Here is a 71,900-nt window from a genome sequence, read left to right as displayed (position 1 = left end):
GACGTCGATTTGCTTGGCCATCACCCCTTGATGGACACGTGGGTTGCTTCCATGTTTTGGCTCTCATGCCCAATGCTGCAGAGATCTCGCCCAGACTTTGCTCGCACTTCTTTGGCACCGCCTTAGAGGCACAGGCTGCAGGGTGACAGCTACGGGTTTTCGTCTTTAACACATCGAACCTTAGGGCCTGGAGCAGGAGGGGAATCGCCATCTGGAGGGACAGTCTCCGTTCTCTGGATCTGACTGTGATGCACTGAAATATTTCCATTGGCATCTGGAGAGCAGGAAAGAGGACGGTGCCCAGAGACAAGGGAAGGAGGTGCAGGGGTGCAGAGGAGCAGCAGCAGGGGTGAGACGGCAGGCGGCTGGGCGGAGAGGCCCTGTCCAGGCCTCCACACCTTCCTCCCATCAAGTGGAGCAGCTGCGGCAGATCCCAGAACCCAGGACACGGGAAAGAGCGTGGGTGTCCAGCATGTGTCTCACTCTCCATGCGAGGCCCTCTGATGTATGGGTGTCCCACACCACCAAGCAATGAACTCAATTCAGACACTATCTACCTGGAGACGGTGTCAGATCCCACAGGTTAGGGACTCAGTCTACAAGACTGAAGTTCAGTTCAGATGCCAATTCCAAGTCCAGGCGGCCACCCGTGTTTCTTACTGACCAGCTATAGATGAGAGGTCCCCAAGACCTCCTTGCGTGGGGTTAACTTGCTAGGGCAGCTCACAGAGCTCAGGGAAATACGTACTAGCTTACTGGTTTATTATAAAGGACTAGAACGCAGGAACAGCCAGCGGGGAGAGACGCACCGGGCAGGTATGTGGGAGGGGCTACTGTGCCCTCTCTGAGCACACCACTCCCCCCAAGTCCCCACGTGTTGACCAATCCAGCAGCTCCCAGAACCCCTGTCCGTGTGTGTGTGTGTGTGTGTGTGTGTGTGTCTGTGTGTGTGTGTGTGTGTGTGTGTGTGTGTAGGCTTCATTACATAAGCATGGTTGATTAAATCATTGGCCATTGGCAATTGAACTGACTTCCCAGCCCCTTAACCCTCCTTGAAGGTCAGGGGGCAGGGATGGGACTGAAAATTCTAACCCTTCAATTACATGGTTGGTTCTCCTGGCAACCGGCCCCCACCCTTAGGTTAACCTAGGAGCTTACCAAAAGTCACCTCATTAATATCACACAAGACACCGCTCAACACTTAGGAAATTCCAAGGGTTTTAGGAGTTCTGTGCCAAAAACAGCGGAGGAAGTCCAAATATATATTATAAATCACAGTATCTCAGGCCCCAAGAGAGGTGACCCTTGTCCAAGGTCACACAGCAAATTGCTGTCTAGGCTGGGCTGAGGCTCCAGGATTCCTGACTCCCTGTCCAGTGCTCTTGTCCTTCAGAGAGGCAGGGAGAGAGGAGAGGAAGCGGAGTGGGGCAGGGCTGACCCCCAGGGCTCCTCAAAGGCCATTGGCCACTGAGTCTGTGGGGAGAGTTTCCTGCTGAGCTGGACTCCTCAGCTCTCATCACAGCTGGGTGGACGGATCACCCCTGGGTGACCGCGAGGAGGCTGGCCTCGGCGCACAGCCTGTAAGCCACAGAGCGGGGACGTAAGTCAAGGGCTCTTGTTTCCCAGCCCAGCCTGTACCACGAGCTGATCTTTTCATTTAAAATCTCATCTGGAACAAAAGCCGGTTTTATTACAGCTTTTGTGTCCTGCACAACCCTTGCCTGTACACCCACCACCCTGTGGTATTCTCATACCCCGCTTTTCTCCAGGGCCTCCAGGCTCCTCCAGCCTCTGCAGGCTCTCCTACCACTGCAAGCTCCCTGCGCTGGCTGCAGCGAGGCACAAAATGCCCACGCTATTTATTTCCTAATAAAAAGACAGCCCGGGTGGCCCAGGGGAGATTAAAACAGAGATTTACTACAAGATGATTAACCATAAAACCACAGGTTAAATCAACACTAGATCAGGAGAAGGAGGGGGAGAAAGGACAGGAGCTTCGGGGAATCGTTAGCCGCGTGGGCTCGCATTTGCACAGGTGACTGATTACTGTTGTCTCTAGGCTTCTGCCCAGAGAAGGCTGGGGGGGGGGGGCGATGGCCCCTCTCTCTGTTTGACTCCAGTCTCTTCCATGCTCTGGACCTCAATTTCCTCATTTATCTAATGCAGAGACTGGGCTAGGGGCTTCTTGCTTGATACAGGTGAAAAGAACACGGATTTGGGCAGGTGGACTGGGCGTGGGGTCCAGTGTGGCTGTGGCCTAGGAAGGTCACTTCACTAAGCCTCCGTTTCCTCCCCATGGGGACAGTAGTGAGAGAGGTGATGACGACGATGATGATGATGGTAAGAATAATAGTGACAGCTAACATTTATTGAGGGTTTACCTGCACATCAATGCACTAGAAAAACACCATCTGTTCTAAGCCTTTCACGTGCACTGAATTGTTGAATCCTCACAACAGCACTGTGGGTACTGTCGTCCCCTCCCTCTTGTGGGGGGCTTCCCAGCAAGCTTCCGTGGCCCTCAGACAGCAGGTTCCTGGCAGGTTTGTTGGCCCCACAGTGTCCTCAGCCTGAGCCCGTGGGACTTCAGCAGTCTTATCCTCCGTGGCTCCAGCCACACCCTCTCCAATGAGGGCTGAATCCCAGCATTTCGGGGATTGGTTTTTGAAATTTTGTTTCCTCCTTGAGTACGCTGCCTCAACTCCATATACTGATTATTTCTGTTTAATTTAGAGCTCTCCTTGCTTCTCTGTAGTTAATCCCATTACTAGATGATAATTCTTTATGTTAAACTTTCCCTGATGAAATTGTTGCTGACTACATCCTGACTGATACAGAATTGGTACTGGAACTGGTCCCAGGATATAGATCAGCAAAGATGACATATATATGACATAAATATATACATATTTCCCTATAAAAATGTAAAAACGATGTTTAGGTCATGGGCCATACAAAGATAGACTACGGACTAGACTTGCACACAGGCATGGCTTGTCAATCCCTGTACTAGAGAGATTTCCCACTGGAGGGAAGGAAAGACCCAGACCTTTTAGGGATTACTAGGTACTGACTATAAGGTGATGCTATATCCTGGGGTCCCCACATGCCTCTGTGATCCACCATCCAAGGTGTCTTATTTCAAGTTAATCTCACAATTGGCCAAGTCAGTTATTTCCCTAAGTTCTGAAAGTGTAATTGAAATAGACATACAGCCCGGCCAGCTGGGCTTGGTGGTTGAGCGTTGACCTATGAACCAGGAGTTCGATTTCCAGTTGGGGCACATGCCCAGGTGGCAGGTTTGGTCTCCAGTTGCGGGGGGCGGGGGGGGGGGCGGGCATGTGGGAGGCAGCTGATCAATGATTCTCTGTCATCATTGATGTCTCTCTCTCTCTCTCTCCCTCTCCTTTCCTCTCTGAAATAAATATATATATTTTTTAAAAAAGAAAGAAATAGACATACAAAGCAACTGGTAGAATTCCACTTTGGCCCTCTGGCCAGGAAAGGCTTTGGTAGAAGTCCCAGAACTTCCCCTCCCTAGGAAGATAGTAAACCCTCGGTGATTATGCTTTCAGGGGTGGGGGAAGCAGATTGCAAAGATTCATGCCACCTTCACAGCTTGAAGGAAGCAGGGGGCTTCTAAATAGGCCTGTTACCTAATCTGATGAACTCGTTCAGAAGTTCAATGGCTCTTGGCGTATGGCTGTGGGCTATTGTAAGCACAGTTAGGTGGTTACTCCAATTGCAGCTGTTTTCCCAGATGTTCTATTTTTGCTGAAGCAAATCAACATGGCCTCTGGAAATTGAAGTGCAGTTACTGACCTGGCTGATGCCTTTTCCTCTAGACCAATTTTGAAAGGACTACAAGAGGCAGTTTTCTTTGACTTGGCAGGGCCAACAGTACACTGTCTGAATCATGCCTAGGGGTGTGGCAAGTCTCCTGCTATTGTCCATAGCGTGGTCTTGGATATCTTGATACTCCACAAAATGCCACACTGGTCCACTTCCACCCAACAACAGAATCATCCAGAAAGCTGCTGGTTTTGAGTGGGAACCTAGGAGGTCTTGGCAGTAAGTCCAGGCTACCAGGCAAACTGCTCTACCCCTTTGGCCTTATGATGCAGCAGGTCAATAATACTTGAAGTATCATTGCAGCCCTGGAACTCCCATTTGTGTGTGTGTGTGTGTGTGTGTGTGTGTGTGTGTTACAGACAACAAACAATAAACACGATAAATAAGTAAATTATACATATGTTCAAAGATGATGAGAGCAGGATGGGAAGGATTAGAAGATCTGGGGGAGGGGCTGCATTTTAAGGGGACCGGACAAGGTGGCTCACTGAGGAGACTGGAGGGAGGACTTGCAGGTGGCGGGGAGCGATCCTGGCTGTGTGGTGGGTGTTTGCTGTGGTGCTAGCTCAGCACGTGCACAGCTCTGTGCTGGAAGTTTCAAGCATCTGAATTTAGGCCTCCCTCTCCTCTCAGCTCCTGTCTGTCCTACCCCTCACCCCCCTTCCACTTTCCTCCCCTTCAATCCATTCTCCCTCCAGGAGCCAGAGTGCAGCTTCCACAGGAATCCAACCACTTTACTGATTAAAACCTACCGCAATTCTCCTTTACATTCCAGAACAAAGTCCAAAGTTTTGATAACTTGCTACTCAGAGCTCCCCCATTACCTGGCCCAGCCGCAGCCCAGCTCACTGCTGTTCAAAATGCGGAGAGCAGCTACCTCCAGGAAGTCCTCCTTGCCTCTCTGCCCACCCCTCCCCCTTCCCTTTCGGGGTGTTCCCACGGTTAGAGCCCCATACCCCCCTGCACCCCAGCATGGCACTTAGTCCTGGGTGGTCGCTGCTTGGTGAAGGTCTGAGTAGCCTTTGGACAGAGGACTGTGAGGAAGGGGTGGTGTCTGACCATTTGTTCCCAGATTCTTGACACCGAGCACTGGGCCGGGCACACAGTAGGGGCACAATAAATTCTTGATGACTGTGGAGATGCATGGATGGCCAGAGGGACCAGAGGGCAAACAAACGCATGGCAAGCCCCTTCATCATTCCCTCCCCAGGGATGAGTGGATGGAGAGAAACGATTTTGCATCCAGAAACTCATTTGATTTAATTTCACGATTGTTTGGGTCTTTTTTCTTCCTTGACAGCTATGGATTGGGAAATAATCTGAAAATCAATCTTTCTTCCTCCAGGTTCACCCAGGCTTGGCTCCATTGACCGTCCACGGGAACTGATGTACCGTTCACACCATCCTGTTGGTGGTGACAGATGTTTTCCAAGACAGTGGAGCAGGGATCCTCTTCCCCTCCTGGCCTGGAGTTCCTGGTGGGAGCTCAGAGATGGCCTGACTTCGTATGGGGGGAGCATCCAAGGAGCCCGAGAGGCACTGGGTGTGAGGACCAGGGAGGTGATATCCTCATGGTCATGTCATGTCACCCCAAGATACTGATGGGTCCTCCAGGGCCTCTGTTCCTTTCAGCCCATTTCCTCTATCCCAGGGCTCTGGGGACCCCCATGCCACCTGCAGATAAATGTGTGGGCTGGTGAGGGTGCCCTGGAGGCAGGCAGGCGCAGACCGAGGGCAGAATCCAGATTGGAACTCACATTGATAACTTTCTGGCCCAGATACTTCTGATCCATATCTGAGTCCTGTTCCTTTCCAGCCCAGAACTTGGAGTGCAGAAGTCACAAGCTCAAATGACTGGGGGCAGGTGGGCAGGTCAGTCATGTGAATGAGGGACGGGGTGAAGACAGTGGGGATAATCGGCAGAGGAGGAGCTGTGGGCAGCAGGAGAGGGCAGGTCCCATCAGAGGAGAACCAGAGTGAACACAGTGATAGCTCTTACTGTGAACCCAGCTGTGTTTACATGTGTGAAGTTCAGTCATTGCTCTTGTGGACCCGCAAGGTAGGAGCTAGAGATAACCCATCATACAGATGATGTAACTGGGGTCCAGGGGGTATGTCATTTGGCCAAGGTCGCCCAGGCATCTGACCCCAAAACCTGTGCTGCTCTTGAAGATGAGCTGGCTCCGGGTAACTGTTGCCATGTGGGACTTTTAGAATGCAGTGTCCTGATTTCCCACTTTTTCAAGAGGAATCAGAGATCCTGTGTAGTTTTTTTCCCTATGAAATTTCTAGATTTTTATTACATTACTAGAGTCCTGGTGCACGAAATTCATGCATGGGGCGGGAGGGGCGGGGGTGTCCCTCAGCCCAGCCTGCACCCTCTCGCAATCCGGGACCTTTCAGACATCCTTCTCGCAATCCAGGACCACTGGCTCCTAACTGCTTGCTGGCCTGCTGGCCTGATTTCACCCCTAAAACTCAAGCTTCTTCTTTTTTTATTTTTAATATTTATGTTTCTTCTTCATTTTTTATTTTAAAATTCAAACTTCTTGAGAACATGAGGCGTTTAACATTATTCCACATTCCTTACTCAGAGCTAAGAATGGTAAACACAGCCAATATTTAGTACTTATGGGCTTCTGTACAAACACTTTCCAACCAGGATTGTTTTAATAGGCAGCCTCCAAAAACTTGAACTGGGAAACCTAAAAGTAGAGTGCTCAGATTTCAGGCATCAGGTGCTATTTGCAGGATTTCTATCCCAATTAAACTCTAATTCTGAGCTCTCAACAGTCTGGACAAACTGCCCTTCACTATCTCCAAAGGTCCTTATTCGTCACTATCCCATTTTCTTCCGCTTCAAACCAAGGTAACCAACGGAACCTTTCATTCTGATCTTCCTCGGGGCAAGGGAACAGCAAACCTCAATTGAAACAATTCCCCGCCAGAAGTCGCCTCCAAATACTGGAGACTGAGGACTGTAGGGCTGGCCGTGCACATGCGCAGTAACAGGCTCACGTTCTAGCGGTAGGCGCCTGGGCGACCTCCACAATCCCACAATCCTCTGGTCGCACACTTCCGGTTCTTCTAGCTCCTCCTTAACTGGTGTTTCCTTTAGTCCTGTTGCAAGTCCAGGGCCTCGAGTTGGAGAGGATTTTGTGTTCTCTGACGTTGATAGCTGTGTACTGTTTGGAATCAGTGAAGTTTCGGGACTCCTGCCACTGCCACGAACACGTCGGTCCCAAGCGCACTCATGAAACAACCGCCCATTCAGTCCCCGCTGGCGCCGTCCTGTTGCCATGAGAAAGGTACTGTGCTGAGCCGTTTTCCAATCGGATCTTCCTCCTCCTTCCCCAGCACACTCCAACCAGGGGTCCTCAAACTTTTAAAACAGGGGGCCAGTTCACTGTCCCTCAGACCGTTGGAGGGCCGGACTATAGTTTAAAAAAACTATGAACAAATGCCTATGCACACTGCACATATCTTATTTTGAAGTAAAAAAACAAAACGGGAACAAATACAATATTTGTATTTGCATGTGGCCCGCGGGCCGTAGTTTGAGGTCCCCTGCCCCCAAACCTACTCCGGCCGACCACCCCAACCCCGCAGACCCTTAAGACCCCCCCCCCCATTTCTTTGACTTTCCCCCATTAAACTTGCACCCTATGCGTTGCCTAGGGGCACCCCTAACTGTTCCCTGGGGGCGGGGCCAGCCTGGGCGAGGGGCCCTGGTGTTCTGGTCTCTGGTGTTCCGGTCGCTGGCTTTTTGTATAGATAGATGGGTGTCAAACTAATTCCATCTGGGAGCAGGATTCTGCTCGAGGCTGCTGATTGGCAATCTCTGGGCGAGTGGAAAGAGTCCTGGTTGGGTTTCTAATCCAAAGGCAAGACTTGGAGGCAAACAGAATCAAGCTCAAAAGTTCCCTTTCTATTCCTAGTTTGTTGAGAGTTTTCCTTTGTTTACCATAAGCAGGTATTATTTTTTGCCAAATGTCTTTTCTGCTTCAACTGATAGGATGCATTTTTCTTGTCTGTTGATACGATGGATTATAATGATTGTTTCTCTAATGTCAATCAGTCTTACATCCCTGGAATAAACAAGATTGGCCTTGATGTATTATTCTTATTTTCTTGGATTTGATTTGCTAATATTTTGTTGAAGGATTTTTGCATCTATGTTCACAAGAGACTTAATATTTAGTTTTCTTTTCTTAGATGGTCTTTGACTGGTTTTGCTATCGTGGCAATGCTGACCTCATAAAGTGTGTTTCGGAGTGTTCCCTGCTTGTCTACATTCCCAAAGAGATTGCGTAGAATTATGTTCCTTAAATGTTGGTAGAATTTGCCAGTGAAACCATGTGTGCCTGGAATTTTCTTTTTTGGAAGATTTTCTAACTACAAATTTAATTTCTTAATAGATACAGGGCTACTCAGGTTGTCAATTTCTTCTTGAGTGAGCCTTGGTAGTTTGTATCTTTTAAGGAATTGGTCCATTTCATCGAAGTCCTCAGAGATATGGGCATAGAATTGTTGCATAGTATCTGTTTATTCTCATATTGATGTTTGTGGGGCTAATAGTGAAGTCTCTACTTTCATTTATGTTGTTCAGACCAGACTTCTGATCTATCCCGAGGTTAACTGACTCATTCCACTGTTATACTCTTACTCTATTGAGCCCATACAGTGGCATTTTAAATGCATCCACATTGCATTGGCCAAAGCAAATCATATGGCAAAGTCCAAGATCAGTGAGTTAGGCAACCATACCCTGCTTGTTCCAGTGCTCTGCAAAGTTACCTGGCAAAGGCAGGAAGGGAGTGAAAGGGTTGGGAACAAAAATCGAACTAATGTCATGGAGCATCAAGTAATACTTGAAAGGCCAATGTGTGAGAAAGCCATAGAGAATCAAGGGTGGTCATCCTGATTAAATGAAGGAAGGTGCGCCCCAGGTATTTGTTGGTGACCAGTCCATGGTGGTTCGCTCCTCCAGTGCCACCCCCTCAGTGACCTTGAAAAAATATTAAAATGAGGAAACTTTTGAGAGTGAGAGGAAGCAATATTAATGATTATGCCAAGGCTGTAGGCAATTTAAACTGGACTGTCTTGGGCAAAGTGAGGCATATGATTCTTTGTCCATTTGTTGTATAGCTGGTAGTGTCCTCAAATAATCTAGGAATGCTCTTTAGGCCTAAGTTTCTTTTGCATTTCTTTCCCTTACAATAAAAAGCTGAACTCCTGCCCTAGCCAGTTTGGCTCAGTGGATAGAGCGTTGGCCTGCGGACTGAAGGGTCCCAGGTTCGATTCTGGTCAAGGGCATGTACCTTGGTTGCGGGCACATCCCCAGTGGGGAGTGTGCAGGAGGCAGCTGATCAATGCTTCTCTCTCATCGATGTTTCTAACTCTCTATCCCTCTCCCTTCCTCTCTGTAAAAAATCAATAAAATATATTAAAAAAAAACTGAACTCCCTGGAAGTTTGGTCTCTCCCCATCCCCCCCCACCCCCCGACACACACACACTTATTCAATCATCCACCAAATGTATAACAAAACACTCCTAGATCCTAGCACTGTCTAGGCCAGCCGTGGGCAAACTACGGCCCGCGGGCCGGATCCGGCAGTTTGAAATGAATAAAACTATTGAAAAAAAAGACCGTACCCTTTTATGTAATGATGTTTACTTTGAATTTATATTAGTTCACACAAACACTCCATCCATGCTTTTGTTCCGGCCTCCCGGTCCAGTTTAAGAACCCATTGTGGAATGAGATACTTCCCATCTTTAAGAGGATCACCCATTAGAAGGAGAGACACATAATGGGACTGTTTAGGGATCTTGGTCTCTGTTTCACCTTGACCTTTAACCCTCAATCCATGAGTAGAGACCAATCTGGAAGGGACTTTTTGTGGTGGATCTGGGCTGTAACAGGAAAAATCCCATAGCACCTGGAGGTGTCCCCTCACCTGCACTTGTTCAAACAACTTCCAGGCTGGATTCCTATGGGGATGGTGGACACAAGGCCACTTCCTTCTCTAGCCGGGGAGGAACGTTGATCACCACGCTCACCTATTACTCTGAAAAGTGATTATCTGTCAAGGTTCATCTGAGTCCTTAGCCTCCTGCAGACTCCATCCTCCCCACCTCCCTCCACCAGACAGTCTTGATGGTGGCTGAGGAGCTCTTCCCAGGAAGTGAGAGGGAGGAAAATTACCTTGTACTATACTTCACCACCTGTTTGGTTTGGCAGTTGCAGCAACAGCTTATGTCCCACCAAGCCTGATAACAGAACTGTCAAGGTCCGTGGACAATCTGGCCCTGGGAGTTGAGCAGAGGATTCTAGGAAATTGTGGAGATTGCCTGCAATTTGGGCCACCTTAAATTGGACTCCCCTGCTGAGGGATTGCAGACGCTGCAAATTGCAAGTAGGGTAGGCTACTTTGCTTGCCTCTGCCCCAGCTCTTAAGGCATTCCTCAAAGACCATCATCGCTATAGACAGCTGGATTTGGGCTTGAATCCCTGTGCGTGACCAGGTGTGTGACTGTAGATAAATTACTTCATGGGGACAGTATTTCATGGGAATGATAACTGTGTCAGTCAGGATGCTTTTTATTGTGAGGGAAAGGAATGCAAAAGGGAAACTATAGGCTTATTAAATGAGAGGTCCAGGAGAATGTCAGGTATGGCTGGATCCAGATTATCAGATGAGGTCTTCAGGAATCCATCTCTCACTGTAACGTGGCTGTTGTTGTTCTCCTTTTCACTTCTATACCTTTTCACAACCCCCCTCTTCCCGGAGGCTCCAAGAAGTTCCAGCAGAAGGGAGATCTTCACTAGCCCAATAATTCCAGAAAAAGTCTCAGGATAGAATTTCATTGGTCAATCCTGAGGTATATCTCCATCCCTAAGCCAATTGCTATGGCCAGAGGTTATGTGCAATATTTCCAATTACTAATTGGCCAGGCTGAGGTTATGTGCCCACACCCAGGAACTCAAACACCAAGGAAATATGTAGGAGGTGGTGATGGTGGATCCCCAAAGGAAAATAGAGGAGATGGTATAAAGAGGGAATAGGTTTCAATTAGGTGAAAATAGCTTCCTGGGCAGGGGTAAGACTGAAAATATTTAACAACTAGTAGACCAATAGCATCCACCAATAGGGCGTGGAGGCTGCCAGAGCTGGGCAGGACCCTGAAGCCCAGGGCTGGATAGTAGCTCAAGTTGTTGGATGATTTGGAGGTCGGAGGGCACCTGAAGTGCGGTTGGGGCAGTATGAGAGCACCCAGGGCTCAGGGTGGCAACTAATACCAACCAATAAGAACATGTTTCTGCATTTTGCCAACTGCTCTGACTGTGCCAGTGAGTCCTGGTGAACATTCCTCCCAGACTGCTACCCTGCCCAGACCACCACCTTATTTTCTTGAGTTGATATCTGCATTCAGATTTAGCAGTATCCTCAGGCTTACCCATGCATGTTTTCTCTTTAGATATTTGATAACAAGTATGCACCACTGTTCAGAGCAGCCTGACCCCACAGGCCACCACCCTGGGAGATGGGCATTAGTGTGGGACAAGTGGGTGGTGGGCCCAGGACCCCACTCTCTCTGGAGCAGTGTTGGTGCTGCCTTTGCTGTGTCAACCTCAAAATAACTAACAGTTGTTTGGCACTTACTGGTGTCTGCATTTGACCCAGTGATGCCACTTAAAGGAATATATCCTAAGAATTCTGAAACACCAGTCAGAAAGAATATATACAACCTTATGTTCATAGTAGCACTATGTTTAAAATGGCTAAGGTTCGGAAATAGCCCAAGTGCCCATCAGTAGATGGCTGGATAAAAAATACGTGGTATAGCCCAGCTGGTGTGGCTCAGTGGTTGAGCATTTACCTATGCACCAAGAGGTCACTGGTTCGATTCGGGCATGTGCCCTGACCGGGTTGCAGGCTTGGTCCTCAGTAGGGGGTGTACAGAAGGCGGCTGGCCGATGTTTCCCTCTCATCAATGTTTCTGTCTTTCTCTCCCTTCACCCTCTTCTCTCCTCTCTGTAAAAACAAATAAAAACATATCTTAAAAAAAGATGTGGTATATTTACACAATGGAATATTATGTAGGTATAAAAAAGAAGGATCTCTTACTCTGTGAGACAGCAAGGAGGGACCTGGGGAGTATTATGCTAAGCAAAATAAGCCAGTCAGAGAAAGACAAGTATCACATGATCTCACTCATATGTGGAATCTAATGAACAAAATAAACTGATGAACAAAACAGATCCAGAGACATGGAGGCATGGATCAGACTGACAAATCTCAGAGGGAAGGGGGAATAGGAGGACATGAAGAGATTAGCCAAAGAACTTATATGCATAGATGCATAGCTCACAGACACAGACAATAGTGTGGTAGACCGGGGTGGGGTGGGTGTGAGGTGGAGGGGGCCAATGGGGGGAAAAAGGGGATATCTGTAATACTTTGACACATTGATGTTTGAGTCCAGAGACAGTGGCAATAAATGCTCCGCAGCTAGTTTTGATCTGGTAGATGCCCCCAGTGCCACAGGGTCATTCTTTACGGGATGATGGTCATGTGCTTCTAAATCCATCATCAGGCTCAAGTTTTGTGTCTCCAAAAGAACCTCCTAGACCAGCCGTGGGCAAACTACGGCCCGCAGGCCGGATCCGGCCCATTTGAAATGAATAAAACTAAAAAAAAAAAAAAAAAAAGACCGTACCCTTTTATGTAATGATGTTTACTTTGAATTTATATTAGTTCACACAAACACTCCATCCATGCTTTTGTTCCGGCCCTCCGGTCCAGTTTAAGAACCCATTGTGGCCCTCGAGTCAAAAAGTTTGCCCACCCCTGTCCTAGACTAACTACTAGAGGACTCTTTCTAAAGTCAAAACTGACCCATTCCTGAAGAACAGTATGGTGGCTTAGAACACGGGTTCTAGAATTTGAATACCCTGGTTTAATTCACCACTTAATCCCCCTTTCACCACTTAATGGCTATGTGGCCTTTGGTAATTTACCTAACCCCTCTCTGCCTCAGTTTCCAACACTGATAATGGGGAAACTTGGAGTGGGAGTAAGCCTCCCCCAGTTTTAAATCCTATCTAATAAAGAGGGAATATGCTAATTGACCCTCATGCTGTTGCAAAGATGGTGGCGTCCACAGCCAATAAGGAGGAGATATGCTAATTGACTGCCGCACCCTCAAAGATGGCGGTGCCCACAGCCACAAGATGGCTGGCAGGGGAGAGATGTTGTGGGCGATCAGGCCAACAGGGGAGGGCAGTTAGGGGTGACCAGGCTGGCAGGGGAGGATAGTTGTGGGTTACTGGGACAGCAGGGGAGGGCAGGTGGGGGGACCAGGCTGGCAGGGGAGGGCAGTTAGGGGCAACCAGGCTGGCAGGGGAGGGCAGTTAGGGGCAACCAGGCTGGCAGGAGAGGGTAGTTGGGGGTGATTGGGCCAGCAGGGGAGCAGTTAGGTGTCGATGAGGCTGGCAGGGAAGTGGTTAGGGAGTGATCAGGCAGGCAGGCATGTGAGCAGTTGGGAGCCAGCAGTCCTGGATTGTGAGAGGGATGTCTGACTGTGGTTTAGGCCTAATCCTGTGGGCCTAAACCAGCAGTTGGACATCCCCTGAGGGTTCCCAGATTGGAGAGGTTGCAGGCTGGGCTGAGGGACACCTCCCCTCCTCCCAGTGCACAAATTATGTGCACCAGGCCTCTAGTAATGAAATAATAGCTTGATCACTCTCTGAGCACTGCTCTCTGCCTAAGGCACAACTGGCACCATCGGCAACTTAGAAAAACCCACTCACTCATCCAGCCCCCTGGGCAGTCGGGCTCAGGAAATGGGCCCAGGTGTCACCCATGCTCCTGCTCTTCACTGCCTCCACAGTGACCACACCAGGCTTGCACCCTGCTGGCCTCGCCCTCAGCAACCGGCTCCGACCCTCAGAAAGTGCTCCTTCCCTCTGGGCTCCTGGAGCTTCTGCCTCTGCTCCTTGTTTTGCCCCTGGAACTGCACAGTGAGTTTAATCTCCGCAGTAACAGCAAAATAAACTCACTAAACTCCATTAGAGCGAGCAGTCGCATAGACAGGGTGCAGAACTGCTGTGCCTCAGACGCGTCTCCGTAATTACTAGCACCATGGAAATTGCAGGGATTAGAGACTCGACTGGAGACGGGGACAGATTGTGTCACCAAGAAAGTACTGATGAGCGGAACTTCCCCATGCTAAGGCGGGCTGGGATTTGCATTAAATTAGGAGGCAGGTCTGTGCCCATTAACTCCATGGGGACTGACACCGACCTTCTAGGGCAGCGGTTCTCAACCTGTGGGTCGTGACCCCTTTGGCGGTTGAACGACCCTTTTACAGGGGTCGCCTAAGACCATCCTGCATATCAGATATTTACATTACGATTCATAACAGTAGCAACATTACAGTTATGAAGTAGCAACGAAATAATTTTATGGTTGGGCTGCAACATGAGGAACTGTATTTAAAGGGCCAGAAGGTTGAGAACCACTGTTCTAGGGTTTGTGTCGGAACCGGGGAAGTGGGGGAGGAGCGGGGGTAGGGGTAGACTGTAGTGATTTGGTAGTAGCCCATCTTTAATAAATCGACTCATTCTGCATCTCAATGTTCATCTGGACTAACCCCATTTTCTAGGCCAGAGAGCATTCCTCCACCATCCCTTCTCTACTACTGTCCATCCCCAGAAGGGACTTGCCTGCCATCCGCACAGCTGGCCCATGGGGACCTGGACCCTAGTACAGGCTTTCTGATGCTGCATCCAGTGACCTTCCCATTAGTCCTGGTCCCTGTCCGCTTTGGTGAAAAATGCCTGTGCTACCAGGCTGTCATCAGGTCAGCAGAAAATGCCATGTTGTCAAAAGAAGACTCTGCTTTTCGTGCACCCGTGTGATCCATAAGCAACCACGGGGCGGGCAGGATGGAGCAGGGCCTGGCTCCTCTGAGCTCTAGTCTCACCGCCTGGCACACAGACTGGCGCACTCAGCGCCGCCTCCCATCACGTACTCACGCCAGGCAGTGCTGATTGATGTCAGCACCGCTCCCACTACGAGTGGCCCTCGCAGTCTTATCCAATACTGGAGTTAAATGAAATGAAAGCTATTTGCTATACTCAGTCTTTATAAGCTCCATCAACCAAGAGAAAAAGTGCACAATTTGTGACTTTCTATTTCCCCCCACCTCAAACCCACTATTGAGTATCAACCATGCCATAACTGTGTGAAGTGCTAGGGTAGAATTATTGCAAGAATGGGCCCAATTCCCCATCCCTCCCTGTAATGAAGCCTTTTGCAATACAGCTTTGCAGCTTCTTCCGCCAGGTGCAGGAGTTGATTTCCCCACTCCTTGTACCTGGGATGGCCTTGGGACTTCCTTTGCTTGATAGAATAGAATGGAAATAATGGTACGACAGTTCAGAGCCTGGGCCCCAAGGCTCTGCATTCTTCCACCCAATTTCTTGGAATCCTGCTGCTCTCATGGGAACAAGCCTGGGCTAGCCTGCTGGAAGATGAGAGACCCCATGGCTTAATCACCCCCATTACCTCCAATGACAGCCAGAGAACTGTCATTCACCTGAGTAAGGCTATCAAAGACCAACCAGCTCCCGCTGACCTGACGGCCTACCACAGACAGGTGAGCAGGCTCAAGTGGAGTCAGCCAACCCCTGCCCATTCAAAAGTACCCCCCAGCTACGGTGCAGGCTCTAGAACAGGGGTGGGCAAACTTTTTGACTCGAGGGCCACAATGGGTTCTTAAACTGGACCGGAGGGCCGGAACAAAAGCATGGATGGAGTGTTTGTGTGAACTAATATAAATTCAAAGTAAACATCATTACATAAAAGGGTACGGTCTTTTTTTTTTTAGTTTTATTCATTTCAAATGGGCCGAATCCGGCCCGCAGTTTGCCCACGGCTGCTCTAGAACAAAATAAGTGCTCATTGTTTTAAGACAATAGGTTTTGTATTCCTCTTTAATGCAGCCACAACTAACATGCATCACCTAAGTATTTCCTTCAATCATTTTATGTGATAACAATGACCCTCATTTTACAGATGGGAAAGTTGAGGCTCAGAGAAGTGAAGACTTGTTTGAGGCCATCCTGATAGTAATCACAGAGCAAAAATTCAACCCAGGTTTTTCCGACTCCTTTGTCCATGTTTGATGTAGCTGAAGAGTCTCTAGTGCTGGAGTGGCAAGCAGGTTTCATTTCATTTGCCAATGGCAGTTAATTGGCAATGACTGCCTGTGATGTAGTGTTGAAAAGACGCTGGGAAAAATAAGAGTTCTGTGGTTGATTAGTGATGTCTGCCAGGGGTGGCGAATGCAGAAGCAGCAGTGTGAGTGCTGTACATTTGCCATGGAAGTTTTGTGGATACCCAAACCCAAAGTATGAGTGAATTTTGGCGGACGTATCAGGATTTGTCACTGAGGCAGAGCAGGGTGTCTGAGCACCACCTGCTCTTACCTAAGATGACCATATACTCTTGCTTCATGTACAGACGCTGGGTGCCCTAGTGGTCAGCCTCGCTGCATCCACTATCTGGCCCAGGCTGACATAGTATTGTTCACCTCTTAGGGTTGGTGTTAGGATTAAGAGATAATGAGTGATAAATTAAAGCATTTAATTTCCAGGCAAAAATGATGACATAAGGACATTTGAACCCTACTCCTCTCCCCAAATCAACTAAGGACAATAACAATAAAAAATGGAATGTAGGAGAAGTTGTCCACCCCTCCCCACCCCTGAATTTTTATTGAAATCAGAAATGACCGCAGACCCTAACCACAAACTCTGAAGTCTTTCTGCCCCAATCCTGTGACATCTAGACCAGCACACAGAAGAAACTGTGGCTACATCCAGCATTCTGAGTATGTTTTGTGGATAGGAAACCTGAAGCTTTGTGGGATATGTCCCAAATCTGAAGACTTTATCGAAAAATCCTTGGCTTAGAGCACTGAGACCCAGACACAGTCTCCCTGGAGTCTTGGCTGGGGCCACACTGACCGCTGAGTGTCAAACACTGAGCTGTGCTCCCACAACAAAGGAAACCACTGATGTGGTGAGAGAGGCTAAGAGGACAAACCCACATGGAAGCTGTAGTCTGCCCAGGGCCGTCCCTCCCCCCCTTCCCACACTTCCCTCCCACAAACAGCTGGCCCCATTCAAAGTCGAGTTAAGAAGAAACCAACACAGGAACTGCATAGATGCCCCAGAAAAAGGAGAAAGAAAACATAAACAAAGGCAGATGAGACATATACACCACAAGAGGAATTGCCCAAAGAAATGGGGAAAACAGTTGTTGGTCCCAATCGCCATCAATTTCAAGTGACACAGTGTTTCTTTAAAGAGACTTGAGTAAGAAATATGAGAATTGAAAGAAGTGATTATAAAGTAACAGCCTGTGATGAAAATCAAGCTGGCTGTTCTCAAATGAAAAAGAGAGAGAGAAAAAGACACAGGAGAGATTAAAACCACATTAGAAACATCAATGAATAAAATGAGTGTGATAAACTACAATAAGGAACATTGTGAATAAGCTATAGAAAGTCATACAACATTGAATAGAAAAGAAGAGCCTTTTTGGGGTCAAAGGTTAGAGTGATAAGAGGCTTAAAAGACTGACAGAGGTTATTCAACAAATCAACCTTGTATGGAACAAATGGTATACAATATTAAATTACACAAAAATAAAAATCTGAAAAAGTCACGAATCTGCTGATCCAAATTGCACATGATCACCCAGGAAAAATTGCTGAAGAAATATCAGCTCTAAGACAATCTGAATGAAATGATTGAGCTCTAAAAAGGAAAGATTTATCCGGTAAAAAGGTCAAATTACAATGGAGGAAGAAATCAGGTTTGCATGAATATTTCTGTAATAATGCTGCAAAGCAGAGTGGGACAATGTCTACAAAGTTCTGAGGGAAAGAAAATACTCTCTGAAAATTTTATACCCAGCCAAGTTGTCTTTCAAGTAAAAAGGCAACACATTCTCCAGCGTGCAGAACTTAGAAAACAACGTTCTGATTCTTTCTGGAAAAATTATTCCATTAAAAAATTTGAAATGAAAAAAGAGCAAAGAAAAGGCAAAGATGTGGTTAAAAGTTTTAAAATAAAAAAGAAGAAAGGCAGGTAGGCAAGAAGGACTGGGGCTGAGAACAGACTATTTAAATGCAAAGCTCACTCTAAATTGCCATGAGAATTGTGCTTCCAAACCAGCATGAAATGTTATAAACCCTGACAAGGTAATAATAATGTTTTAAGGAACAGTGTAAGTGTGCTAATTTCCTAAACTTTATTACCAGCGAGTCAATACATTCAGTCTAGAATCAAAACATAAAGTGTTTTATTTTAAAACATGACCACAACGTCTTAAAATTTTACAAGCTTTCTTCGTAACTATAAAAGTATTGTAGGAAAAAACATCTCTTGTGAAACAACATTTATCTAACGTTAATATTTATTCAGTTTAACCTCAATTAAGGTATTTTTTCTGTTAAATTTAAGTTAAATTATATTTAATATGCTTTTATGAAAAATAGGATGTATAATTTTTTTCTTCATCTATCCTTCTTTCCAAATATGTGCATAGAGAAGTGCTTAGAATAAGATTCACCAAATATTGAACTTATTAATATTATTATTTTTGGTAATTTTTAGTATTGCTTGGATGTTTTACACTATACATTTATCTTTAAATTAAAAAAAATCCTCACTAGATATATTTTTCATTGATTTTTAGAGAGAGAGTGGAAGGGAGAGAGGAGGAGGGAAGAAATAGGGAGAGAGACATCAATTGGCCACCTCTCATACATGCCCCGACCGGGCTGGGGATCAAACCTATAATTAGTCTGTGGGCCGATGCTCTAACCACTGAGCAACCAGCCAGGGCTACATTTGCCATTTTCACAAAATAAGAATTTATTACAATTATTTTGGTGGCATCAGTCAGATCTCAGATTGTGTCTTGCTCAGTGAACTCAAAGCTAGTGTTTTTGACAGCCTCCCATCAGACCCAGGAGGTAGGGACTCTTATTAAAATGTCCACTTTACGGGCGAGAGACTGAGGTATGGAGAGTTTGAGTCACTGGTCTCAGGTCCTACTGTTCGGAATGATAGAGCCAGGCTGTGTAGCTCTATCACCTGCATTCTTAGCCACCCCTCTTAGCCTCTGTCCACTCTCCTCCTACCATCCAGGCCCCTGATAGGTCATGTAGTGACAGCAGGATTCCACCCAGCAGCTGTGTATGGTCATCAATAGGCATCCACCATTAGCTTAGCCACACTCGACCCCTCGAGTTGGGGGGCAGCTGAGCTGTCTGGAGAGATTGAAGATTGAGCATTTGGAGATGGGGTCAAGCCCTGGCTTCTCCTTGTGAGGGCTGTGTGACCTTGGGCCAGCCAGTTAACCTCTCTGGGTTGTCCTTTCTTCCTGGGCTTTGCTTCCTGCCGGGTGCAAGAGAGAAGTTCAAGGGGATAAGAACGCACTTTACAAACCTGAGAGCTGAGAGGGATTAATTGAGGGCCTGTGGGTATCATTGTCACCACGGGGACCTTCCTGTTCTCAAGCAATCCCAGGGCACAGTAAGAAGCTCCTCTCTCCTCCCCCGGCACTGCTTTTCCTGAACCAAATCCCCAGCAGGCGAGCAAGTGAAAGCTATGATTGAGCCGTCTCTATCAATATCCCTCCCACTGTTTGCCGTCCTCCCTGTGGGCTGAGCAAGAAAGATCCACTCCTGTCTCTGGAAGCTCTAAGCCTTGCCAGGCCCTCAGGTTCCTTAGAACCCCTGCCTGTCAGAGCTGCACCCCAGGATGCCGTCAGGCTCAGCCCTTTCACTGTGCAGATGGGGAAACTGAAATCTGAGAATAAATAGTAACAACAACAATAATTGTCAACACTCTCAGTTGCACATGATGGGGAAAACATCCACATGGAGCTGATTTCAGCACAAAGGGGAGGTATTGGCATAGGTCAGTGATTTTCAACCTTTCTCATCGCCTGACACACATAAACTAATTACTAAAACTGTGCGGTACACCAAAAATGTATTTTTTGCTGATCTGACAAAAAATAGGTATAATAATGATTCATTCACACTGAACGGCTACTGTTATGTTGGCTGTTGTCATTTTTTCACTTGACAATCTAAGGGAAAAGAGGTCAGTGCCCCTGCCTAAATAGTCAGGTATTGCACACTTTAAATCGCTGGCATGGAAAAGTGAAAAGTCAGAGTAGGGCTTCAGGAATGGCTTGATCAAGACCTCAAACAATGTTACTAGCTCCAAGTCTCACTCCCTCTCTGCTCTGGTTCTGCCTCATTGGCTCTGTCCCCAGAGTGATGGGAAGATGGCTGCAGTAGCTTTTTTGTCTCTTCAAGTTCAATGTCAGGGGCAGAGAGCATGTGCCTCTGCACCAGCACTCCCAACCAATGCTGTGTGCACCTTGTTTGCTCTTATTGGCCCCCGTGACCATCCCCGAGTCAATAGCTGTGGCTGAGTTATTGTCATACCCTGACTTGTGGGGGCCTGGGGTGAAGCCCCAGGACTGCAGACTGCGAGTGGAAGAAGGAGGATGCTTTTGATTCCTCCCCAAGTTAAGGTTGTCATTGACATGAGGACATGGGTTCCGGGGGTCTAGGCACGATGCCCGCTAGAGTCCACATGCTGGATGGAGCACCTGTGGCACACAGATGCTGCTCTGAACACTTGGTAGCCATTTTCACAATCTTCCTAGCAAGCTGCCAGGTGCCATCCTCATGAAGAGGAAGAAACATAAGGCAGAACTTGAGGCCACTCACCTGAGGACATGACTAGGAAGGGTTCAGGGTCAGCTCGCCAAAGTGCATGTTGGGACAGTTACCACAGGGGCAACTGAGGCTCAACCCAGATGGAGGGCACACGTAGGCAGGACCTGACTCTTCTTTCCCACTTTGTCCAAAACAATAAAAAATCACTAAGCGGGTGAATTAAGCCAGAGACTGCAAGGCTGGCCCTGCGGCTCCCACTTCCCATTTTCAGCTCCCTTCCTCCTCGGAGGGGGGCCATAGGGGCAAAAGGGGGGCGTCTCTAACAATAAGATAAAAAGAAAAAGCCATATAGGAGCACGGTAGGAGGATCCATCCAGGCTGCGAAACATGTACACGGGAGCCGGTAGAAGAGGTGCGGCCAGGGCGTGGGAGCGCACAGCCCGCACAGAGACCCAGAGCAGAGGGCAGGAGGAGTGGTACACAGCAAGACGGGTACCTGAGCAGGATCCTGTCACGCCCGAGCTGCCCTCACAGCTGGGTGTTGGGACACCTTCAGGTGGGCCTCCAGAAATTCCAGGGTGCTGTGACCCCAAATATTGAGAACTATCTTGCTTTTAGCAGTGGTTCTCAACTTTCCTATTGCCGCGACCCTTTAATACAGTTCCTCATGTTGTGGTGACCCCCAATTTCATGGTTACAAATTGAACATAATTAAAGCATAGTGATTAATCACAAAAACAATATGTAATTATATGTGTTTTCCGATGGTCTTAGGCGACCCCTGTGAAAGGGTCGTTCGAGCCCCAAAGGGGTCGCGACCCACAGGTTGAGAACCTATGCTTTAGAGGGTCGGCAGCCACCTTTTGCTCATCGGCTCTGGGCTGCACGGCCACCTGGCTGGAGGGGGCTGGGGTCCTCAAGGGCAAAGTGACCCTGTGAGTGCCCCTCCTGGTGCTGGGCCCTCCTGCCCCCACCCGCCTCCCTCGGTTCCTTCTCCACTCGCAGGTCAGGGCGCGGGCTGGGAGGTTAATGGAAACCTGGAAGGGCTCGGAAGGGAAATTGCTGCTATGCTTCCTCTTTCTCTCCTTCTGCTGCACAGTCCTCTGTCCTCACCCAGACCTCAGCCAGCGCTCCGGCTGGTAATTCCAAAGTCCTTTAACTTTTCCAGGTCAGAGTTTTATTGCTTTTGGCCAAAGGCCACTTCAAAATTTACACAGCGGAGAGGAGGTACAGCGCGATCTTTAGAATCAGTTCGCGGGTTCAGATGCAGCCCGAGGCCTGATTTAGTGGCTCTGAAATGCCTTTCACCGGAGCTGGCCCAGCAGCCGGGACCCACGCTGCAGACGCGGCCATTGCGCAGTTGGACGCGGTTCCGCTCCCCCAGGTGCGCCCTGATCCCTGAGCGGCTGGCGGTGGCTCCAGGCCTGGGCAGAGGGGGCGCCAGCGGACAGGCCACGGGTGAGAGTTCACTGTCTGCTTTGCACCCAGGGCAGCCGCTGTGGTTGTGGGCCAGATCCAACCTCTCCGTGCCTCAGTTTCCTCATCCACACGTGGGGTGAGTAGCTACACCCCGGTGGCTGTTGTGAGGGTGCAGTGAGGTGATTCAGTTGAAGTCTGTGTGCCCGACACTCAGGGGTTCCAGAACTTTCCATCGGACCCCCGTCTCCTGGTCATGGAAAGCAAGGAGGCAAACATTGGCGGGTGGTTTTGTCTCTCACTGACCACAAGCAGGACCTGGAGCCCCGAGGGAGGCCGGGAAGTGTCCTGGAAGGAAGAGCCACCCGTCGGCCCTGACTGAGGGGCTCCCACGGGTCTGCTGGGGCCGCGGGGCCTGGGGCTGGACAGAGGGGCTGCGGACGGGTCAGCACTGCCACGTCCGCCGAATGACAGGCACCTGAGGGTTCCAGATGCTTCTGTGGCTGCAGGACCTGAAGCTGAGGCCCCGGGACTGGGGCTCCCCACCCAGCCCCTCAGTCCCTCCTAGGGAGCCGGGTGAGGGTCTGCAGGGGCCCCCCTCCCAGGACCCCCAGAGGCTGTGCCCATCTGCACTCTTGGCTCTGGGGAGTGGGGGCTGGGTTTGGGGGAGGAATGGAGGATGAGGGATGGGGCCAGAGCCAAGGGCAGTCTGGACAAGCCGTTTAATTCGGAGCCTCACCTGACGCCCCGCAGAAGAGCAGTGGGGGTTCTGGCTGCAGCGCTGGGAGGGTGCCGCCACGCAGGTGGATGGAGGTCAGCTGGGGCCTGGCACAGAGCAGCCCCCAGGGTGCCTAGAGGACACTGCCAGGTTTAAGGTTTGACTCTACCACTCTGCAGTCACACTGCCTTGGTCAAGGGACTTAAGTCATCTGTAAGTGGAAGTTAAGAATGGCGGCCACCTCCTGGGGCTTTGTGAGGATTCAGTGGTGGGCACATAGCTCTACTACCTACCTGCTACGCTTACCGCCCCGCAGCCCCCACAGGGCTGTCGTGGGATCCAATGAGAGCCTGTGTAAACCGGGCCCCGAGGGGCCTCCCTGTGTGTGTGCTGGTGTTTGAAGGATGCATTCATTGATAGAGCACCTGCTATGTGCCAGGCACTGTCAGGAACTTGGGCACATCAGGAACAAAACAAACGAAGGTCTGGGGGGGCAAGCGGCAGGATGAAAGGGAGGGGGTGGCGCTGTAAACTGGTGAAGGCCCGCAGGCAGTTAGGTGACTTCGTAGTCACAAGAAAAACAGGGCAGAGGCGAGGCAGTTACCAAGGTGAGCTGCCCTAGGGTCTGGGAGAACGTGGCTCTCCCAGAGGACCTGTCCTGTGCCCTGAGCCAGACGATGCCCAGCGCTGCCCACCCTCTCAGACCCTCCAGGAGAGAGCAGGGGTCAGCCAGCCCACCCAGGCGGTGTCCTCGAAAATAGACCATCTTCCTGGTGACCCAAGTGAAAGACGGATTGTTTGGAAAGTGCTGTTCAAACGGAATTACCTGAACCTTTCTCAGCAGAGCCGGCTTCCCATGGCAGACATCTGGCGAAGGTGTCAATTTCCATAATTAATTAGACCTTCCTGAGTCCTGACACCGCATCTGTTAGGTGCTGCCTGCCGAGTCTGCAGGATGGGGGACAGGGAGGGACTGACCCCACACCCGGGTACTCCCCCACCCGTGGGAGCTCAGGGCCCTCAGCCACTAAGACAGCCCCGGGTGGGGCAGCTCTACCCTCTGGGACAGTTTCTGAGACTCAGAACAGGCAAATGGGCAGCAGTGTGTGTGCGTGTGTGTGTGTGTGTGTGTGTGTGAGACAGAAGTGTGACAGTAATAGTGATGATGACGTCACAGTTCTGGTGTACAGAGTGCCTACTCCGTGCTGGGAGGACATTAGATTTTACCGACAGGGGCTCGTTTAATTCTAATGACAAAGGCGACTACACGATTTATGGTCCCACTGGGACCCTTCAGAAAGTGGAAGGGGCTGTTAATAATGACAGCCCCTTGGGCTCCTGGACAGGTGGACTCCTCCACTTTAGGTCTCAGCTCAGATCTTATCTCCCCGGAGCCCACTTGACCACTCTCTGAAGTCTGAGCCCCACTTTCAGTAGCACACTGTCCCCCATACTGTTCTGTGTCCTGGTCCTGTCCACAGGCCTCTGCCCTCATCTGAGTCACCTTTGTACCCTCATCGACGCGCCCCATCCTGAGTCAGTCAGCTGCTGCTGTGTCTGTCACCTCTCCCATCACCCAGTGAGCCCACAAGGGAGGGGCCTGGCCTCTCTGCCCACTGCTGCTCCCCTGTGACTAGAGCAGAGCTGGGCCACAGTAGCTGCTCATCAAATGATGGGAGTTGGGAGGATGGGTGGCGATGAATGAATTAATGACAAGTTGTGAAACAGAGGAACTGGGATAGGAGCTCATGGGCTTTGCTGGGGTGACAGCTCTCCTGGGGGAAACGTCTGAAATCTCAGTCACTTTCCTGGCCTGGGGGAGGGGCAGCTGGGGCCTGGGGATGCGCAGCTCAGTCTGAGAGGCAGACTGGTGGATCCGCAAGTTCCCAGCAAGGTGCTGGGAGGGTGGGGACTTTGAAAGCCAGCTGTGTTCACCCACCAGGGCTGGGAGGAGGATGAAGGATGCGGCCTGAATCAGAGGAGGGGAGCCGGGACAGCTGCCTGACCTTGCTCCCTGCATTGCCCTCCCTGCCCTTTCTTGTGTGAACAGCAGCCTGCCCAGGGCTGCTTTGAAGAGGAAGGGAGGCAAGGATGTGTGGGCACTTTGAAGCAGTGCCTGGGCTCCAAGGGGAAGGGTCCACTTTGACTCTCCTTCCAGTGCACAAGCCTCCTGAGAGGGTCCCCACCCCCCACCCACCCTCCAGCAGCCAGTTGTCCCTGTGCAGGGCTTAATTAAGGGGCGCAGCCAACCAGGCAGGCCCAGAATCCTGCGCCTGGGCTGTTAACTCCTTCTGAGTCAGCCAGTCCTTAGTGACAGATGTGGACAAGTTGGGGGTGGGAGGCAGTGCCAGCAGGAGCCAGGGGTCGGGCTCTGCCCCATGCCCGGGTCAGGATGGGGCCAGGGCATAACTCCTCTGGGGGACTTGGTTTCCCTAACGAAGGGTTCTCACAAATCTTTACTGAGCGCCTGGTGCATGCTGGGCACCGTGCTGGGAGTCATGGGAGGGACACAGACCAGGCCACTGACCACCTGGAGGGCAGAGGCCAGCAGGAAGGGCGGGTGTGAGTAAAGTGACCCCCCAGGACACAGGAACGCCCGCTGGGGAAGTGCTGCGGGGGCTGGAGGGGCTGCAATGGAGCGACCTCAGACCAGCCCTTCTCTCCTTGCACCTCAGTGTCCTTGTCTGTAAAATGGGGCCAAGGGGAGGTGCGAGGGCGAAATAAGTCTCCCTGTAAGGTGCTGGGCACGTGCCTGGCCAGCACTTTCATGATCACCGTTGTCATGATTGTTATTTCAAGTTGCTCCATCAGAAGCACGCATGTCAGTGGGAACCAGTCACCACCAGTTTGCCGTGTGGTCTCGGCAGCTGCTTCCCTCCCTGTCCTCAGTTTCCCCACTGAACACAGAGGGATAAGGGTGCTCGCTGCTCAGACAGGGGTCGGGCTCTGAGTCAGTGGCAGTTCAGGGCCCCTTCCCCAGCCGGGGATCCCAGAGCAGGAGGTCATAGCCACCGACCAGGAGGGGTGGGGACATGCCATCTTCTCTGGAAACTCTCACCCATCCCACCAGACGCTGTGCAGCCGGCCTTCTCTTCTCAAACCACTGCCCTGCCCTGCTTAGGTCCCACCCAGGACTTTGGTCCTCTAGGTCAAGCATGTCAAACTCAGGCTAACACGGGCCAAATAAATGAGGCATATGGCCCGTGGGCCACGAGTTTGACATGCTTGCTCTGGGTCAGTGGTTCTCAACCTTCCTAATGCCGCGACCCTTTAACACAGTTCCTCATGTTGTGACCCAACCATAAAATTATTTTTGTTGCTACTTCATAACTGTAATTTTGCTACTGTTATGAATCGTAATGTAAATATCTGATATGCAAGATGTATTTTCATTGTTACAAATTGAACATAATTAAAGCATAGTGATTAATCACAAAAACAATATGTAATTATATATGTGTTTTCCGATGGTCTTAGGTGACCCCTGTGAAAGGGTCGATCGACCCACAGGTTGAGAACCACCGCTCTAGGTGATCCCCATCTCATAGAGCAGGAAGCCTAGGGCCAGGATCTGGCTTTTCTCACCATGGTGTCCTGCCCCTTGCACAAAGCCTGGCCACAGCAGGTGCTTAAACTATTTAAAAATAGGTCGGTGAATTAGTAACTAACGGAGGAGCTTGACTAATCCAGTACCTAAGGGTTCCAAATGGGTCTCCCAACCCCACTCTGCCTTCTCACCAATGATGTGGGTATAGCACACGACAGTTTGCAAAGCCCTTTCTCTATTGATGTTAATATTATATTAATAGAGTTCTGTTGTGTCAGTTCCCCCTCATGTTTCTTCAGCCTCAGAACACGCATCACTGAGCTAGTTTATAGATGAGGGAAGAGGCTTAGGGGAGGGTCTGACCCACCTGGGCTCAGCTGGGGCCTAGGAAGCCGGGGAGGGACCTCTCCGAAGTCACAAGAGGGCAAAGGGGGCTGGGACAGGTGACCCCCGTGAGGCTTTGAGTGGCTGCTTCTGGCGAGGCCCCCAGAGCCTCTGACCTCCCTGTGGGCCTTGGTGAGGCCCAAAGGGTTAATGCTTGAGATGTTTGAGCCCTGCCAGTCTGCCCCTCCTCAGCGTGATTAATTCAGTTGGTAAAGCTGTATTTACGCTGGAAATTTAATCGTCATTTTGGATGGTAGAGGAATTGAAAAATAAATTGAAAGTGTCAGACGATGCATTAGGATGGGTGATGGAGTGGAAGCGGGGCGCCCACCTGGCCTCCCCATTGGGTGGCTTTGGGGCCCAAGGAATTAACCAGGTTTCTGTTTCTACAACTGCAGGATCATGAACCACGGGTGATGGGGCGAGGGGGGTGGGGCAAGGGATGAGATGAGAGAGGAGAGACATCCGGTGTGGGAGCAATGGCAGCAATAGCTGTCACAGAGGAGCTGGGCCTGGAGAGGGGCAGGGGTCTCTCCGCGATGCCACAGGATGCTGGGGTCCAGGCTCCTTCCAGGGTGGGGGGGATCCTGATGGGGGTTTGGCCTCTCAGGAGAGGGATGCTCTTGGCAGCTCTGCCTCAGGGTTCACTCCTCTGAGGGTGGCCTGCACCACCTCCAAGCTGCCCTTTTGCCTCAGGGAGGGGGCGCCCACCTGCGAGAGGGACGGCCTCATCAAGGGTCTCTATTGGGACAGAGGGAGCTCTGTCTGTGGGAGTCTGCAGGGACCGGGGTCTCCTCAGCAATGCCTGGTCTCCCCCAGAGGGCTCCCGACCCCAGAAAGGACTAGGACTCCCCACTTAGATGGGATTTTTCTAAAGGCAGGGCTGTCTCATCCAGCAGACTGGGCCTGCTAAGGGCAGCTCTGAATCTCCCTCCAGGTCGGTAGCTGCTGAGAGCCTATATGTGTCTCCTCCCTCAGACTCAGGTCACCTGAAGTCAGGCCTGCCCTCTCCCCCACACCAGCCTGAGGACTCCCCTGAAGGCGGTGGACAAGCCTACGCCATTAGACATCCTCTCCGCAGTCCACTTAACAGGCCTGGGTGGGCGGGATCTGTCGAAGTGCCAGTGGTCAGGCTGGCTCTGTCTAGACTTGGCAGACATGTGGAGGGGTGTAGGCAGCGAGCTGGAAATGGAGAGAGGCACATGCTGACTCCCAAACCCATGGAAACAAGAGAAGGACCTTGTCAGGAGCACCAGGGGCCAAGCGGTCATGAGGATGGGCCCCCACTGTGCTCTCCAGCCTGGGAGGACCAGCCTGACCATACTTAAAAGCCTTCCTGATAACCGTGGAACGGGGAGAGCCCAGCACAGGAGGCAGGGGGTCTGCTCATTCATTCACTCATCCATTCATCTCTTAAGCACCTACTCTGTGCCTGGCACCCTGCAGGGCACTGGAGATGCAGCAGGGCATAAAGCAGAGAAGGCCCCTGGCCCACAGAGCCTGCAGCCTTGTGGAAAGTGCTAATAATCACACCAAGGAACGAAGAAGCTGGATTTCTGAAGCGTTAAGTGCCGTGAAGGAAATGAAGCAGGATGACGTGGTATAGCGTGCCTGGTGTCGGGTCCTTTTCCAGGAGATCTGGGAAGGCTTTAAAACTCTGGGCTGAGATCTGTGGAGGAGCCACGGGAAGGGCATCCCAGGCACTGGGACGGTGAACACAGAGATCTCGGCACCACCTAGGAGTAATCGTAGTCGGGGTGGCCGGGCTGTGGGACACGAGGGACGGTGGGAGACGGTGGAGAGGGCTGTCGGTTTCTGCACAACCTTGTGGCCCTGCGAGGACTCCGAAGTTGATCCTGGAAGCATCAGAGTCCCTGGATAGTTTTCAGCAGGAGAGTGACATAATCGTGTGTGTGTGTGTGTGTGTGTGTGTGTGTGTGTGTGTTTACAAGGTCACCCTCACTTTTGTGTGTGTGGAGGGGCAAGAAGGAGCAGGGGGACCTGGCAGGGGCCACTGCAGGTGTCAGAGCTGGGGGCCCGGACCAGGTGTAGGCAGTGCAGGTGGAGAGAAGCAGATGAACCCCTGAGGTTGAATCAACAGAACTGGTGATGGATTTGAAGCGGGTGGCGGGGAAAGAGGAGCGTCAGGATGACTCTCAAGTTCTCAGATTGATTAACTGGTGGATGGAGGTGCCATTTGCAGGCACGGGGAGGCATGGGGGCTGGTCCGGAGGAGGAGGAAGTTCTCTTTTGCAGATGCTGAATTTGAGCTGCCTCCTGGGTATACAATTGGGAATATCAGACATGCGGTTGGCACTTGTTCTGTGCACCAACTCTTCCTTTTCTACTCCCAGACACAGGGTGGGATGCACTTCTCTGCCCACTTGAACTTGGAGGAGGTCATCTGACTTGCTTTGTTCAATGAAATATGAGCAGATTGGAGCTTAAGAATCTGCATGATTCCCCTTGCTCCTTTTATTCTCTCCTTGAATGATAAGAAGTGCTCCATTAGACCTGTCAGCTTAGGTCTTGGAGAGAGGCTAATGTGGCTCAGAGGGGACAGTTTGAGTGAGAAAGAAGCCTTTGTGGTTTTAAACCACTGAGATTCTGGGAATGTTTGTTACCACAGGATAGCCTATACTAACTGACTGATACAAAGCTCAGAGTGTGGAACTCAGAGAAGTGCTCATTTAATTTTGAGAGTCACCATCACCAGCGATTGATTTAACATCTTTAAAAAACAAAGCACATGAAGTTCTTGGGACCCACTGTGGTCAATATAGGGTCGCTAGTCTTACACCACGATTTTCTGGTCACTACCCTCCTGCATCGCCCACTGCGCAGCCTCTTCACCAGTTTCCCTGCCTCCAGACTCATCCCCAGTCATGTCCCCCTGCTGCTTCCAGAGACAGCTCCCAAGGCAAGCTCTGACCGTGTCACTCCTGTGCTCAGAACCAGCCATGGCTCCCTATTACCTACACAGTGATGTCCAACCTCCTCACCCTGGTCCTAGGCCCTCCTTTCCTCTCTCCCACACAGCAGCACCCCGATCCGTATCTTCTCCCTTAAACAGTCTCTTAATCCCCCAGTCAGAGTGGTCTAAAGAGCCCTGGCATGAGAGGCAACCCGAGTTCTAGTCCCTGCTCTGCAGCTGATTTGTAGTGTAGCCTTGGGGGAGTTTCTTGCCCTCTCTGGGCCTCAGTTTCCCCATCCAAGGAATGGAGGGGAGAGGGGAGGCTGAAATCAATCATCTCAATGCTTCATCATAAGCAAACATCCAGCTTGTGGGAGCCTAGCTACTACCTCATTCCCAGCACTGCTCGGCCTGTCCCCCCCCCCCCCCCCCACATCTCTCCCTCTCCCATCCTGCAGTGGGAGAGAAGTCAGGCAGGTGAGGGAGCACAGCCTTGCCCTGCTGGGCTGCTGGGACCCGAAGGTCTGAGTAATTAAACCTCAGGGAGGCAGGGTCTGGTCAGCGCCAGGGCTGGAGTGCAGGTTAGACTGAAATTGCCCCTTGTTTCCAGGATTCCGAGTGGGGCGCTGGGAGGAGGTGGGCAGAGTCCCGAGCACTGGGGGTGTGGGTGTGGCCTGTGAAAGGGGGTGGGTGGTGGGCAGGGAGCGAGGGGGACAGTGGCATTCACTGAGTTCATCCTGAGTAAAATGCTCATCAACATCGTATCTTTTTTTCAAAGTGCTATGTAAGTGTCAGTTATTATTATTATGCTTAACCTTCATAATTGCCCATCATTATATTAAAATAGCTCCCATTCAGTGAGCACTTACCATACACTGGGCCCTGCTTTAACTTCTCTAAGGCTCCTGACTTACCTAATTGTAATGACACCTCTATAAGACACCTGCTATTTTATTATGGTCTCCCCATTATATGGGTAAGAAAATTGTGTGATTAAGCAATTTACCCAAGGTCACACAGCTCACAGGTGTGCAGGGCCTTATCTGAATCCAGGTCCTCAGGGCTGTGCCTGCTCAGTGCCCTGCACAGCCCATATAGACCACACTGCTACCCCCACCCTCACACCCTTGTCCTCATTTGACAGGTGAGGAGACTGAGGCTAAGAGGAGGGGAGGAACCTGTCTAAGGTTGCAATGGGGGGGACCAGCCTGCTGGCTTTGGGGAGACAACAGAGGTGGAGGAGTGATGGGGACCCTCACAGAGTAAAGAAGGGAGGAAGAAGATGGACTTAAGGGTCATCAGGGGCCTGGGTTTGAATCCCTGCCCCAACCGGTCCCTTCAGGGACTCCAATTATATGTGTACAATAGAGTCTGCATTTGTCCCACTGCTGCTCTATTTAAAAAAATTCTCTTTCTCTCTGTGTTTCAGTTTAAATAGTAACTATTGCTATGGTATCCTATTCATTAATCTTTTCTTCTGCAGTTTCTAGTCTGCTGTCAATTTCATCCAGCGTATATATCATTTCACACATTGTAGCTTTCACCTCTCAGTGTTCCATTGATCTTTTCGATATTTTCCATGTCTCTATTTCACTTTGAGAACATGTGACATACAGTTATAATAGCCTTTAAAGTCCTTGTCTGAGAATGCTATCATCTTCATCACTCCTGAAGTTGGTTTTGGTGGATTCATTGATCTCCTCATCATGGGTTTCACTTTCCTGTTTCCTTGAATACCTGCTAATTTTTAACACGTTAAGCGCCATGTCAGTCACCGGTGACTGAAACGGAAAGGAAGACAAAACAGGCTTGGTGCTTAATGTGTTAATCGACTCCAAGGTATCGTGAATTCTATCTTGTTGGATCCTGGGTAGTTTTCTATTTCTATAAAATTTCTTAAGCTATCTTCTCCGGTGTATTTAAGCCACTTGTTAATAGTTTAATCCTTTTGGTCTTGTTTTTAAGAATTGTTAGCAGACCTGAAGTAGTGCTTAATCCAGGGGCATTTACTTTATGATCTAGGCAAGAATCTCTGTGTATCTACTCAAATCCCCGAGAACCGTGGGGCTCCCAGTCGGGCTAGTGGAACATACTCGATTCCCAGCCTGTGTGAGTGCTGGCTCTGTTATTCCCCATCCTTTTGGGTGGTCCTTCTCCAGAGTTTCCTCAAATGGTCACACTCATCAGGACTCAGTGGACAACTTGAGAGGGACCCTCTGTAGAGCTTCCAAGTTCTCTGTTTTCTTCTCTCTCCTCGTGGTACACTCTGTCCTATGGCCCCGAATGGTCCTGTTTCCCCTGGGTTCTCAGCAGTGTCTCAGCTGCACCTGGTTCCTCTCCTCTGCTTCATGGCCTGGAAATTCTCTCAAGACAGGGGATCACTGGTCTCACCTCTCTTGCCCCATCTCTCAGGGATCGCTGTCCTCCACTGTCTAATGTCAGTATCTTGGTCCTGGTGCTTGACTTCCAGGGCTGGTTTCCTTATTCACCAAAGGGGAATATAATAGTAACTAGAGGCCTGATCCACGAAAATTTGTGCAAGAGTAGGCCTCTCTTCCCCCGGCTGCTGGCACTGGCTCCCCATGGCACCCGGGACCCGGGCTTCCCTCCTCTGGCTGCCTGCAGGCACCCAGGACCCAGGCTGGCTTCCCTCTGGCCCTGGCTTGGTCAGGAAGGATGTGCGGAACGATGTCCGGAAGACATCCGGTCTAATTAGCATATTACCCTTTTATTATTATAGATTACCCCCTCTTCCCAGAGTTGTTGTGAAGATTAAATGAGATAATCTACCAAACCACCAAGCCCCAGGCCTAGTATCCAATAAGTACTCAATAGATGGTGCCTACTACTATTATATCACTACTATAACCACTGCTATGTGGTACCAGTGGCTGAGGAAATGCATAATGGGCAAAGCCATCAGGAATTCAGAGATGTCTTTATAATCACAGTAGCACATGATAATTATATAGAATAAAATAGTGGCCTGTTAGGTGCTACGCCAGTGATTCCATGTACACTCAGTGCTTGGTGCTGTTGCGTGCTAGGTATACAGCAGACAAATTGGAGAACCCCTGGCAACAGCCATCCCCAGGAGTTTAATAAGCACCCTCTGACCTGGATGCAGACAAAGCCAAGGGGGATTTCTGATCGCACAGTTATGGCAGCGTTGGAGCAACAGGAGTAGGAGTCACCTGGGTCCGGCTTCACGTCCTCCCCTGCTCCCCACACAGAGTAGTCAGCAGCCCGTTCTGGGTTCAGAGCTGGGCTCTTCTCCCCTCCCCACCCTTAAGTCTCAAGCACTTGTGGCTGAGGTTTGTGGTTCTTTTTTCTTTCTCTCAGTGAATACATAATTGTCTCATAGGATGAGCCGAGATGATGGGTGTAATAAAACCGGTTCATTACATCCCTCTACACAGAGCTGTTTAATGAACACATGGCTGCCAGCTCTCCTTGGCCCCTGAGTCAAATGAAAATGAAATGCATTCCACAGTATCATTTAATTAGTTAGGGGGTGGGCTGGGGAGAGGGAGGAGATAGTATGGGGCAGAGACAGAAAGGAGAGAGCATGAGGGTGGGGGAGAGAAGGGCAGGGGAGAGGCAGAGAGGATGAGGAAGGGCAGGAAGGAGGAAAGAAGGTGACAGGAGGAAAGGAGTGGGCCAGGAAGGGGGAAGAGGTAAGGTGGGACCTGCATTTGGATCTAACTCTCCAAATCCCTCTTGTAGGGAGGGAAGTACTGGGTGGGCTCATGATTCCCATTGGAAAATGAGGACAAGTTCTACTATGTGCTGCCCACCGTGTTAGGGGCGAGATGAGACAGGCTCCAGCCATGAACACCACAGACAAGATCTCTGCCATCTTAGGTGGAGAAGACAGGAATTCGGCAAAAAGTCACGTCACGAATACACAGAAGTACAGGTAGCTTGTGGTTATTTGCAGGATTGTGTTTAGAGGAGGGGTACAGAGTGGTTTAGAGAGTGGGCTCTGAAGAATGACTGCCTGGATTATAATCCAGCCACATTATGGGAATAATGAGCAAGTGACTGTGGGAATGTGAGCAAGTTACTTAACCTCTCTCGGCCTCGGTTTCCTCATTTCTGAACTGGAGGTAAAAGTAAGTAGCTCATAGGGAAGTTGGGAGGATGAAACAAAAAGATATGTGTAATCCACTTAGAACAGTGCTTGGTGCCCAGTAAGCAATGACGGATTCTCCTTGACCAGACCTCGACCTTGGCTTGCATATCCATTCTTGTCAAGACCAGTTTCAGCAAGCACCCTGCTAAGTCAGGCTAGAGAGAATCTCTCGCCGTTGGCATCTGATCACCCTGGCCTACGTTCAGTTAGAATCCTGTTAGGTCACCTTAACAAGAATCTCCTGCCTTGTTGCTGCCTCTTAGTAATTTTCCATCCACCCCCCCCCCCCCCCCACTACACTGCTATTTGGCTATAAAACCTCGCTTGGGCGTGTTGTATTTTAAATTGTGCTTAGTTTTATATTGATGTCTCTCTTCCACTGTTGCAACGGTTTTTAAATAAAATCTGTCTTTATAACTTTAATTAGTGCCTGGATTTGGTTCTCTTTGGTAGCACTTGATATATTCCAACGTTGAATATAAAAGAGCTAAAAAGTAAAGCAAAAGGATTAGAGGCTGTGGTTTAGCTCAGGGGCCAGGACAGTATTTTCTGAAGAGGTGCATCTTAAGCTGAGATCTGAAAGATGATCCCCCTGTCAAGAAGAGGAGAGAAGTGGCTAATGGGCCTCTGTTTTTCACTGGCCTGTCCAGAAGTCATTCCTCTTGTGGTAGGACCACTCCCCAATTTTCCTTTAAAAAACTCTCTACCCACTCTCAGTCCATCCTGGTGGGGCTAACCCATCCCTTGGCTTCTGCCACCCAGCCCTGACCATTCAGTTAATGTCACCTGCTGGCTATACTAATCATTGTAGTCATGGGCAGATGACCCAAGCCAGACCAGTGAGAATCATACCAGGAAAGAGAGATGCAAGCCAGTGTGATGCAATCCTAATGCTAATAGAGTGGAGAGCGTGACTGTGAAAGACACCAATCTAGAAGAGATGGAAAGACAATGTCCTGATGACATCATGTAAGTGCCTGGACCCAGCTACGCTTGAAATCATCAACTCCTTGGGTTTTTCAGGTAAATGTACCAATTAATTTCCCTTTTAAAAATTAGTTTGTTTAGACCAGATTGTATTTTTTTTTTTGCCACTTGCAACAGAAATAATTCTTTTTGATATTGTACATTTCTGGCAAAGGAAATAGCCTATGAAGGGTCTCAGAGGAGAGAAGGATCATGGTTTATTCAAGAAATCCAAAGAATGCCAGTGTGACTGACATGTGATGTGCGAGGGGAGTGGTGAGGTCTGCATATCATGGCTCAGGGTGCCAAGAAATGCCGGGGTCCAACCCCAGCAGGTCCAGGGGTTCCCAAAGGTGTAGACGGAGTCGGCGAAGAAGGAATGACACGGAGACAGCGTTCAGTTGATCAGCAGCCTAGCCAGGATCTCCAGCCAAGTTCTGGTCTCGATCTCCAGAGAGGTTCTGCTGTTTATTGTCTTGTTACATCCGTATTTATCCCAGTTGATTTTAATCCTGTCAATTTCTATTACAAAGGTTAGGGCGTTTCTTATCTCCATTCCAGGGAGTAAAGATTATGTAGCTTAAGCATGATTGTTTGTAGTGATTAACTACCCGCCTGGCACTTAGTTAAGGAGTTTCATCCCCTCCCTGACTTCAGGGAAAAATTCCTACCTGGGGAAACAACCTTTCTAGGAGAGGCATCCCCTCCCTGACTTCAGGGAAAAATTCCTACCTGGGGAAACAACCTTTCTCAGAGAGGTGACCTTGGTTAAAACACACAGCGCTAAGGGGAGCAAACATATTAAGAACAGTATGCTATATACGCCAGGTCCCTTGAAACATATGCTGTGCAGATGTTTCTTTCCTGCAGCGACTGTGTCAAGCAGCAAGGATGGACCGGCTTCCGGCAAATAAACCTGAGCATACATGGGGGAAAGTGGAGAAGCTAAACACATTGACAAGAACTTATAATTCTTTATAATCAGTATACCCCATGATCTGTCCCAAAGGCCTCATTTCCTGTTGTGCCTCAGGCTCAACTCTGTATCCACTCATGGAAAGTTCTGAGTCAAAGACCCCAGGACAGTTATGATTGGACAGTTATGGAGCATGAGTACTTTTGACTTAAATATCCTCATTTTACTTTATTTTAAATAAGTAACCAAATAATATAAAGTTATATTATCATGGTAAAAAGTCTAATAATATGAATGAAGAAATGGTCTCATTTTAAAGAATGGGAATTGGGTCCAAGAATCTCCATCGTGCATAGAAAGATGCTGGTATAATAATAGTAACAACAATAATAGTTCACATATTATTTTGGCACCACCTATATTCCAGCCACTATGCCAGACTCTTCACTTCAATTATTTTTTCTTGTTTTTCATTACAACCCTAGGAGGTATGTACCATTATTATCCTTATTTGACAGATAGGGCAGTCATGGCACAGAGAGGTTAAGAAACTTGCCTGAGATTATATGACTAGTAAGGGGCAGAGCCAGGATTTAAATTCAAGTAGTCTGGCTCCAGGACCCATTCCCTCATTCCTGGTCAAGAGCAAATTTCCTTTATCAACTTGGTAATTTTATCTGGAATGCAGAGGGAAATGAGTGATCCCAGGAGTCTGAAGAGAAAAGCCACTAGTTGCCCTGAGAGCTTTCCATGGTTCTGGAATCCACATGGAAACTAACTGACACAGGAACCTGCACCTTGGATCTCTCCTGACCTGCCCCCACCTCCCTGCTCCGACCCCCCCCCCCCCACCATCCTCTGTCCACAGCTGTTCAGACTACTCTTTATAACACCCACCTGGTCTAACCTGACATTCACTCCTTTTCTTATGAGCCTTCTCAGTTGAGCTTTGGACCGGCAGTATTCCCAAGCCACAACTCTCTTTGCTTTTACTCTTGATCAAATCTGTGTTTATACTTGGGATTTAGGGAGGAAAACAGACCTGAGTTCAGTTGTTTGTGGTGTGACCTTGGGAAAGGCCCTCCACCACTCAGAGGACAGAAGTCTCATCTGAGCAAAACCCACGCTGGACTCAGAAACACAGGAGCTATAGGCAATCTGGGGACATAATATATACAAGATGTACATTAGGTAAGGCCTAAACATCCTAGGTTTGCAAACCCTGCATGGTCTCCTCTGTCACGATCTTTTGTCTCAATGATTACCTGTAGTCTCTGAACACAGATGCATCTCTATGCCTTTTCACATACAGCTCTCTGACTGGCATAGCCTCCAACATGTCTGCTAAGCTCAGGGACCACCTCCTCCAGGCAGGCTACTGTCATCTCTACCACATTACCAACAATCCCAGACTGAGTATGTCTCCCAAACCTTTGAGGACATACTCTGAGGTATTTGAGGGTGAAACTAACAACAATGGAGTATATAATAAAGCAATAAGATATGGCAGCATTCCATGCCAACACCCAGTCTTTTAGAGATAATCTGGGGTACCAGAGGAGCTCTAGGCTTAGAATAAGAGAACTAGGTTATTTTCTGGAATTTCCTAAATACACTGGCATCATGACTTCAGGCACCCTCTTTGCAACATAAGGGATTCGAGAACTCACTAAATGATTCAAGAACTCACTCTTTTCACAAACGTGCCTTGAGTGTCCACTGTGAGTATGGAACTGGGTCAGGCCCAGTGCAGAAGTGGGGTGAATGCAGAGGCAATCAGACCTGAGTGGTAGGAGAGGACAGGCCTGGACAACATCACAGGACCCAGGAGAGACCAGAGCTAGGCAGCTCAGATGAAGGACGGCCCTGTCAAAGCATGGCATCAAGCAGGCTTCTTGTGGGAGAGAGTATTTGAGTGGGGGATGAAGGATTTAAGATCATATAGGAGGCAGAGAGCATTTCAGAGAGAACGAAGGTCTTTGGTTCTAGTGGTCTAGGGTCCGTGATTCTGGGCTCTATAACTCTGGGTTCAATGTCATTTATTTTTCTGCTGTAGATTACATGGCTCAGGATTCTGTGACTCTGGGTTCTGAATCTCTGGGTTTAGAATCCTGTGATTCCAGGGTCTTTGCCTCTAGGTTCTGTGGCTCTAAGTTTTGCAATCTACGGTGCCGGGTCTGTGATTCTACAGTCTTGAGTTTGGGTTATATAATTCTGAATTCTGGGCTATATTTATCATTTTGAGAATTGCATCATGTTTATTCATCTCCAAGCCCAAAGGCAGGTGTTGGGGAAGAGAAGGAGATCCCTACATCCCCCCCGCTGCCCCCCTACCCAGCTTCTCTGAAGGATGTTGTCTCCTCCCCACAACAGGCAAGTGGTCAAAGGAAACCCCTTCACCTGTCCCTTTCTACCCTCTCTTACAGTCCTTTCCATTCCAGTTTCTCTGCCCCCAATAAGGTGCCCTATGGGGGCCAAGCTGAGAAGGTGTGATTGGAAGGGCCAGTCCACCTAACTCGGCAGGGCAGAACGTATCTATCCCAGGCTCTGCCCTAAGTGATGGATGGCCTGGGTAGGGCACTGCTGTCAGCAAACAGCCCCCTCTGTCCTGAAATAACCTGAGGGCTTACCCCTTACTGAAGAAGGAGAAGGAGGGAATATGACTTAGGGCCCCTTAGAGGCACTGCACACTACCAGGGAGTCATCACGGTGGATTAAGCACCACCCTACCCTGGTGTCATCCCTCAGGCTGCTTCATCTCCTGATGAAGGCCCCTGGGGTCCTGCTTAGCCCCTCCGTTCTTCCTGAGCCAAACCCAACAGAGACAGGAAGTAGTGAAATTGGTGCAACTCCTCCCCCAACATGCACACATATGTGCACGCATGCACGTGACATAACCATCTCCGGCTCCCAGGAATTCTAGGCTCTCTTGAGGGAGGGTCTGTTGGAATAGAATATAAGAAGTTCAAGGACAGATGTGTCATTTGTCTCAGTGTATGGGTGTGATGAACTCGACTGGGTGTGTGAGAGAGGCCCGATGGGGGGGACCATGGCTGTCCCCAAGGGTGTGGTTGGTGGCCTTGAGATAGCACAGCTCTCCCAGAGTGCCTGTCCCAGCTGGTGTGAGGTGCATCCTTGCCCATCTGGTGATAGCTTCACTCTCACTCTCTCTCTGGGCCCATGGCGGTGAGGGTGGGGAGAGAGAGCCGCTCTTCTTTATTTGGTTTTTAGATAATGGACCAAAAAATTAAGTCTAAACTCTTTGCAGGGGGGTCATTCTTTCTAATCACTCACCCTGCTGCTCAGATAGCCACAACTTGATTACCTCTAATTAGATTAATTAGGTGGAGAATGATTTCTTTTCTCTGGGAGCATGAATGGTCGCCAGTGTTTCTGAGTCCAGCGTGGGTTTTGCTCAGACGGGACTTCTGTCCTCTGAGTGGTGGGGGCCTTTCCCAAGGTCACACCACAATCAACTGAACTCAGGTCTGTCTGATTCTGAAACCAAAACTCTTAACTTTCACACAATTGTTCTCACCTTAGTCATCTCCTCTCCCCTCCCCTCCTGGGTGTGGGATAAATAGAGTGCACCCTCTCCAGCACCCAGGAGCTGGGTTAGGGTGTGGCTCCCCCCATGTTGACAGTGAGCTGGCCTCCTGAACAAACCCTTCCTCATGTCCCTTGCTGACTGCAGATCGTGTCTATGTCCTAAATCATGGGTCCCTCTCACCATAAGCAAGGATGGGGGAACGATTCTAGGAAACCAGAGCTGGCAAACTGCAAGGGCATTTGGAAGAGCGCTCTCTGTGGAGTTGTTGGCCAAGGAATTGAGAGAGACGCTGGGAGGCACCTTGCCCTTCTGCCCCAACTCATCCTGGGCACCTGTGATCCCTAGCTGCACATCCTGGCTGCACATCTGAGCCATGTCAGCATAAGCTCGGGGGGCTGGCCTCTGCCCCCACCACACCTGAGATCACCTGGCTCCACTCCCAGGCTCAATGCCTGAGCCCTGGATGGGCCCTGACCTGCAGCAGGAGAGGGTGGGTGTCAGTTTCACCCCCTGGGGTTCAGTACCAAGTCCTGGTCTCTGGGTTTCCACCTCCATGTTGGGCACCTTGCACACACTGTCACTGACACCCCCCCCCCCCCAGACCTCCCTGTGTTCTGCAAATATTCATTGAATCCCCACCCCTGTGTGGCCCGGCGGAGACAGGCACGCACATGCTCTGAAAGAGCTGAGCTATCCTGACACCATCACCCTCACACTCAGGGACAGTCACTGTCCCTCCTCTCACATACAGTCACGTGCATACACACCCACACCCTGAGGCGTCTGTCCTTGTGACCTTCACATGTGTGCTGCGAGACTGTCACACACACACACACACACACACACACACACACACACACACATACCATCTCACACAGAAGCAGTGACCCTGCATGCTAGTCCCAGCAATGCCCAGCTGTGTAAGCCTCTGGCACCTCCTCAGAGCCCGAGTTTCCCCGTCTGTAACAAGAGAGTCAGACTCAGTGTTTTGGGGCCCTTCAGGCTGTGGCACCTTGAGATTTAATTTTCTCCTTCTCTCTCTCTCCTCCACTTGAAGTTGACCGTGGGCAGCCCAGAGTGGGATACAAGCTGATGCGCATTATTAATTAGCCTCATTGACAAGTTGGGCTCTCACCCCAGGAGCCCCAGGCAGAGCCAGAGATGGAGTCGAGGGCCTGGGAAGCAGGGAGGCCTTTACGGCCCCCACGCGTGCACAGACAGATGCACACGCACTCTGCTTTCACGCCAGGGTACGTCTGCAAGAAAAATCATTACCAGCTCCAAGTGACAGGATTCGCCATCCAGGCCTCGCCCTCCCACCACCAGAGACCAGTGACCACCACCTGTTCCCTGACGTTTTTTCTGAGAATTTTGCTGGCGATGGGGACCATCCAGGGAAGGTGCGAGAACAGAAGATCTGGAGCCAGAAGCCTAAAGACAGATGAACCATGTCTAGTAGCTAAAGACAGGCCCTGGGGACAGTTTGAAGGAAGGGAGCCTGGAGTCCCAGGTGGGCCACAGACTGGGTGGCCAACAGAGGGGTGAGCGTGTCCATGGAGAAGCAGCAGTCACTTCACGGCCGTAGCGAGAATGCCCCTTAGAAGTTTGCACCTGCTGTGGGTGCTTCACTCGCCTCACCCTAGTCCCCGAGGGGCTCTGCTGCTGCTTCCTGCTCTGCCCCCTTCTCTGCACAGCTGTGGCCACTTGATCCCCACTGTGTGGCCAGAGGGCTCTAGGATACATGACCAACCCTGCTCCAGCCACGGGGTTTAAAGAATTCTACAGCCTGTAGTGGGTGGGATGGATCTTGGAGTCTGGTCTGTTTTGAATTCCAGCCATTGACTCCCTGCAGGAGCTGGACAGCCTCCTTCTCATCTCTGGGCCTAGGGTCCCTCATCCTCTCAACAGGGTATGGAACCTGCCAGGACCCCATGTGGGCTCCCACCAGCCAAAGGTGGCATCTGCAGGAGCTCAGTGGACGTTTGTTCCAGTCGCCTCTGCAGCCACCACAGTGCCTGGCTCTAGGTCAGTGCCCAGTAAATTGGTGAGATAATGAAAGGAGCCCATGCTGCATGTGGCCAGCTGGGTGGAGGCATTGGGAGTTTGGCTGCCAGACATCAGGGAAGACTTCTTGGAGGAGGCAGGCCTTGGGCTGGGTAGAATTTGGATAAGAGGCGGAGACTCCATGGGCAAAAGGAGGGAGGTAGGAAGGCGAGGAATTAGGTGAGGCCTCTCTCTTGTGTTGTAAGGTTGGCATGGGATAGTGTGTGTGTGTGTGTGTGTGTGTGTGTGTGTAGCAAGGGTGGTCCCAGCACAGTGCTGGGCTTCCAGGGTCATTCGGTAATGGGGACTCCTTTCCCTTCTTCAGCTCATCCGGGTCACCTTCTTCCCTCTATCTTCAGAGATGGCCTCCTGACCTGGTCACATGTGATCGCAGTGGGGAGCAGACTTCAGTGCAGAGACCTGGGGGGACCACGGACACATCACCCCTCTTGGGGAAGACCACCAGGCTCTTCTTGCCATGAAAGCTTGGAGCTGGGAGGCTCCTCCAGCACTCCCACCCTGTAGGAACCCGGCACAGAGAGGTTAAGGCAGTGGCCCAAAGTCACCCAGCTCTCAATGTGGGCCTCCCAGTGTTCTGCTCTTTCTCCAGCCTGGGGGTGGGGGCGGGGGAGGCCTTTGTCTACAAACTCCTGAACAGAGAGCCTCAAGGATTCCTCTTCTCCCCTCGGCTGCCCTCTGCCCTCACACCCACTCACTCGCCAGACTGAGATGAGCTTGAAAGGGGACCCAGGCCAGTGATACGCAGGCCCATCCGGCTGAGGTCTGTGCTGGGAGGGGGAGGGTTAAGTCTTGAACAGCCCTTTCTAGTTGGTGTTTAACTTGCAGTTTCTAAAGGCCATCAGAAGCCCCACAGAACAAACGTTTTTTGTCTTAATGACACTACAGTAGATTAAAGAGGACCATCTCCCAGCCAACATTGAAGAGAGACCATCCATCAACCAGAATGGCCACAGGCCGGCAGCTGGAATAACTTTCCCAGAGACCTGCCTGAGTGGAGGAAGGGCCCCCTCATTCCTGCCATCAGCAGCCCCTGCCTGGTCCCTCTGACACTCACTCCAGAGAGGACAGTCTGGAAAGACACTGAGACAGGTGGGGGTTTTCCTCAACACAGGAGAGAGCTCCCAGGCCCAGTGGACCGCACATGGACAGCCATCTGCCTTCATCTACCTTTTCCTGTTTTTTTAACCCCTTCTCTGTCCCCTTTTTCTGACAATCACTGATCTGCTTTCTGTCACTATAGATTAGTTTATATCGTCTAGAATTTTATATAACTAGAATTATAGAGCATGTACTCTTTTGTCTGTTTTCTTTCACTCAGCCTAATTATTTTGTGTTTCATCCATGTTGTTGCGTGTATAAACAGTTTGCTCCTTTTTTTGGCTGAGTAGTAATCCATTATATGGATATACCACAATCTGTTAAACCATTCACCTGTTGATGGCATTTGGGTTGTTTTCAGTATTTTTGATATTACATAGAAAGCTGCTATGAACACTTGTGTATGAGTCTTTGGCTAAACTTATGCTTTCATTTTTCTTGGGTAAATAGCTAGGAGTGGAATGGCTGGGTCATATGGGAGGTTGCATGTTTGACTTTCAAAGAAGTCAGAAAACTGTTTCCATGGTGCTGTACCATTTTCTATTCCCATCTACAGTATGGGAGTCCTCCCCGACATTTTGTGCTTCAGTTTCTTTAATTTTCACCATTCTCAGAGGTGTGTAGTAGTATCTCATTGTGGTTTTAATTTGTATTTTTCTAGTAACTAAAGATGTCAAGCATCTTTTCGTGCAATTATTTGCCCTTTGTATCTGTTCAAGTCCTTTGTCCATTTAAAAAACCAGGCTGTTTTATTTGTATGGAGTTTTGAGATTTCTTTATATATTCTGGAAACAAGTCCTTTATCAGATATACTAGAGGCCAGGTGCACGAAATTCATGCACACGTAGGGTCCCTAAGTGGCTGCCAGCTGCCAGCAGGGGCCTTCCTTTGTTCCGCGCTGCCCTCTGATGGTCAGCACACATCATACCGACTGATCAAACTTCCCAGTCAGTTGAACTCCCAAGGGGACACTTTGCATATTAGACTTTTATATATATAGATGACTTGCAGATCTTTCCTACAGTCTAGGGTTTCCCTTTTCAGTCTTTAACCAATGTCTTTTGAAGGTCAACAGTTTTAGATTTAATGAGGCTGCCATTCCAACCTTGCTGCTCATTACAGTAATCATGCCATCTGCCATTGTGGGCTCTACATCCCCATAGATGCCAGGGAATCAGTTCTGAAACAGGCCCTTCCCAGAGGGTTAAATCCAGTGTCGCATGGCTGTCTCCCTATACCAACATGCTTCACTAGCCAGCTTATATTCTGCTCTCCTGGTCTGGCACCTCCAGGATCCATTTCCCCATCTGCTCCCCTGGTTCCTGCTGGTTCTCATAGCAGGTCCTGCAGCTGCTTGGATATATATAACTCTCTCTCCTCCCCTGAAAGATGCAATTTTTGGGCAGTTGGTTTATGCTTAGATTTGAGCCTCGTTGTAGCAGGTCTTATTGTATGAGGCACCTCCTCACTTGAGGCCTCTGCATAGTCTTCTCGCAAGGGGCTTTCATCTTTCAACATGGGTGAGTGGGTCACTTCGCAGGCTTAGGGGTTCAGGGGAATCTGGGTTCTCCAGTGAAGTGCATCCATCCAGACAGTGTCACCCCAAGTCTCAGGGACTTCCTCCTTTCCTCCAGGGCCCTGACTTTGGCAAGAAGACTTTCCTAGCCAGAGCTCACCCTTCCTTGGAGCTCTGCCACTCCCCTGGTGAGGTCCTGTGCCTGCCTCCGGCTACAAGAGAGGGATGTCTCTTCATATGCTGTCAAGTAGCTTCTCTGATGAACATCTTGCTTCAAATTGTTGATCGATAAATCTGAGTGTATAATTTTCAGTCTTTAGTGTATCACAGTATACATTAGTGTATCACAGTATATATTCTGGAAACAAGTCCTTTACCAGATATACCAGATGTATAGTGACACTTAACAATAGCCTCTAATTCCAATTTCCTTATAATTACTTATCTCGCATACGTCATGGTGCCAGAGACCTTGCATCAGCCAGTGCACACCCCCGCCCACCTGTACCTCTTCCCTGTTCCCTTTGGTGAATGTCACCACATGCCAGGGACTGTTGCTACTCCCCTATCAGCAGGGACAAGGTCCTCACCGCCATCTCAGCCATTTCGTCTTAGAGCCTGCTTCCTAGGGCCATTTCTATTACCATTTAAGCGAGATTGGGTTCCCTAGAAGCAGAGCCTGAGATGAGGATTCTTAGGGAAGTCATTTACTGGGAAGAGGGGAATGAGGGATGCAGGTGGGACAGGAGAAGGAGCTAAACAAAGATGTTATGTCCAGGCCCAGCAGAGCTGACTTGGGGCGGGGGGGTACCTGCTGAATGTCAGAACAGCCCTGGGGAACTTGGGCCCTTGGGCTGGCTTCTCCAGAGAAGCATAATATGGGGTGTGTGTGTGTATGTGTGTGCGCGCGTGTGTGTGTGTGTGTGTGTGTGTGTGTGTGTGTGTGTGTGTGTAGGCATTACATGGAATTGGTTCATGCAATTGCAATTATGGAAACCGGAGAGTGCAAAATCTGTAATGTGGACCTGCAGCCTGGAGAGGCAGTCTGCTGGTGAATTCCCTCTTGCTTGGGGAGATCACTCTTTCTGTTTATTCAGGTCTTCAACTGATTGGATGAGACCCACCCACACTGTGGAGGGCAGCTGCTGACTCAAAACATACCTGTCTAGGTGGACCTCATGCCTGGTCGTGGAATGGGTGAGACAGGGCCACTGTTCAGGCCCAGCCACCTGGCTAGCAAGTGATGTCGGGCAGACTTCCCAGCAGCTTTGGGCCCCAGATGGAGGCCTGTCAGGCAGAGGAACTGTGAGCACAGGGAACAAGAGGGGCATCAGAAGTCTCATCAGAGGCTCGAATAGGAAAAAGTCTGCTTTCACCATTTATCATTCTGCCCCCCGCAGCCCTGCCCCTCTGTCCCCTGGGCACCTCTCAGACCCTGCGCTCTGTCCGTCCGCTGCTCTGCAGTCACCCAGTGCTGTCTGACTTTGGTTCCTCCAAAAGTGCAGGTGGCTTATGTGGGAGGTGCTCCCAGGAGGCTCAGTGAGGAGAGGGCAGTGGAGGGAGAACACCCGAAAGGCTGACTCAGAGAGCGCTGTGGGCTCAGTCCTGCCGGGGGCCCTCTGAGGGAGTGTGTGGGATGTGCTGAGAACTGCCACCACTATGTTCCTCTGCTGCAGGTGAACTCAGAGCTGACCCAGGTGCACGTAGTGGGGTATCCAAACCAGGAGGCTCCCACTGGGAATGCCCTCCTCTGAAGGGACCTGAGGCAGCTTCCCAGCCTGTGCTGTTCTCCACGGCTCCCTATCAACAGCCAAACCCCGTCGCCACCCCAACCAGCAAAGCAGCCCCCACTTCATGCTAAAGGCATAATTTGCTGCAAATTAAACTTAATGGGACCAGAATAATTATATTGACTTTAAAAGGTACTTAGAGATGAATACCTGATTTGATATTTCAGAGCATCAACTTTTCCATTGTGTTTCTTGAGCAAAAAGGAAGAGGAGGTGAGGGGGAGTCAGAGAGAAGATGCCAAAGGAGGGAGAAAGTGTCAGAAACCATTTGAGAGCCCCCTCCTTAGGCCCCGCATGGAGGGTGGGACCCAAGCCAGCCTCTGGGAAAGCAATTTGGCAAAGTACATCCAAAGCCTTAAAAACACCCGTACCCATTTCCCTGGTAAGTCCACAAATCTCTCATAAAGGAAAGATTCGAGGGAGACCAAGAGCTATGTGAAGAGTCAGCCATCCCAGTATCATTGATAACAGACACATTTAGATGGGAACCATCTGAATGCCTAACAATGGCAATTAGCTACCTCAGTTACAGAACAGCCACATGACGGAATGTAGGGTAGCCATTAAAAACCAGACAGTCAAAAAGCAATTCACGTTGGGAAGATGCTGACAAAATAGGAGAGTAAAAAGTAACGTATAAGCATTCTAGACGTACCCAGAGAAAAAGAAACCCCAGGAGGAAGTTTGCAAGAATACCAACAGTTTTTAATTAATTTTTAATTTAAAGGAAAAGCACACTCTTGTGTGTCTCCTCTACTCTGAATCCCCCCCCCCCCCACACACACACCGCTTCACTTCTGATGCCAGATGTGTGCGTTTCTACACATCGAGCGATTCTGCGACATCAGCTGGGTGTCCTGTGATTTAATTTAATTCTGATACTATTCACCTGGAGTCGGCATCTGATCCCACAGGCTAAGGGTTCAGTCCCACAGGCTTGCCCCCACCTGACCCCTACAGATGGTGAGCACCAGGTCAGGGTGGGGCTGCAAGGTTGCTGAAGGAATGCATGTTCCCGGCACATGGCTGGGCTCAGACCCACGCTGCTGACCGACTGAAACTGCTGGATCCAGCAGAAGCCCTTCCTCTTGCAATGTCCCTCCAGTGCTCTCTACTAAGAAAGCTGAATGTTGCACTCACTGTAAAGGGGAAATGCTTGAAGGAATTCAACCCACTATTAAAGGTCAGGTTTTGAAGAGTGAACTTAGAGCTGAGAGGCAATACATTGATAACTGGCACATGAGATCCACTTTATTGAAGTAGAAAGAGAGTGAAACTGGAAGTCAGGACACCCGGGCTTTGCCTGTGGCCTTAAGCAAGTTCCTTTCCCTTCTGGGCCTCAGTTTCCCACGTATTAAGTGGGAAGAGTTAGTTGGATGAGAGGATGTCTGTTTCCTTTTGATCTGATGATCTCTGACTACGACTGTTTGGGTAGTTATGGCCCATGGAGACCAGGAAGTGTTGACAGAAGGAAGAGCCTCCCCCAAGCCGGCCATCTACTTTCTCCCTGGTTCCCACAACTACTGAGAACATGGGCAGCACAGTGTCAATCCCCAGCCGGGTCAGGCTTCCCTGTCCAGAAGCTGAGCCTGGTGGCACAAGAATTCCCAACCCACAGTGTCTAGCTCTCCTAGGGAGGGCGTGTCAACAGAGGGAGTGACGGATGTCAACAGAGGGAGTGAGCTGTCTTGTAGAGCATTTTCTCATCAAATCTTAGTATTTGAAGAGAGCCTTAGTGGTCTAGTTCTATCCCTTGCTTGGTGCTGGGATTCCTTCCATGCAACCACTGTCAAACATAAAAACAATTTCACCATCATTAACAACCTTGTCACCCTTATCATCATCATCACCAGCTACATCATCAGCATCATTATTGTCACCATCTACATCACTAGCACTACCACCATCATCATCATCACCACCATTCTCCTTATCACCTCCGTCATCACCATCATCATTACCGTCATCTCCATCATCACCATCAATACTGTCACCATCATCATCACCATCATCACCATCATTCTACTTCTTATCACCTCTGTCATTTCCATCAACAACATTGCCATCATCATCACCAGCACCATGATCACCATCAGCATTATCACCATATTCCTTCTTATCACCTCTGTAATCTCCATCAACAACATCCATAATCATTACCACCATCACCATAACCACCGCTATCTCCATCAGTACCATCACTATCGTCATCATCACCATCATCACCATCATTACATCACCTCATCACTTCCACTTATTGAGTACTTTCTATGTGCCAGGCACAGAATACAGATGAGGAACAAATACAGTTGAGGAAACCGAAGCCCAGAAAGGTAAAGTGGCCTCAGGCAGCACAGGTGTAAGCAGAAAGTGAGGATGATTGAATTCAGATTTGTCTAATTCCAAAAAGCTAGTCTCTGTCCACTTCACCACGCAGCCCTGAGAGCTGACCTGTGCTGTGCTCCTCCAGCGAGGGTAGGGGGGCGTGTCCCCACCAGGAAGCTGCTCTATTTTCAGTGAGCACTGAAAGCTTTCTTGCAGCCCCACCCATTGGCTCTGGTTTTGACCTTTTGGGGACTGCAGAATGGCTTCAACTTCTGGCTCATGTGACAGCCTTCCTGAAGCTGGAGGTCAGCTCCCATATCCACAGAGCCTTTTCTTTTTTAGGATGAACATTCTATTCCTCCAATTCTCCATATGTGAATGGCCACTTTTGTGGCCTCTTTGGCCATACCCTGGTCATCAGGGACTTCTGTGATCCCTCCTCCTAGTGTCTCTGTTTCCATTCTCACCTGAATAGCCTCTTTCCCAGCAGACACAATGATCTTCTTAAAACACAATCAGGTCACATCACTCTCCCGCTCAAAACTCTGCAATGAACCCCCTCAACACTAAAAATAAAATCCAAACTGTACCATGTCCTGTAGACCCTAAATGATCTTTCTTTTGCTGACTCCTCACAACGTGTTTCCCACCTCTCTTTCCTCACTCACTCTGTGTCAGCCACACTGACTCCCCACTGTCCTTGAGCATATCATACCTCAGGGCCTTTGCATCTGCTGCTCCCTGTGACTGAATCATTCTCTTGACAATTATTGCAACATTCACTTTTTTACTTTAGGTCTGTGTTCAGATATCAACCTGACCACCTTCTCTAATACAGCTCCCTCATCTTTAGTCTCTTCCCATTCACATTTTTCTTCATTTTAGGATGTATTACTTCCTATATATACTCCTTTGATTATTATCTGTCTTCCGTACTGGAATGCAAGCTCTAGGAGAGCAGGAACTTTGTCCATCTTCTTCACTTCAAAATCTCCAGTGCTTAGAAGAGGACCTAATACTTAGTAGGATTCTAATAAATACATCTTAAATTAATTAATTAATTAATTAATCAATCAATCAATATGACCTGATTCTCATGCCCTTCTTGGCTTGGAGGCCTTGCATTTAAGGCAAGCTTCAGCTTACCTATGACCCTCTTGAAGTGTGACTCTGATGGTGCAAGGCTCTGAGCTGCCCAGTTTAATAGGATTCTCTCCTCTCTTTTTTTAGACTTCATATCTCTATTTATATGGCCTAAAAAGCATCAGGATTTGCACAAAAACATGTCAGCTTCAAAGTCAAATACAACGAGGTTCAAAGTTCAGCTCTTTCACTTACCATCTCTGCATTAGATTTTCTGAGTTTCAGTTATCTCTTGTGTAAAATGGTATTACTAATACTAACCACGAGAACTTGTGAGGAGATAATGTGAGTATGGTGCAAAGTAAGCATTTGGGAACTGGTAGCTATTACCAATGTTCTTGTTGTTATTATTAAACTGACAGGTTTTGGGGCCATCCTTCTCTCAGGAAAAGCCTTGGTGGGACTGCACTGGGTGAGGGGGTAGGGTGGGTGGGAGAGCAGTGAAGGGACAGGTGACATGAGACAGGTGTCAGCTCATGAATTCACACTGAGCTGTCAGTCCCATCTTTAGGCCTGTCTCCCTGAGCTGTTGATTTATTTGGCACTGCATGTTTAATTCACTAGTGCATATGAAATACATCCTGTGAATCTCAGTCTGCGGCTCTGGCCTACAGGGATGTTCTTTTCCGCTCTGGTCCAAGATGCTTGCTTGTCTTCAAGAGCCTGTCATCTGCAAAACAGAAGAGCCAGCTCCCCGGTGGCGTGGTTGCTAATGCTGCTGGGTCGGTCTCTCCCTCTGCAGACTGAAGGCTCCTGGGAGGTGGGGATGGAAGCTGACACTTGAGTAGACGCTGGCCCAGAAAGCCTCAAGCCCCAAGCCCCGCCCAGAGGACACACCAGGATGGTTGGCTGGTGGGAAGTGATTCTGTCAGTGGAACAAGCTGGAAGGTCATTCTGCCCATACATTGTGAATACAGATGAAAGGATGTTGGATCCTGAAGCCATTAAAATAAGTCATAACCTCAGGCTAATGTTCTCATGAAGACTAGAATGAGTTTCAAAGTCAGAATTCAAACCAGTGTTAGGATGAGAGTCAGCGTTCAGAGTTTGGGATTAGGTTGAGGGTCAGGGTCAAGGTCAAAAGGAATTATGTTGACAATTAGAGTTGGGTTGAGGTTAGATCAGGGCCAGGTTGCACAGGGAGGAACCAGGCGAGGCCCTGGTGAGGAACCCTGGCTGGCCTGGGGCCCTGCACCTCGTACTCCTGCTTGAAGCCATAGCCCTCGGCCGTCTTCATCTGGTTGATGTGCTGCAGGAGGTTGGCCACACGCACCGCAGGATGCAGCTGCCCCGTGTGATACGGGGAGCCCTTCCGGCCACAGGGACGCCGCGGTGAGCCCCCCAGCAGGCTGCTGGCCTCAGTGACCCCATTGCCACGCTGGTCCCCTGCAGACGGAGAAAGGGAAAGGGGTTCCTGACACACACAGGCCCAGCCTGGGGAGCCCCTGAGGGACTACAGGAGCCAGGGAAGGAGGGAGCATGGGCAATGTGGAAGATGGCTGGGTGGTTCATGGTAGCCAAGCGGCCTCGCTGGGCCCGCCCATGTGACCTTGGGCAAGTGCCTTCCCTACTGCATCTGGGTTTTCCCATCTGTAAAATGAGCAGGTCAGATCATGTGACCTCTGAGGGCCCTCCTGGTCCAGCCCTGCCTGCTGTGATCCTGTGGTCCCCTCACTGCATCCCTCTGCTCCCTCCCAGGACCAGACCTCTGTGACTTCTCCATCTCCCTGAAGGGGACAGCACTCGGCAGAGCCTGTGACAGCCCAGTCCTTCCTTTCCCTCTTCCAGGGAACAATCCAGAACTCTGGCAACTCCCAGCAATTACTCTCATTCAAAGACAAACAAATTCCGAAATTAGCTGCTGCCACCAACCCCTCTGTGAGGCACCTGGATGGGGCGGTTCTCTTGGGCCAGCATTCCACTGCCAGCCTGTGCAGCAGCCTCAGCCAATCAGGGAACCGGTGGAGAGGTTCACAGTGTCCCTCTCCCCCCTCCGAAAAACTAGATTCCACCCTAGACCCACCCATAGCCTGACCCTTCTGGTCAGCATCCTCAAGGACATCCCGCCATGGCCCCTGAGATCAGGTCCTGGGATTGAGAAAACAGCCCTATTTAGTCCCATCCACCCACTCACTGCCACAGTCATAGGACTCACTGTGTGTTTTTCTCTTCAAGGATCACGTCCTGAGCTGCCTGTGGCCCAAGGTCTGAAGATAGTTGTTTCATGTGTTTTGTCCTGTGTTCTAGTCGTGCAGGGTGGGAGGGCAGCCCCGCTGTTACGCCATCGTGACCAGAGCTCCACCGATGCTACTTTCCACTTGTAGTGTTTCCCAAAGTGCGTTCCAGAGAACACTAGTCATGCAAGATGATTAAGTGGCAGTCCATTCACACAATAAGCAATAAGGACAAATGTTCAGTTTTTAAAAATGAGTTTGGAAAATTCTGGTTTAAGCAAAATGAAACAGATGTGTCCCTTGCAGGAAATCTTAGGACTTCCAACGCACTAACGTGTGTTCACAGTGACTTTCCATGAGGAGGCTGGAAGGAGTGGCATTGCCCAAACTTCTTTTAGCAAGGAGGGCGTTTTTGTCTGTTTCACAAAATATCTTTATATATGTACTAGAGGCCCAGTGCACGAATTCGAAAGGAACTGTGGGCAGTGAGGCTGCAGTGGGCACGGGGTGGGTCTCGGCCCATCCTCCACGCCCCTGCCCAGCCCCTCCCACCGTGGCTCCTGGTCCCTTGTCTGCCAGCAGCCCCGCTCCCGCTATTGCTTCCACACGCTGATTGCACTGGCCCTGCTTGCACCCGCTGATGGCGCCGAGTGATTGGGGCCGGTGCCAGCAGTGGGTGCCAGCAGGGCTGGCACTGTCAGCAGGTGCGAGTGGCAGCTGCTGCCCTGATCGCCCCTCAGGAGCAGAAGGAGGTGGAGAAGCCCTGAGGGTCTATAGGGGCTGGAAGCCACTGCTCGCACCCGCTGACGGTGCTGAGAGATCGGGGCCAGTTCCAGCACCAGCAGCAGGTGTGAGCATCAGGCGGGACTGCAGTGCACAGGAGCAAAGAATTTTCAGTAACCACCAGAGGCTCGCTCCATGACAGCGACTGGTGCCCGCCTTGGTCTGGCGCCCCTGCTCACCTGCTCCACCATCCCACCACAGCCAATGCCCACCATGTTTGCATGTGCCTCCTGGTGGTCAGCACACATCATAGTGACTGGTTGTTCGGTTGTTCCACCATTCAGTTGTTCCGCCGTTCGGTCAATGTGTATATTAGCCTTTTATTATAGGATATTTTGTTAATCCTCACCTGATTTTTAGAGATAGTGGAAGGGAGGGGGTGAGACAGAGAAAGAAAGAAACATCGTTGTCAGAGATACATTCACATCGATTGGTTGACTCCCGCATGTGCCCCAACCAGGGCCGGGGATCAAGTTTGCAACCCAGGTATGTGCCCTTGGCCGGAATAGAACCCAGGACCCTTTAGTCCACAGGCTGATGCTCTACCCACTGAGCCAAAGTGGCTAGGGCCACAAAATGTCTTTAGAGAAACAGTGTAATGTAGTGATGAAGAAGGGCAAGGACTTTGAATTAAAATGCTTGAGTTTGAATGTCACTTACTGGCTGTGTGTCCTTGGGAAAGTCACTAGCCTACTCCGAACCTCAGTTTCCACCTATGCCAAATGAGGATAAAGTCATTACTGTCCAGTGGAGGTATCATGATTATTAAAGGAGAGGATGCATGAAGAGTACCCAGCCTATTGTTGGCATGTGATGAATGCCCACAGATAGCTGCTGTTGGTATTACTAGAATTTACTTTGGAGTCAGACAAGCTCCGAGTCCCAGCAAGCTGGGGGCAGCTTCTCAGAGGAACGAAGGAGCCGACCAGAGTGGAGCTCGACCTGCCTTTAATGCCCCTTAAAGTAAGAACTTGAACCAGGACTTGAAAGGTAGCGTTGGAAAGATGGTTCTTTAGGGGCAGGCAGCCAACATGCAAAGCCTGTGCTCAGATGTCAGGAGAGAGAATCTTCTCCTGCTCCAAGAGCTCTCAGGAGCTCCAAAAGCGGGGGCTGGGGAGACGGAGGCTCACGCAGGCTCTTTTTGGAAGCTGTGCTGCCAGCTCACCCGAGAGCCCTCCAGGCGGAGGGGCAGGTGTGCGAGGACTGCCTGGGGGCTGGCAGAAAGTGGACACAGGCGCGGCTCGTGCGGCTGAGGGCGAGCAAATTGCGCCACCTGGTCAGGGTAATGTCAGGAGGCCAGAGCACATTTGGGGGGCTTCCTGGCTGAGTGCAAGGACAGCATAAGCCGGCAGATACAAATACAAATGCAAATATAGCCGGTAGGCAGGGGCAGGATGCTCACGTAAGTGTAACCATAAAGTTTGTCTTTCTGTGGCTGGCTTACTCATTTAGCATAATGTCCTCAGGTTCCTCTATGTTGTAGCATCTTTCAGAATTTCCTCCCAATTGAGGATTGAATAATATTCCACTCTGTATACACCTCATTTTGTTTACCCATTCATCGGTCGATGGACACTTTAGGTACTTCTACCTCTTGGCTATTGTGAATAGTGCTGCTATGAACACGAGTGGATGCCTCCCCAACCCCCCTGCTCCCCACCAGGCTCTGGGCCTCACCCTCACAGGGCACAGCCAAAGACCTCTCTGGAAGCAGATGAGGAGAAGCCTCTGTGGCTGTGACCTTTGACCTTGACCACCAGGAAGAAGGGAAGGAGAGGGAGGGGAGGAGGGGAAAAGAGGAGGTGAGAGAATTAGGAGGATACAGAGAAGGAGGAAGGGACACAGAGGTTGACAGAGTAAAGGGACAATGACAAGGAGAGAGATGGGGAAAGGGACAGAGAGAGGGAGGGACAGGTCAGATATCAGCAAACCACAGGGGAGACAGAGAGAAAAACCATGGACAGAGACCAGCTGGTCAACCTCCTGAACAGTGATATCCAAGGAGGCCCATCACGAGTGGACACTGGCCTAGGAGGGGTCTCCATTGTGAACCACAGGGTCTGTGCCCGCCCTCCTGGCCTACTTGGAAGAACTGCCAACACCAACCAACCAGGTCCACAGGGGACAGAACCCGGGAGGGATGACAAACACAGCCGGCCTCCCGCTGATCTCAGGGTGGGGTTAAGCAGATGGAATGTAATACGGACACTCGGAAAAGTTGTGCTCTTAAGTTAAAAATTAAGCGCACAGGTAGAGGGAGAGCTGCCTTGTCAGCAGTTCCTGTGAAAGCTGAGTGGGAGGCCAGGAAAGTTGACTGGGGTGTGGCTGCTGGAAAAGCCAGTGTGACATTGGGGGATGTCGATGCAAGTAGAGGGTCCAGGGAGGAGGAGGTGAGAGACCACCATCCTCTGGCCTGGCCCAGGACCATCTGAGCCTGCTCTGCAAGGAGGGACAACAAGCAGTAGTGGGGGGAGTGTTCTAGAAGGTTTGCAGAATCAGGTAAGACAGAAGCAGATGACAGAGCGGCATCAGAAGGCCGTGGAGTCAGATAGGGCCCTGGGTGGTAACCCCAGCTCTGTGGCCTCTGACAGGCCCCTTAACCTCTATCACCTCAGTTTGCTCACCAGTAAAATGGGATCCTACTTCCTACTCCTCAGGGTTGGTGTGAGGATTCTGTGTGAAGAACTGAGCCCAGAGAAAGCTCCCAGGAAACGGTGGGTCTGAGGAGCCTGGGCCACCCAGCAAAGAAGGGGCCCCTGGTGACCTGAGTTCTGTCTGCAGCATGTGCAGAGCTGCCAGTGTGGGCACCGGCCTGCCCCCCACGTGCACACACGGCGGTGGACCCAGAGCGGCCTGTGTGAGGGCCTTCCTGACACAGACGTGGTCTGAGCAGCAGGAATGGCTCAGGAACACAAGCGGCTGCCTCAGGGGTGAAAGGTCACGTGGCTCAGGGGGTAAGTGACTAGCTGGAGTGACCCAGCAGAGCCAGGTCTGAACCTGAGACTCTGACTACAAAGCCAGTGCATGTGACCTCCACGTGAGGTCACGTTTATAGCTTATATATACTCACAGGTGCTCACGTAGACACGCATGCACAGACATACTGAAATGCACACATTGACACAATCACAGACACGTATTCATAAATACACACAGGTGTGTGCCCTCACACATGACAAGGGCAAATTTGGGCACCTCTCTCCCACACACTCCCCCTGGGTGTGGGGTCCATAAAGGAGCGAGGCCGCCCTTCAAGGGCACCCAAAGCACAGTTCAGGCCAAGAGCCCTGACCTGACTGCAGGCACCCACAGGGTCTGATCCCCGCTTCACAGATGAGGAGGCTCAAGTCTCAGACAGTCATGATCTTTCCGGGACTCTCTGGGGGTCTCTAGTGGAGTCCAGAGCAGGGTCGGTCCAGATCTAGATCCCTCCTGAGGCCACATCCAGTGGCCCCACATCACCCCATCAGCAGTGACCCCAACGATTGGTCTTTCACAGGGAAATCCTGCAGATTGGGGGAAAGGAAGGAGAGAGGAGGGGGAGACTGAGGACCAGCGAGGGCAGGAGCTTGCCTGGAGGTCACACAGCACATCTCCTCCATCCTAGGGCGGAGGGGAGGGCCCAGAGGCTGGGGTGGGGTGGGGTGGGGTAGGTGGAGGAGGAAGGCTGCATGTCAGGATGGGCTGAGCTTCGTCAATCCTGGTTCCACCTCTTGCTATGTACAAGTTATTCTTATAAACGGTAAATGCAGGTCCTGTTCTCCCTCCCTTGCCTAATAAAACCCCTGCAGGACTGCAGGTAGCACCCGGCACACAGGAAGGGCTAAGAAGTGCGGGTTGCTGCTGTTAGGACCGGGCTTGCTGCCTCCAGCTGTCTGCCCTCGAGGAAGTCCTCCCCCGTCTCTGCACCGTATCCACAGCCTAGGACCCTCTAATGACAGCACAGCCACAGGCCACTGTGATGCTTGAATGGGATCTCGAGTGACTGAAAAAGAGAAAAAGCCCAGGATGTCTGCACATTGATCCGAATGCCCCAAACTCAGCACAAAGCGCTGTGCAGCTGCTATTACTGCCTGGGCTCAGCTGCTCCCTTGCCCCCCTCCCTCCTCAGTGGCCCCCCAGCCCCTCCAGCTGCCTGCTAATGAGCCGGAGGCTTCAGTAATGAGGCTGCTCCATCATGTAATACGCTGGGACTGCCTGGGAGGGAGAGGGGATGAATGGGGTGAGGAGGGGAGCGGTGGGGTGCCTGTCTCCACCATGGCCTGGCAGCACCAGAGTCTGCCGGCCCTCAGAACCTCTCTCCCCAGTGTTGACCATTCAGTAAGAGGGGAGCGAGACACACCCCTCCTCTCATTGTCAAAGTTCCCTGTGCCCATGAAATGTAAGGAAGTGAGGATGTGAATATGAGCCCAGCCCTCACCCAGCAGCTGCTCACTAGCCTCCCTGACTCCAGGCTCAACCCCTTCCCATCTGCTCCCCGCCTTGCCCCACATGACTCTGAGAAACCACTCAAGTCTTGCTGTGACCCCCTGGACCTCTGGGGCCCACGATGGCTCCTATTGCTCCTCTGTGGGCCCCTGGGCCTGGCATGCCCTCCTCACCTCCAGGCCTTTGCACATGCTGTTCCATTCTCTGTCTCCACTCCCCTCCTTGGGCTCCTGTGGCCTCCTGACTGACCTTCTCCAGCCTCAGCTCTCCCCTATTTTATGAGACAGTTCCCTCCTTGGACACCCTCATGGGACTGGAAGCCACTCAGGGCTCTGCGTCTGGCTCAGTCACCACTGTTTCCCCAGAGTTCAGGGCGGTGCCTGACACCTTAGCCAGCATATATTTAGCGCTGACTGTGCACTGGGACTGCACTTAGCCCTTTATAGACATACTAGAGGCCCAGCACACGAAATCCTGACCTGCCATGCAGCGAGATGGAGACCCGCCGCGCCGGGAGACCCACCAATGCACCTCCTGGTGACCAGTTGTTTGGTTGTTACAGCCTTACAGCCACTGACCTTTTATAATATAGATTTCAGTTAACCTTCAAGGTCATCTTCACGGATGTGCTGGAGACAGGACAGCACTGGGGCTGTGAGCAACTGGATTTCCATCAGGCTCTGGCTGGGTGACCTTTATGCAGTCACATGAGCTCTCTGTGCCTCAGTTTCCTTGTGTAAGGTGGAGCAAGTAAGGACAGTACCTGCCTCATGGGGTTGTTCTGAGGATTTAAGGAGTGATGATATATAAAGGCATAAAACAGTGCCTGACAGAGTAAGTGCTGGCCACCAGTACTGGCCACGCTTTACAGAGGAGGAACCAAGATCTCACTAATGAGGTGGTACAGTTACAGGGAGAATCCAAGATTTGCCTGACCCCAAAGTGCCGTCCTTGACTGAGCCTTGTGAGCCTTAGTTTCCCAACCTGAAAGTTAGAGGGGCTGATGCTTGGAGTTCCAGGCTAACACTCTTTGCCTCCATGACTCGGTGTAGAGTCCAGGCTTGGAGGGGCTTCAAAAGCCCTGGACTCCCATGCACATTCAACCCAGGATCCCGCCTACCGCCCATGGAGGATATACATGTGGGATTTCTGATAGGCAGTGCCTGGCAGGTTGGTCCGAAGTGCAGTGGGGGCTGGATTTAGCAGGCGAGGCTTTGGAGGAGGTGCTTCCATGGCGGGGGAGGGGGTCCCCGTATTGGAGTGCACTGAGACGGGGCAGTTGGGCTCCAGTTGCTACCTGCCATGACACGTCACAGTAACGCCAGCTGCTTCTGCAGAAGCCAGCTGACGGCATCGGCTTCAGAGCTGGAGCCACCTGTGAGGAGCCTAATCTGCCAAGGTTGTGTGTGTGTGTGTGTGTGTGTAGACAGGCCCTGAGCTAAGAGGGTAGAACCAGATTTTAATGGGGGAGGCACCTACTGTGTGCCTGTGCGTTCTGCACCCTGTCCCATTTTTATCCCCATACCCTTCCGCAGACGGAGAGTTGTTCATCCCCAAATTCAGCCATCCCTTCACCTCCTCCCTTAATCTAACTCAGCCCCCATCTCATCTCTCACCCAGTGTTTCGACCACCTCCACCCTGGAAACCTGTGCAGTCCCCGCAGATCACAGCAGACAGAGGAGACCTTCTGATGGCCACAGTCAGACTGTGCCCCCTTATGCCTCTGCTGAATCTTTTAATGGCTTCTTTTCACCTCCTCCATTGGCCTATGAGGACCTGGTGAGCGGGAAGCTGATGACCCGCCCCCACCCTATGTAAGCAGGCTGACATGCTCCGATTCCTCTGCCAGGGCAGCGCCGGTTCTGACCATGAGCTGAGCCTCTACTCCCACCTGGCAGCAATGAGACTTATGTAGTGGTGGAAGGTTGGGCCTATTCACAGTGTGACAGTACCATCAGTGGGGCTGGAGTGGGGTAAGAGCTGAGTCTCTACCCTGACCTGGCATCAGTGAGGCATAGTGAGGTGGTGGGAGGCAGGGCCAGTTGGCACTCTGCTTCCCTCCGCTCCTTGGTGTCAGCAGGGCCCAGTGGGAAGCTCAACTCCTGCCTCCACCTACTACAGTGGCAACTCCGTGTGCGTCAGCTTCCCCATCCCTGTCGGGTGCGTCATTAGGGCAAGTAGGGGGCTGAGCTTAACATTCCATTCAGAAGCAACAAGGAGTTGCCCTGTCTCTGCAGGCATGCCTGGGGGTGGGGTGGGGGTGGTTACTGAGCATGCACACCATCTGGCTTCTTGATACAATTTCTGATAAAAAATTAATTAAATGGGATTCAGAGTCTTATAATATTCAAAATGTCCAAGATACAATTTTTTTTTTAAAGAATCAGTCATTATACCAAGAAGCAGGAAAATCACAATTCAAATGAGAAAGATAATCAACAGACACCATCCCGAGACAAATCAAAGGTTGGAATGATCTAACAAGGACTTTAAAGCAACCATCACAAAAGTGATTCAATAAGCAATTATGCATTCTCTGGAAACAAATGAAAGAACATCTCAGCAAAGAAATGGAAGTTATAAAAGAACCAAAGGGAAATTATAGTACTAAAATATACAATGACCAAAATAAAAAACTCAACGGGCGGCTCAGCAGTTCGGTGGAGCTGATAGAGGATAGAATCAGCGAATTTCAGGATAGATCAATAGAGTCGGCCGCTCTGAACAGCAGTGTTTCCTCAAGGAAAACTAGGAGGAGGTTAGCTTGGTGCTGGGTGGGCAGAACCACCAGATGTTCCTGGTGACTGGAGTCAGAGCCGGGCCTGTGTCGGGTTCCCAGGGCTGCCAGAACAAAGCAGATGGATGACGTCAACAACACAAACGTGTTGCCTCACGGTTCTGGAAGCGAGACGTCCAAGATCAGGGTGCTGGCAGAGTTGGCTCCTTCAGGGGCTGTGAGGAAGGATCTGTCCCTCTCCCCAAGCTTCTGACGGGCTCCTGGCAATCTTGGCATTCCTTGGTGTCAAAAGCTTCCCTCCAGTCTATGCCTCTCTCTACACGTGGCTTTCTCCGTGTGTGTGTGTCCAAATTTCCCCTCTTTGTTAGGACACTAGTGACCTTGACTTAGGGCCCATGCTCATAACCTCATTTTAACTTGTTACCTGGGTAAGGACCCGATCGCCTATCTTCTGAGGTACTAAGGCTTAGGACTCTAAGACAGGAATTTGGGGAGGACACACTTCAGCCCAGAGCAGGCAAGGAAGCTGGTGCCCCAGCCGGATGCCCGTTACGAGGCCAGTGCATCCATGCTCCAGCAGAGTTGAGCATTACTCTCAGCTGACTCTCTCTGTCACTTGGAGACCTTCCAGCTAATGACTGGCTGACAGAAGTACAGAAAGCCTGGCTCATTGTCTGAAAGGCATGGCCATGTGTTGCCGTATGCTCTCTGGGCTCCTCGTGAGCTTAGGCTCCTCTACTCTTCCTCCTCCTCAGAGGGCACCCTCTGTAAGCCCTTGTCCACAGGTCCCGACTCCTCCAGGGAACCTGACCTGCACGGGATCTCTGCCTAGAACATCCTCACCCACACGGCCACCTTCCCGAGGACCATGCATTTCCCTGTGAGGGGCTGAGTCGAAAAGGACCACCTTGTCAGATTCTGAGGAAGGTGGGGCCGGCATCTTGGGGTCTTTCAAACCCACCCCACTTCTCCCCACATCTGCTCTGGGTCCTCCTGCAGCCACCCTCTCCGTGTCATTCCCGCGTCTCCCTCCGATCTCCATGTGGTTAGCGGGTTATAAACAAGTTCCGGAAAAAAGGAGGCCAGTGTCTCCCCAGAGCAGCCACCTCTGTTGGCAAGTTGCTTTCTGACCAATAGTTTTGTTTTCTTGATTTTTGCATAGATAAAAAATTAAGCTAATTAATATACACTTCTTTCCTTCTGCAGGTCTTGGGAAGCTCTTTGCCTGCAATGAATTGATTGCCAGGTTTCTATAAAGGATCTGTCTTTGCAATTACAATTCATTAATGGATTTACAAGAGAGGGAAGATGGTTAAGTCCCGCTAGGAGGATTGCTTTGCATTTTTCCTCTTTTAATTATATGGCTATGTCCTGGCCCAAAGCCCTGTGAAAAATGGGTGGGGGGAGAAGTACCAACACTCCATCTGTTTCAGGTGCAAGTGCAATTGATGGGGGGGAAGACAACAGGCGAGGGGAGGGGCGTCATGCTAGGCGGACACTCTGGCTGGGAGGCTCCAGGAGAGAGTGAGGGGGGGCCTGGGCAGGCAGCCGAGGATGTGCCAGCACCCACACCAGGGATGGGAGAACAGCGAGGGGCCCCTGGGAGAGCTGAGGGTTCCGATCTCAGAGTCACTGTGTGCCCAGCAAACTGGTTGTTTACTGTGCTGGACCTGGCTGGACACGAGGTGCTGGGATTTCAGACGCCAGGAAAATGGAGGTTGGAGAAGACCCTGGAAGTGGCCCAGCTGATTTCTCACCAGGGGTTCCCTAATGTAGGCTCTGCTGCCCCAAATCCCAGAACCTGGCCCTGAGACCCTAAGTCTCCAAATGGGTGGAGGGCCCTGGAGCCTGCATTTCAAAGAGACCCTGCGGGGGGCGGCAGGGGAGGATTCTGAGTGGTCGCCCTGCCTCTGCCCAGGCCTGGGTGGGAGACCGTCCATCACCTGCACAGGGACCCTGGGCGAGTGCCTCTTCTCTGAGCCTCCTCGTCCGTCTGCGAGTGGGGTGATGCCTCCTGCTTCCTAGGCTCCTACTGAAGGCTCAGGGAGATGCTGCCAGGGAATGTGCCTCGGCCTATGACCTGCACACAGTAGGCACATTATCAGTGTGAATGCCTCCAAAACCCCAGGTAGACTCAGCCCTTTCTAAGGCACCCACTGGGAGCTGTGACTGCAGTTTGTAGTGGCAAGAGAAGGAAAGGGGCTTGAGCTCAGGCCTGTCTGCTCCATATGCTTCTCTTTCCCAGTGGCAAACCTCTCACTCCCCCACATACTCTGCAGGGGGATTGGATTTGGATTGGGGTCCCCTCCCCTGCTGGTGCTGCATCTGGGCATCCTCCAGCTTGGCCACATCCCCTCAGGTGTGGCCCAGAGTAGACACCCTGTCTGTACGCCCCCTCCTCCCCACAGCCCCCACTCCAGCCTGGAGGCTTTTCTCCATGTTTCCCAACCCCCCTCCCACCCTACCCCACCACAGTTGCTGTGGCTGGGGATGTGGCTGCCTTTCTGGAAGGTTCTGTTCCCTTTCTTGTTGTCAGATTTTCCTTTGCAGTTTCCTGTCTTAGTTCTTGGCAGGACCCTTCGCAGATGAACAGAAGGCACCTCCTGGCTTCTCTCCCAGGAGTGGGGGGTGCGGAGCTGGGAATTCTGCTCCTGGTGTCTAGGGCTCCCTTTGGGAGAGAGGAGGGGCATGCAGTGAGCACCCCAACATGCACCCATGCTCAGGGTCCATTGGGACCATGATGGCCTTTTGATCCCTTCCCCATAGGGCCTGTGCTCACAGGGTCCAGGACAAACCCAGCTCCTCCTGCTGCCACAGTGTTTCCTTGGCTGAGTGAGGCCTGGCCTGGGGGCAGCAGGCAGGGTGGGGCCTCCCCAGGAAGAGAAACCCCACCGTCCTGGGCTGGGCTGGGCTGGGCTGGTAGAGGCCAGGCCACATCCACCCCCAGATGCCACCGCCTCCCCCTCCCCCTCCCCTGCCTCCCCAGCAGCAGGCCCGGGCCTCTCAGGGGGTGGGACCTCCTCACTGGGGGTCTGAAAGGTGACCAAGGGTGTTGCACGAACAAACATTTAATGTTTCCTATTTTACCAGGCGGGTATGTATTTTAATGGGCATCAGAAAAAAACCCGTAAACAGTGTGTTGAACCCTTGATTTCATGGATATTCATGCTCAGGATTAGACAAGATGAAAAGGGGAGCCCATTTCAAGTCAATTAATGGGAGGGTTGAGTCAATATTGTGCAGGTGGAGGTTGGCGATGACAGGAAGAGCATCCAGAGCTGGGGAGACACGAGGCCCGTGAGCCCCAAGTGAGGTCTCAGGGTCCAGCCTGGCTCTGCCTGTGGTTGTGGGACCGTGGGCAGGTCACTGCACCTCTTTAAGCCTCTGTTTCCTCCTCTGTAATGTGGGGATGAGCTGTGGCAGCTCACAGGTGGTAGAGGGGGTTAAGTGAGATGAAGAGGGTGGAGTGCAGCCCGGAGCTCCGCACAGGGCCAGCGCACAGCTGTAGCAGCGGTGGTGGTAGTTTTATTATTATTATTGGTGACAGTATCACTATTATCACCAGGAGCTTCATCTGGGTGAGGTGACCAATGGCTTTCATTGGGGAAGAGCTTGTCACTCAGTCCTCATGGGCAGATGGAGAAGAGCCCGGCTCTGGGCCAGGCAGGCCAGTGTGTGTGTCCACCTGGGCCACTGCTAGGCAGTGACACAGCTTCATGAAGCTGCCATGTCCTTAATGTAGGCCAAGACCAGAGATCCACCTCACAGAGGCGTGGGCAGTGTGAGGAGCAACAAGAAAATGCAGGTCAAATCCCCAATGTAGTAGGGCCTCATCTTGTTTAAGATTTTGTCTTCCCATGGGGTGAAGATCTGCAGGTCAAGAAGGGACAGTTTGGTATAATCTTGGGGGTTCTGAACCAGCTCTAAGAGTTAGATGTGTCATCTCTGACATGCTGGTCCTTCCATCTATCCATTTATCTTCCATCATCCATCCATCCATCCATCATCCATTATCCATCCATCCATCATCCATCCATCCATCCATCATCCATCCATCCATCCATCCATCCATCCATCATCCATCCAGCATTCATCATCTATCCATCATCCATCCATCCATCCATCTATCATCCATCCATCTGTCCATCCGTCCGTCCGTCCATCCATCCATCCATCCATCCATCCATCCATCCATCTGTCCATCCGTCCATCCAGTAAATGGTGATTGAGCACCTACTATGTGTCAGGTGTCATGGTACAGAACAAGACAGCTTAGGTCCCACCTGAATGGCACTTCAGTTGAGCAAAGAAACTGGTGTTGAGCACATGTCCCCACAAAGTGTGAGAATGGCTGTGGAGGGGGAGCACAGGTTGCTGATGTGTCCCCTGCAAGAGTCAGGGAAGCCTGCCTTGAGGAAGGGGCATCTAAGGAGACCTGTAGGACAAGTCTCTCCCAGGAAAGGGGGTGGGTGGGTGTGGAGTGTCCTGGTGGAGGCTCACCTTCCCTTGAGAGGTGCAGACAGGGTGTGGGGTGGGGGGACGTGGCTGAGTGCAACAGTTGCTGTGCAGGGTCAGACCTGAGGACAGACCTGAGCAGATTTGGGTTGGAAGGTCTCTCTCGCCACAGTCAGGTGGGGAGTGGCCACCCTAGGACATCCTGGATGACGCACTTTGGATCCAGCCTCCAGGATTCCAGCCCCTCCCTGCCTGGTCTCCATTTCTCCCCTCTCCTTTCTAGAGAAACCACACTGAACCTGAAGGACAGCCACTGCTCAGAGCTTACCAAGAGCCACTGGATTAAACACTGAATATAGGAGAGGACCTCCGTGATGAGCAGGGCGAGTGGGTGAGGAAAAACAAACAGGGCTGATGAAAGTGGGCTCCTTATACTGAGGGGAGACACACCAGAACATTCTCCTCAGCAAAGGCTCATGCCCATCACAGTCCTCGTAGGACACAGAGCAGGCACCACCCGAACAGCAAAGTGTTCAGCCGGAAGCACATGCTCCCAGGGGCCGGCCTCATGGGCTCTGTCTCCTCGGGCTTCAGGACCCATTTAACCCACCGAGCGTGGGGGGCCCGGAGGGTGCATGAGCCAGGTGAGGCGAGGGGGCGACAGGGACTCCTGGGGACCCACATGTTAGTGCTGAGAGGAGCGTGCGGGTCATTGCTCAGGGTGTCCTCCTGCAGACGCTGCCAGCGGAGGGGGTCTTGGACCCTCCCTTCTCCCGGGTGGCCCAGGATTGTCAGATCTGTCGGTCCTTTCACGGCTTCAGTGATGCTCAGGATCTTGGAATTAAAACTTCTTTCACAGACTCAAAGACACTTTCATAAAATCTTTGCATCTCAAGATCTGAGCATCTGGTCCCTTGCACGGAATCCTAGCATTCTAGAATCACAGAACTACTCATGGGCTCATAGGGCCCAGAGTCTCAGGGTGAAGGAATCTCTGGAGAAGACCCGGAACCTCTCCCACAGCTCCCTGGCTCCGTGAAATCACAGAATCAGTCCAGACACACATGGAAATGAAATAGACATCCTGGAGTCAGAATCTCAGCACAGGACACGGCCTTCGCCCAACTCCCCCCAGTTATGCAGGAAGCACCCTTTCACTGTCCTGCAATAACTAGAATCCTTGTAGGGATGGGGAGCTCACCACCTGCCGGGGGATCTGCCCCACTGTTGGGCACAACCAATGCTGATTCTGGACCTAAATCTGCTCCCACATGACCCACCCCCCCTCCCCCGGGCCCTCCTGAGAGCTGAACATGTGGCAGTGTGACCTGGACTCAACACAGAAGCTTAACCTTGGCAAGCACAGCTCGATCCTTCTGGGCTCTGTCTCCCTGTGGGGCGGAGCAGGGCACCAGGACATGGGAAGGGGAGGGGGCCGTTTGTCTCACTTCAACCCACTTCCATGCACCAACATGAGCAAGACAAGCATTCTCTCTGCTCTTCTCCTTGAGGAGGGACCCGTCAGGGATAGAGGCAGACAGATAGGACATGACCGCGTAGAAAGGAGGCTCAGCAATGCCCTGGGAGGGCATGAAAGGAAGGGGTGATGCCCCCTCTTAGGGGCCGGGTGGATGCCCAGAGACCTGGCCAGAGTTAACCAGCCCTGCCACTGACACCTGGTGGTTTTGGAAAAGTTGCTCAGTGTCTCTGAACGTCAGTTTCTCCATCTGTAAAAGGAGTTGATAAAGCTCAGTCTGTGATTGGTGCCAGGCTGCGGAGAACTCACCACAAGTCCTCACTTCTCTTAGCACACGGCAGGAGGGCAAATATGTTAGCTCCCTCCCTCCTGTCGTGCGTGCCTGGGCCTTGGGGGTGAGCAGGATTTCTCCAGATGGAGAAGACATGGCAAGGCGTTCCTGGTAAAGGGAACAGACTGTGCAAAGGCCTGAGAGCCAGGGGCATGTCAGAATGACATGGGGAGCAGCGCTTACTATTTTTGGAGGGCTGGGGTGTGGGGAGTGAAGCTGCAGGCATGGTCTAGGAGGCAGTGGGGCCCCAGATCACTGCCCAGGAGGGTGACTGAGGGTGCTGGGAGCTATGGCAGGTAGAGGTGGCCTCCTGTGAAGATACCTCCCTCCATTCTCCCCCATGGCGTCTGGCCTCAGCCTGCAGACAGAGTGCAGCCGCCTGGCCTCCTGGGATTCCATCGGCCAGGAAAGTCAAACAAACTAAGACGTGTCAGGAATAATCATTAGAAAATATGAGATCTGCTTGCTCCCAGCCAACACCCAGCCCTGACCACATGGACCGATTTGATGCTGAAACCCAGCACCGGAACACTGGAGCAATTTAGAAGGATCTGGCAAGGTTTCACTCTGACATAAAGAGCTGGATTTCATTAAGTTCACTTCAAACGTCATCTGGGGAGTGAGGGAGGCCAAGTATCCGGATGAGCCTGGGCCAAGGCACGGGCCATGGCAGGTCTGGGAACGCAGCCTGAGGCACGTTGCGGGGGCCAAGTGTCTGGGCTGGGATCTCAGTTCTGCTTCTGTCACGTGAGCTGTGTGACTTGGGCAAGTTACCTAACCTCTCTGTGCCTCAGGTCCCTCCTGGGTGCAGTGAGGTTGATGACGGAGCTCTCCCATCAGCACAGCCTGAAGGAGACAGGGTGGGAGACCTCTGCTTCCTCGGGCTGCAGGCGTCCCTCCGTCTTCCACTCCTCGGGGGTCCATTCATTCCTGCTCTCTCATTCACCCCGTTCACTCAGGATCCGTGCATCGTCCAGTCAGGTGCGGTTTCTCTCCCCCTCAGTTCTCCTGCTCCTCCTCTTCGGTGCACTCATTCCTGTGTGCACCCAGGCTGGCTCCACGGGGCCCTCCAGGCCTTCCCCGGTGTGTGGACAGATATTCCAGACCCATGTGTGACCCCAGCCTTCCTGTGAACAGCCACTGCCGTCCCATGGCCGTGAAGGGGGCTGGGCAGTTTAAAGAGCGTGGGAGTGACTCATTTGGGTCTCACGTTCTCCAGGTGCCGGCTTGCCTCTCCCCCTTGTCACTCAGGGACTGGACATTTATGATTGGACCCTGGAGGGCAGGTCAGAGCAACCATCTGGAGGGGAGCCTGCTGCCCCTAAGGGTTTCTGTGAGACCTGGGCCAGGCCACCTGCCCTCGCTCTGTCCCAAGACGTCCTCTCGCCTCTGGAAGGGTGTCTGAGCACCAGGAGCTCTGGGTGGGGAGTAGGTTCTGCCTCGGGGGCATTTGCAGAGAACAGAGGCCATTGTCCATTGTGTTACGGCTCCAGTTCTGTTTGCATCTGTATATCTGTGTCTGTGTCTATATCTGTTTTAAAATATATATTTTTATTGATTTCAGAGAGGGAGAGAGACACACACATCAACGATGAGAGAGTCATTGGTCGGCTGCCTCCCGCACACCCCCTACTGGAGTTGAGCCCGCAACCTGGGCATGTGCCCTGACCGGGAATGGAACTGTGACCTCCTGGTTCATAGGTCGATGCTCAACCACTGAGCCATGCTGGCCGGGCATGTGTGTCTATATTTTTATCTATGTCCATGTCCATATCCATACCTATATCATTACATGTGTATCTGTATTATCTATATTTAATTTATTCTTCCAGAAAGTTGAGCATGTGAGGCCTTCCCCCCTGAATGCCTCCTGCTGACAAGGTTGAGCCCAATTCAGGGTTAGCTCTACTGATCCAGGAGATGATGGGATGGATTATTTTCAAAATCGATTCCACTTTTTACCTTGGTGAAGGGCATCCTGCAGCTCAGTGCCCTCTGGTTGGTTGCACTAATTAATTGATTTTATTACCGATACTTGAGGCCTCTGGAGCCACGGTATGCAAATATATGCAAATGACTAGAGGAGTGGGCTGAACCCAAAGCCTGGTGAGCACCCACCTGGACTGGGCTGATTTCTCTGCTCACCTTTCCCATTGAGATCCTCTCTGTTCCCAGGGAGCAGGAGGTGGGGGAGAGGAGCAGGGGCCTTAGCACCAGCCAGACTTGGGTTCAAATCCCAGCCCCTCCTCTTCCTGCTGGGCGGGAACTTGGGGAGTCCCTTCACCCCTCCGTGCTGCGTGACCCTATCTGTGCAGCAGAGGTGATAGCGCTGTGGACTGTGCAGGGCTGGGCGGGGCCCGCAGGTGCTCAGTCATCAGGACTCACAGTGCTGCTGTAAGGAGCAGGCCCACTTGAAGCGCCTGAGTCACGCATTTCGGAGGTGGTGGGAGAACCGGGCGTCACTCTGGCTTTGCAGCCCCAGCAGAGCGTGTGCTCCTTGAAGGGGGACTGGATGTCCCCTAATCAGCCGCAGCTGCTCCTTACTCGAGCCCCCGCCTCCTCTCCCTGCCTGATAGGGGGGTTTCATGTGTGATCTTTGCTGAACACAGCCATTCCCCTGGGGGAGGAGGGGAAATTACAAAAAAGATTGGAATTTAAACATCCTGAGAGATTTATTGTGTGCAGTGGATGGAACAAGTCCCACCAAACCACACAAGTTATGTCAAGAGAAGTGGGGCTGAGGAGGGCTGGAGGCCGGGCTGGGCCTGAGAGGGAGGTGGGCTGGGGGTTCGGAGGCTGCTGGACAAAGGATTCATTCAAAGGCTTCTTAGACTCTTAGCTCTGAGTTGGATGCAGCTGACAGAGTGTGCGCCTTTGCAGTGGAGGGGCTGGCATTTACTGAGCGCCTACTGTGTGCAGGGCGAGTTCACGCTGAACCCCAGCAGCCCTCGCTCTGCCCCAGGTGGCACTGCTGCTCCCACTTTTCTGGAGGGGAGCCTGGGGCTCTGAGGGGTGCAGTGACTTGTCCCAGGTCCCTGAGCTTGTCCGTAGCAGGAGGGGAGGGGAGCCCGGGCCTGGGGACCCACATCCCTGCTCTTTCCCTGGGCCTGTGCAGGAGGGACACGGGGATTTGTACGTCGGGGAGCTGGGACCCAGACATGGGCGGTGGGGCTTGTCACTGACCCACGTGGGCTGAGTCCGCATGGCATCCAGCTGACATGGAGCATTTTCCTGTGACGCACCAGTGGGCACTTGGCGGGCCCGAGGGAGGCAGGTCCCGAGCCCCTGGGAACGTGCACCCCACTGGGGGCCAGGCTCCAAACAAGCAGCTGGGAAAGAGGCCCAGGCCTCTGGGGACGCCCAAGGCTCCCTGAGGAGACGGGCAGTGGGGACTCAGAGGCCTGGACCCGGCACAGACCAGGGAGGGTGTCCAGGTGGGGGTCATGGCGGCAAAGTCTGGGGTGGGAACCAATTGGCAGATGCCAGTCAAACCTCCAGTGACGCTCCAGGCCCTGCTCTTTAGGCTCCTGGGATGCAGGGAAGACTAAGAGTGAGTCCTGCTCGAGTTGCAAGCCATCAAATTGGGGAGACAACCTGGGACTCAAGTAGTAACAAGTGGGGAGGTAGGGGCTGCACGGACTCTGAGGTTATTGTTCCTCCACCTGAGGGAGTTCTTCCTCCTTCCCCTCCTCCTCCTCCTTATTCTCCTTCTCTGCCCCTCTCCCTCTTCTTCCTTCCTGTCCTCCTCTTCCCTCTCCTTCTCCCCTTACTCATTGGGGAGCCCCCTGCCACCCTAGGCTGGGTTAGGGTGCCCCTCTGGCTCTCACATAGCTGTGCTTCCCCATCAGATCCCACCGCATCATCATTGTCTGTCCCTCACGGGACTGGGGGCCTGGAGGGCAGTGACAGCATCTCGGTCCCATGGCTGGCACAGGGCCAGCCCCCATCAGCGCTGGGGGAGGGATGGCTCTGTGCCCGCTCTGCCCTCACCAGCTGTGGGGCCTTGGACAAGTCGCCTGACCACTCAGAGCCTCAGTGTCCTCATTGCTGAAAGGGGGTGATGCCCTCCTCCCAGGATTGCTGGGGTATGAAGTGAGGCGTGTGCGGACAGCCCCGGGCTCAGTGACGGGCACAGTGACGGGCTCAGTGACAGGCACCTGCAGCAGTGCCCGCTCTCAGACCCCAGCCTCTCCCCTCCTCCCGCCTCACTCCTTTCCAGTCTCACCTCCACCTCTGAGGGTGCCCGGGCTCCACTCTCCTGCAGGGCTCCCACCCACTTCTCCCTCCATTGAGAAGACGGGTAATTAAAAACCTCCTCCCGGACTCACGTGTCTGAAAGTTCCATGCTTAATTAGCTCACTGCTAGCTGAGAAGCCAGGCAACAGAACCCGGCCTCTGCTTTGGCGCCGGGCTTCTCCCTGTAGGACCGGCTACAGAACTTGTGGATCCGGAGACAAATGAGGATGTGGGGCCCTTGTTCAAAAAGCTGGAGAGAAGTGCCATTAAACAACTAAAATATGAAGCCCTTTCCTTTCTGCCACTGCCCCTCTCTCAGCTCGTTGTGGTGGTTTTCATGTTCTATTTCATGTTGTTCTAAGTAAAGGAAATTAGAATTTTAAATTATTAGCATGAACTTTACCGTTCGTTTTATATTGTGCAGTGCCGGTTTTAAATGCAAATTCAAGAACATTTAATTTGCATACGGAATCGCTGAAATCACAGGATTTGTATTTCATCGCTCACTCACGCCTGTGTATTTCATTCTTCCCGGGAGAGTGAAAACTACACCAAACCAGCTCCACAGCGTTTATTTCACGTCTCAGGATGCGGACTTGCTCCCACACTTTCTCCCTTCGGCACCTGGCAGTAAGGAGGGACCGGAGGGAAGGGGAGCGGGAAGAGCTGATCTTTGCCTCACCTCCTGTCATAAGTTTTGGTGTAAGTGCTTGGCTGATCCAGGGACGTAACACAAGAAAGAAATAATGCAATAAGGTTCCTGGGCCATTTTTGTATCTTAGTTGACCAAGGACACCTTTCTGCACTTGTAGAACGTTCTGGCTCAAACGGGAAGTCTGGCCCTCTGGGGCTGTCTGCACCACCACCCTCCCCCCCCCCCCCCCCCCCCCCGGCCGGTAGTCGTAGACGTAACCACTTGCCTTGTACTCACTGGGAGGCTTGCGGAGCCACCACACACGGTGTCTGCTGGGCCCATGGGCATCATGGATGCTGTGTGCGCATGGGGCCCCACGTGTCACATACACCCTCTGCTCATATGCATGAGTTCCATCGTCACATCGGACTTCACACACAAAACACAAGATAAAGATAACATTAGTAAGAATCTCAAGATGGTCGCAGCTGAGCGTTAAATCAAAGGCGCGGGGCCCTGCATGGCTGCCCGCGCCCCATGCGCACCCTGTCCCCCGAGGTATCTTTCAGCCCCGGCCCCTTCTTTAATCTGGGCCTGTTTCACTGAGATTTTTAAAAATTGAAATCCAGGAGTGGATGACTCTGCGTTCCTGCTGGAGGCGATACAGCTCTGAAATGTCAGAGCCAGAACCAGCCCATTAACGAATGTGTTCGCGTGACAAGCTGATGGATCGACCCCCTGCTTTGTGCTGGATCCTGTTTTTCCCCAAGTTCAGTAAAACCCCACATCATATCAGGGCAGCGAACAGATGGGCGCAGGGGCTGGTCCCAGTGCCTCGGTTGGGCCACTGTGGCTTCCTGCTCTGCGATGATCTCCCTGTGGTCCCAACAGTGTGGGGGGAGGGGGCATTGACTGAGGCCCAGTGAGAGATGAGGCCACCAGCTAGTGTGAGGGTTATGGGCCCAGCCCTGGATGTGGGTCAGCGGTGAGGAGACAGGTGGATCCTGCATGGGGTGGGCGGAGGACCCCGGCTGCCGTGTGCAGGAGGAGAGGGTGAGGTGTGAACAGCGCTGTCCCTACTCCTCCCGCTCCCCTCCATGTCTGGCGCTCACTGACGGCTGTCACTCAGTCTCAGAAACATCATCTTTTGGACCCAGCCTGGCTTAGCCGTGGGCCCTGCCACTGAGTCCCTGCCACTTTATTTCCAGGCCTGTTCCAGTGGCTGCAGTCACCAAGTCTGCAGACTCCATCTGCTGCCTCCTTCTCTCCTCCAGGCCATGTTGTCTCTCCCCAGAGGACGGCAACAGCTTCTCCCTGGGTTTGCCTGTCCTGGTCTCATTTACTGATTCTCCCCAAGGTGCCCTCCACTCTGACTATGGCCACGGGGATCCCTCTCATCATTTCCTGGGAGAGAAGAGACCGTTGTAAATGAGCACAGTGTGATGGGAGGTGGCAGGGAAGGAAAACGCAGAGGTTGGAAACTAGGAACAGTCTTGCAAAGTTGGCAGAATTGATCCAGATGACTCC

The sequence above is a fragment of the Myotis nattereri genome (genome assembly GCF_964212035.1).
Source record: "Myotis nattereri genome assembly, chromosome: 3".
NCBI lineage: Eukaryota > Metazoa > Chordata > Mammalia > Chiroptera > Vespertilionidae > Myotis > Myotis nattereri.
The sequence above is the reverse complement of the archived record's forward strand: the minus strand, read 5'-3'. Positions refer to the sequence as shown.